We start from the raw sequence: 72,089 nt of genomic DNA on the forward strand, positions 1-72,089 counted from the left end.
TATAAGCAAGCAATGATCTTTGCACGGCTACCGGGCAAACACCAGTTCACATAGAAATTATGCGTCGCAAGTGGAAATGGATCGGACACACAATGCGCAAACCACGGGATAACATCGCAAGGACAGCGCTAGACTGGAGTTCCCAAGTAAGCCGTAGGTGCGGGAGGCCAACAAACACATGAAGGCGACAAGTAGAAGCAGAGGCGGACAGAGCAGGCCGTTTTTGGAGTCAAATAAAACATCTAGCACTAAACAAACGAAATTATACAATAACTTGTTTATTGAGGCCTTATGTTTCATCTAGATTTATGTGACCTACACAAATTTGAGAGTACCTCAAAAAATCTCGTTATTTTGATTGCATTGGTAAATTTTTTAAACTTTTTTTATGCGGAGCTTAAACTCTGCCATCATCTGAGGTGAGTTTTTGAAAAAAAAAATTTTAAAAACTAATTTTATTTTTAAAAATCTCCATTTTTCGAGGTATTTTCAAATCGGTCCAGCTCACGTAAATCTTAATATTCTTCCGAAATACCTTATTTTGGTGGAAGTTTTAAAATATAATACATTTTAAAAATTTAGGTGGAAAATGCAACTTTTTTTGTACACCCTAATATGCATACCTATACACATACTTAATCGCATGTAGTCTCACGCCCATTTTTCAACGCCAAATTTTTGAATAAACGTAGTTCCTTCTCAGATCTTGAAAATTTTAGCACTGAAATATCATGTTTTTCACATTTTATGAAATTGCCATTATATGGAAGATGGGATTAGTTAGCGCCCAATTTTGCATATTTTCAATGCCAACGTAGGCGTCTAATTATATTATATGTACGCTTTAGATAGCTAAATTTTCACACGAAATATCGTGTGAAATGAGGTGCAAGTTCAGTCGTGAGAGCATGGGTAAATCGATTCCACTCGTCATTCTGAAAATTCTACTATATTCTATATTTATCTCGAACCCTTCGGTATGCAAAATTAAAAATTAATTAGTAAGTATGTACTTACACCATCAATGATTTCATATCCAGCCTCTCGTAACATATCCTTTAAATGTTCGGTCGCAATAACATAAATAAGGCCGTTGAAATTTATATTTTTGAGATACTTAACAATACTTCTGGCTGGATGTACAAACGTGTCCTAAATTTTCAACAAAAAATTAATCGATATTATTATTATTATATATCTATATATTATTATTATCTACATACATGCATAGGTATCTATATATGTATATAAAAAATAGAATCTTTTAACATACCAAATCAACATCAATACCAATGGCCTTGAATTTCCGCTCATATTCACTAAGTGGCTGTACACTGTTGTTGCTTATAAAGTTTATTTTTTTACCAGCGCTTATAAGCATTCGATATCCTTGAGCGGCTCCCGGTATGTTGCCAACCAAGGTCCAAATCACGCCTTAAATGTTTCATAATAATATTAATAAATGCCGAATTTTGTATAATTCAAGTTTATGTCAAATGGCGTAGGCACTTACCATCAACATCGGAGAAAACTCGATCGAAAGAGTCCAAGAACTCGCGTTTTTCCTTTATGCTTAAATTCAGAATGTGTTTTGGTGAGTTTCGAGTAGGCACTGAGTTCTACAAATAAATATAGTTTTTTTGTGGTAAATATAATGATATAAATCTCAAATAATATATTAATAAACGACAAAATTATTAAATTTTATGCAACATTTTTTCAGTTTTCTGTTTAACTTCGCAAAATTATTAAATTTTATGAACATTTGTTCAATTTACTGCTTATTATACTCAAGCCTAAAAATAAACCAATTTTCGGAAAAATTTAACTTCGCAAAATTATTGTATTAAACATTATTCACATTTTTTTCAGTTTACTTCTTATTAAAATCAAGTTAGAAATAAACAAATTCTCAGAGAAAATTAGAGTCCTTATCCAAAATACTTGGATCATTTGACGTGGCATTGCTCCAGTACTAAAAACAAATTTTGGTCCAGATAATGCTCGAAATGCTTCTTGTATTACTTTCTATATGTTCATGTGAATTTGTGAAGAAAGTTTGAGAAACTGGCTTAATAATTAACAACTAAAGCTGTCCTCAAGCTCGTCACGTGTCTTCAACTGAGAATATTGATACTATTGTGGACAGGCCGCGCATAAGCTAAAGAACACCACCATTAGCCACACCAGCGTGAATGGCAGCTTTTTCATGACAGAAATACACTCGGAGGTTTGCCAATGTCTACCGAGGGGCGACCGCTATTAGAAAAAACTTTTTCTTAATTTTGGTGTTTCACCGAGATTCGAGCCAACGTTCTTTCTGTGAATTCTGAATGGCAGTCACACACCCACCCATTCGGCTACAGCGGCCGCTTACACTTTATGATGGTTGTCTTTAAATATCAATGAAATGTGAATAATGCAAAAAACATCCAGATCCTTAAGGTGAATATAGGTGGAGCATTCGAGAGAAAGAAAATTGAGTTAATAGGATAGATAACTGCAGAGCCAGCAGAGCCAGTTATTTTAATGAAGTTTTACTATCAACTGAAACGGGCTACAGTTTCTATTGCATTAAAATTCACTTGAATATATTAAACGGTGTTTTGAATGCATTTTTTAACCAAAACCAGTGGAACGGTTCGCATAATTTGCCACCGGATACTAAAAAAAATTTTTTTTTTGTTGAATATTCAAAATTCATTTACATTACTATTCTACCGATCAGTGCGAATTTTATGACTTAATGTTTTTTCATTAATTTTATTTGGAATAAGTCAGACGTCAAGAATGATAGAAACAAATTTGCGCCTATTAGAGAGATTTGAAAATGACAATAAAAGCGTAAGAAGAAGAAATTACTACACAAGCAACACACGTATAATTAGCACAAGTGCGGCGTCAACTCACAGTGGTAGTGGTACCACGATCGACTCTTATTAAATATTCGCTCCATCGTGGTCAGAGCTAACTATTATTGTTACTTTCCACCCAGAAAAATTATGAAAAAATGCTATAATTGTGCATTTATTGAGTCAAATATGATAATATAATATATTATCGATTTTTAGTGAAAGAAGTTAGAGAAATTAGTATTTGTGCCTCCTTGCAGAAATAAACAATTTTGTTTTTTCAGAATAATATACAGTATAAAATGGGTTTAATGTACGCCGCTTAAATGAACTTCTTGAACGAGTGAACACCAAATTTGTGGGCGAATAAACTACGAATTCTCTTGATTATATAGATTAGATTAGATTAAATTCGATTAGATTAGGTTAGATTAGATTAGATTAGGTTAGATTAGATTTGTGGGGGGTTGGACAAGTCCAAGTACTCAGTCAGGAGACCATTGTACTACACCCGGGTAGATTTCAGTAGAAATAATAGAGATAGGAAAGATAAAAAGAGGGTGGTAAGACGGATAAATTAGTTTGAGGTCAGGCACCCAAATAGGACTAACATTGTTGAGTTTAGCAGTACTGTTCAGTTTTGTCTTACATTCACCGACTAATTTCGAAGAGCAGCGTGGGTTAGCAAGGGTTTTCAGTGCAGTTTGACTGTCACTACAAACCCCAATACTGCTGCCCTGTCACTTTTTCTCAATTAGCCAGTACGCCACATTCAAGATGGTATAGACTTCCGTAAGGAATACCATCTGTCCTGTAGCATAGGAGTACTTGTTGTATTCGCCTAAGTACCATCCAGATCCGCTACCTTCCCTGGTTTTGGATCCGTCGGAGTAAAAAGAGTGCTGATATCCCGTTAATAGGTTCTCTAGACTTAACCATTGATCTCTATCTGGGATCAAAACATCATACTTCCTACCGAAGCTAACGACAGGCACCCGATTGTCCACTGGCATCGAGAACAGTGTGCACCGCTCCGACAACTGGTGGTATATCTGACAGTGGCCAGTGCTTTCTTCATTTCCCCAGACTCCCCTCCAAGATGAAATCCAAAATGAACAAGACTGAGCTAAAATAGGAACGACAGGAGCTTTGTTCTGATAACTTCAAGTTTATTTATTCAAAATAGCCCCCTCTGGCCTCGATACACTGTTTTGCGCGATCTGAAAGCTTTTCGAAAGATTTTTTCAGGTCATTGACCGGAATGTCCTTCAGGCTGTCGGTACAAGCCTTTTGGATGGTCTCTACGAACGCAAAACGTTTTTTCTTTTCGAGTAAATGTCACAGGGAGCCATATCAGGCGAATACGGTGAGTGATTGATGGTTAAAATGCGATTTCTAGTCAAAAAAATCAGTCACAAGAGGTGATCGATGAGATGGTGCATTATCATGCAAAAAGCGGCAGCTTCTGCCTTCGCGGTATTCAGTGCGAATTCGAAGAATGCAATGCAACAAACGCTTCAAAACGCCAAGATTGCATAGTCGGTTTGGCCCGTTGGCACGAACTCCTTGAGGACAATTCCCTTGAAATCGTAAAAACAAATGAACAACGACTTGATTTTTGACTTCTCCAAACGCGATTTTTTGCGTGGTGGCTTGTATGGGGCCTTCCATTCGGCACTTTGACGCTTAGTTTCAGGCTCATGTTGGAAACACCACGTTTAACCACCAGTTACAATGTTGTAAAGGAAGTTCCCGTATTTTCTCGCCTGTTTATTGATCTCTTTCGAATGTTGAATTCTGAGTAATTTTTGGTCCTCAGTTAACTTGTGCGGAATGAAACGTGCACAGACCTTTCGTAAGCCAACATTATCGGTTAAAATGCTATAAATCGATGTTTTGGAGATATTCCACTCCGATTCCATAAATGGCAACGATGATTTCGGTTCATTTTTGATAAATTTACGAACAATTTCGATGGAGTTTTCGGTGATAACTGATTTTGGGAGGCCTATTTGTTCATTGTCATTTATGTCCTCTCAACCATCTCTGAAACCTGTAAACCACTCATGAACTCTGGCACGAGATAGACAATCATCGCCATAAACTTTTTTCATCGACTCAAATGTTTCGGTAAACTTTTTACCGATTTTAAAACAAAATTTGATATTAGCTCTTTGTTCGAAACTAATTTTTGTATCCATGACACAAACATACTGACAAACATACTTAGACGCAATAACTTCGCTTCCATTGAACCGAATGTCTCCAAGCTTTCACTAGAATTCAGCTAGGGATGTAACTTGCAACGCACTAATTCATTAAAAAGATAGCGCCTTCGAAAAAATATTTAAGACACCAGTCTTGTTTATTTTGGACTTCTCCTTGTACATTGGCGTACTCGAACTTTATTTGTTTGCACCCATTTTAGGTTTATTTTTTCTACTCATTGTTTTTTATTTTTTTTTTTTTGTGAAATCTCGTTAAACAAAAACTGCATAAGTAACGTTTTCTACTCGCTTCTCTGCTCCCAATGTGGCAAGAACTTACACTTGTCATGTTGTGTTTTTAATAATCCGAACCCTGTGTGAATGCGTTAAGTATTTGTTTCTCTTTAGTTAATCGAATGAATCCTTCTTTATGTTTTAGTTTTGCCGTTCTTTTACTCCGATTATCGTTATTTTGTCAACTGAACTGAAGCCATCTAATTCGCAACTAACTGGTAAATATAAAAAAGGGTCGTCACTCTTGCAGGCCTGCCAATATAATTTACCTGTACACAAACACATATATACAAAACCGTCATAATCTAACGCTTCACTTATCGCGAAAATTAATTAATCTTACCGCATTTTACTATTTCGCAGCAAACACAAAGTACTCTTGCCGATACAATCTTAATGTACGAGTATAAAAATCAGTGGCGGATTATGAGTAAAATCTATTGTCACCTCACATTTCTTCGAATTTACCGCCCCTTAATGCTATCCGCCAGAAGCAGAGTAGAGTAGCCTATAATTATTATTCTTATTTGGCAACATAACCGTTTGTAGGCCTGTGTCGAGTGCTAAAAACTTCGCCAATTTACACTGATCTTTGCCAGATTCTACTACTTTCTAATTAAATAAAAAAAAATAAATAAAAATTTTAAAATTGAAAAAAACACAAAGATTTAGACTGATCTCTCCGCATCTGATCCTACCATTGGCTTTTTACGTGTTGTTGTTATTGCCAGTCACCGTAGCCGAATGGGTTGGTGCGTGACTACCATTCGGAGTACGTAGGTTCAAATTTCCGTGAAGCACCAAAATGAAGAAAAAAGTTTTTTCTAATAGCGGTCGTCCCCGGGCAGGCAATAGCAAGCCTACGAGTGTATTTCTGCCATGACTCCTCGTAAAAAATATCAATGTCAAGACGCACGCCAGAAATAGGAGAAGGAACTCGGCGAAACACCTAGAAACACCAGAATTTTGTTTTGCTTGTTATTGTTTTAGTAGTTCATCAAGCCCTCATCGTCAGTCTCATCCACGGTATGCCCGAGAAATATGCTGTTTGAGCCTTACCACACTGAAGACATCGGCCACCGATCACCGAAATTAAGCAGCGTCGTGTGCGGCTAGTACTTGGATGGGGGGCCGCTTGAAAACAACGCGTGTTGTTGACCACCAAGTGTTTCTTTCTTTAATTTTTCTCAAACCACTACCACACTATTGATGTGGTACGCATCAACTTTTATTAAAATATTTTGCGTTTAGAATTAATTAATAAAGTTAGTAGTTGTGATTGCAATTTTAACAGTTTTACACAGTACACCCAGTTTCAGAAGAAGTATTCGAGGAGCGAGGAAATCTGAAAGAAATGGCTGATATGGAGAACGAAAACTTGAAAACTCGTAAATTACAACGACGAGCCTATCAGTGAACCTGAACAATTACGAAAGCCTTTCATTGGTGGCACTACAGACGATGGCTTAAAAGCCCACTTTGAGAAATGGGTAAATATCGTGGCCGTGGTTGTAATGTAAAACAAAACGTTCGCGGGGTTTCGGCTCCATTACTTATTCTTAGTCTTAGATTATTGACAATACTCGAAGCGCTCGTCCTCATAAAATTGATGGACGTACAGTGGAACCTAAGCGTGCCGTTCAAATGCAGGCGAAACTGTTAAAGATTGTTTGTTGGTAGTCCCGCGATGATCATCATGAATGCTTCATATCATACGGTAACATTGTCAGAATAAATATTGTTGCAGACAAGGAAACTGGAAAGAAATGTGCATTCGCGTTTATCGAATTTGATAACTATGACCCCGTGGAAAGAAATATTCTGCAAACGAATCCTGCCATAAAAAACAAAGTCCCCGATGTGAAGAAACCTATCGCCAAACAGGATATGGAACGCCAAGGAGGTGGTGATGGAATCGGTGGTCTTGGCCAAGGCGCCCGAGGTGGCGATGATGGTGGAGAACATAATAATTAAGTATGGGGTGGAAATAACAGACAGTCCTGTAAAACTAGAGCGAAAATAGTTTGGCATTTGTTGGTTTAGTAGGGAAAGGGTTTGTATTTTATAATTTTATATATACATACTTTTTTTTTGAAAGGGACAAGAGTGTTAGGTGAGTGATCTTGTACGGAAACCATGCTGATGTTTAGCTAGGGTCAGATGTTTTGTAAAGAACGAAAGTAAGATGGCTTGAAGTTTCAAAGTCCACTATAGAGTCTTCAGGAATATTAAGAGGGCCATCGACATTTTGAATACCTTTGTGATATGGTCTACTCCCGCCGGATCTAAATCTTTCAGCATCAGCATTTTGATACCGTCCGGACCAGATGTCGAGAGTCCATTACAGTTAAATTGTAAGAGCTTACAATTCTTGGGGAGAAGGGTTGCGTATCGGGTGTACGGAACGCGAGAGGTTGGACCTGCTGTGCATGCCGTTGTTGATGCTGTTGTGCCCTGATAGTGAGAGAAAGATTGAGGGTGCAGAGCGCTACAGTAGAGGGACAGCGAAATTACATATCCAATCTTTAGCGGTGCGTAGGCCAGAGCATCTCCGAAGAGGGCACCAACCATTGAAAGAATTTGACTTGATTGATTTCAGGTTCCGTAGAGTTTCCAATTATAGTGCTTAACGGAAGCAGCGGGCCATTGTGTGAAGTAAAGACCATGGAGGCTTTGGGCACCCAATGAAAATAACAGCATCTGACCACAAATCGTGTGGTCCACACCTTGTTAGTCCTAACACCTCCTCGGGTTTTAAAATGGCACCACCCGTTGCAGTGATTACATCTAGTTTGAATTTCGGGTGAAGCCGTCTTTGGGAGGTGCGGCAGAAATAAACTTCGGTTGCAGGCCAGCCCTAAAAGGAGATGTTTGGGCCAGCCTTACTGCAGAGAGCTGCTCCAGTGACGATAGACGAGGGATGAGGTTTAGCGTACTATAGTCGTGCACTGGGGCCACAGCGCTTGAGTGAAAGAACTCCGAGTAATTTCGGTATGCAGAACTGACTGCCATACGAGCAGGTTCCTGTGTGTCCTTGGTTTCACTCTCTAACTATGCCCCGTCTTTTAAGCGGAGCATCATCATGTCCATACCTTCTGCATGTCCAAACCAGCGCAACTATTATAGCTTTATGTCCATAATTGTGGCCATCCCACTAAAAAGCACGTACAATTCATCTTACCATCTCCTTCGATAGCGGTCGGCCATAGCTCTTGCGGAAAATAGTTCTCTCGAATGCTCTCAAGTTATTTTCATCTTTGTTAAGCATCATCCACGCCTCTGTGTTATATACATAAATGGGCATGGTGAGAGATTTATAAGGCGTAATTTGTTTCCGTCGAGAGAGTGATTTGCTTTATAGCTGCCTATCGAGCCCGAAGTTGCACTTGTTGCCAAAGATTGTTTTTAGTTTGGTTTCCAGGCTGGAATTGTGTGGGGTTAATGGTGGATTCTAGCTAAGAAAATCTCGTCACTTTTGGATTTTCCAAGCCGAAGTTACTCTGATAAGCGCCAATCAATTTATTAAAGATGGGATACAATATTTCAGATAGTATCATCGGCAATTAGCTTAAACTGTAGGATCTGCTTTCTTATGGACTGGTCAGAGTATACTAAAGTTGTAGTTCTCAAACATGCATTCAGCGGACCAAATTGCATTTGTACATCTGCACCTACAGCTCTTCGTTGCCGGGTTTGAACAGCCCAGATGATCTACCGTCGATCAAGGGCTTTGTTGTTCCTAAGGCACCTTATTGCTATTCCTATCACGTTTTTGGGCCAGAGGATAGATATGAGCTTCACCCCTATACGACACTCTATTTTCTCTCTCATCAATTCAACAGCTTTGAGAAATGCTCTTTATAAATCAATTGTACATAGAAAGATCTTATAAGTGCTGTCACGGCTACCCTATTGCAAGCACGAAACATAAAAATACACTCAAAATTATTTAGTTGTTAGAAATCAGCTGCTACGAAAAATCATCTATCAGACGAACACAAATCAACTAATGAGAACGTTCAGATCACCATTCTCAATATTGCATTGCAACGATCAGTCGAAAGCTGCTCATGAAAACCATTTGATGCCCAGAAGCACAGTGAAACAATGGGGTCTTCTATTTCTGAGAAAACATCAAAATGCACACCACAAAATGGGGGAGAAACTCGGCCTAAACAACTGGCAAAAGTAACAAATAAAAGTCAAATGTAACAAATAATTGAAAAAGAGGCATTTTTCTGCTTGCATATAAAGGGTTTTCCAATAACAGGTGTTGTTGGTGAATGGATTGCGCTATCGAGAGATGATCATCGATTTTTTATGGCCGGAATTGGATAGTATTGATCTGGACAACGTTTATTTCCAACAAGACGGCGCTACGTGCCACACAAGAAACGAAACCATTGATCTTTTACGGGAAAAGTTTCCGGACCGTGTTATCTCTCGAAGAGGTGATCACAATTGGCCCCCGAGATGTTGTGATTTAACACCTTGTAGGTCTACGCCAACAGCCCAAGGTCGATTCAAAACCTCAAAGATAGAATTCGTGAGGCTATCGAGGACCTAGGACAGCCACTTTGCAATTCGGTTATGGAAAATTTCATGAAAAGGATATTGTCCTGTAAGGTAAGCGTGGTCGTGGTGGTCATTTGCCTGATGTTATTTTCCTTCCTCTTTATAATGAAATAAACATACGATCATTTATATTAAAAAATAGCATTTTTCTTTGAATATTAAAATAACACCTCTGTTTGGACAGCCCTATAGATTTAGTTCTCTGTTTCTGCAAATGCAATTCATTAAGTGAAAATGTTGGCGTTTGTGTGTATTCACGGAAATGGATATTGCTCACTCCAGTTATTCAAAGTATCAATTACACACATTTTGCGGTTGAGTGGAGCAGCAAAAGAATTATGTGTAATGAGTTCATACAAAACAAACGAACTTGCACTCATACATACAAGTATATTACTCTGCATTTCTTGTCTGAAGCTACATACAGATGTACATACGTATGGACATATGTTAATTTTTATTAATAAAACTTTATCTGTAAATGCGATATTGATAACAGGAATATTTACTTGACATGAATAATTTGGTATATTCATATGTACATACAGTACTTGCACTATTCAAGCCATTACCGCGCTGCAAATGATAAGAATTGAGATAAAATTGTTAACAATTCCATACCCTAATTTCAGTATATTTTTATTAATTACGAATAATACAAATTTATTCCTCTGTTTGGTGTCATTACTTCCCTTCCACGTCGCATGCTTGTTGTGCAGTTCTGGATCCTAGCCGGTGCAATATATCAAAGTTTCGAAATATACAGAGATAACCCAATGATTTTAGGTATTACCAGACACTCTCAATCGGATTGACATACGGCGAGTTGTTGGTTATGACAAAAGATGCTAAAAAATAGTTATTCGACCATATTACAGACTATATGAAAAATATATACATACATTCTGTCAAAAAAGTACCCGGAATCGTTCAATTAAAAAGCACGCGTTACACATATGCCTGAATTTTTTTTCTTCTGGAATGTTGGTACAACTGCCCTCTATAGTGTGGCAGAGTTTGAGGGTAATCTGTCCTTTAGCTTGTTTTTGGCATTTTATTATATCAGTCAACCGCAGGTGTTCTTTGGGATTTTCGCTATGGGTAAAAACATCGAAAAAAGAATTTGTCTTAAATTTTGTGTTTTGAACGGGGTTTCCTGTGCCGAATCGTTGAAAATGTTGCGAAGGCCTATGGTGAGTGTGCTTTATCAAAAACATGGATCTACGAGTAGTATAAAGCTTTTGCAGAGAGCCGAGAAATCGTGGAAGATTTGCCCCGATCTGGTCGCCCATCAACGTCTTCAACGGATGAAAACATCGACAAAGTCAAGGAAATGGTGCTGGAAAACCCTCATTTTGTTTGAGGGAGGTAGCTCGTGACCTTAGCGTGTCTCACGAATCAATTCGCAACATTTTACATCATCAATTGGGCTCGACTCGTTCCAAGATAGTTGAATTTCTTTAAAAAATTTCATCGGAAGAAGGTGGCTGAAGACATGCTTGAACAAGTGAATTCGGACCCATGAATTTATCCAGCTCATCATCGCATCATAACAGGTGATGAGACGTGGGCACATGTGTTTGACATGCAAACCAGTCAACAGGCGGCTGAATGGCGCTATCCACATGAGTCGAGACCTTTGAAAACCACTTCAAAACTTAAATTGCCACTCCGCGAACGCCGCTATGAGTCGATGGAGGCCATTAACGAGAATTCGCTGAAGGAGCTAAGCAAAAGGTGCTTTGACGACGGGACTAATCATTGGCATATGTGTATTGCTTCAAATTGAGCCTATTTTGAAGGCGGCCAAATAATCTTTGATGATTAAACAATTATTTTACGTTTTATTGAACGATTCCGGTACTTTTTATACTGAATGTACATAAAACAAAGTATAAAGGGAAACCGCATGACAAGTATTTTATGAGTAGATTGATTTATTAATTTATTTATTATTTTTGGGTAGAACCACTCATGACATTTATTTCTTAAAGATAATTCTTTTGAAATGTTGGCCGCAACTGCGCCGTTGAGGACTCGCTGGAGGACTTCGGTCGGTATCTCGTAAATGACTTTAGTAATGCTAACTTCCAATGCCTCAATCGAAACTGGTTTATCCACAAAGCACTTAGACACTACACACCCCCACAAATAAAAGTCCAAGGCTGTAATATCACACGGTCTCGGTGGTCCCAAACGAGAGATAAATTGCTCATTGAAACGACGACGCAGTAAATCCATTGTTTCACTGGATGTATGGCAAGTAGCGTCATCTTGTTGGAACTGAATGCTATGGAGATCACGGCCTGCAATTTTCGGCATCGAAAAGTCGTTTATCATGGTACGATAGCGTTTGCCATTCACTAACGCTAGCCTCGTCTTTGAAGAAATATGGGCCGATGATTCTTCCAGCCCATAGGCCGCACCAAACAGCCGTTTTCTGTGAATGTAATGCGTGTTCTTGAATGGCCTTGGGTTGCTCTTCAGCTCAAATGCGGTAATTTCGCTTAATTCAGAGAGAACTTAGGTTCGAATATCGGTGAAAGACCAAAATGAAGAAAAAGTTTTTCTAATAGCGGTCGCCCCTCGGCAAGCAACGTCCCACCTCCGAGTGTATTTCTGCCATGGAAAAGCTTCTCATAAAAAAACAACTGCCGTTCGGAATCGGCTTGAAACTGTAGGTCCCTCCATTTGTGGAACATCAAGACATACGCCAGAATTAGGAGGAGGATCTCGTCCAAACATCCAAAAAGGGTGTACGCACTAATTAAATATATATATTAAGCCAAAAATGAACCTCGTCGCTGAACAAAATGCGGGTCCCAAAATGCGGATCTTCGGCGAGTTTTTCAAGAGCCCAACGACTGAAATTATGACGCTTTGATGGATGAGCCGGCTTCAAATCTTGGATTAGCTGTATTTTGTACGCTTCTTTAATTCAGTCATCATTTCAAAAATTGTTTGAAAAAGCGTCTGACTGGGATTGTGACGATATCATTCCGCTTTCGAAGTAGAGTCATTGCAGCAACTCTCCCAATCTGAAATCGAGCAATGGATTGTAGAAGCTCATTCAGAACGCACAGTTTTAAGTGAAGAATAATGTAATGAAGACGACGAAACAGGACTAGCGACATGATGCTAAATACGAATAAGATTACATTGGCAGAGGCAATATCAGCTTTCAAAATATGTTTCGGAGCAAAGCAATGCTTGCTTAAACGATCGTATAACGCTGCAGAGGCTCAGAAAAAGTGTGGGACTGATGAAGCGAGTGTGCACAAAACAAACCAAAATCGAAAATTTATTTAATTTCGAATTGATCTTATCGCTTTAAAGTCTATTCAATGAATATAATAAAAACAGTACAAAAACTATTTCCATTTGTATGAAAAAAACTTCACCACTTGCGACAACCTCGAAACTCGCACCGAGCCCGGTTTTCATTACGTGCAAGAATCGAGTTTCTACTGTACATTCCTTTATCTCTATACTATTAAACTTCAGATATTGGACTGATTGAAGGAGGGCAGAGCAATTATAGTCAAAAGTTTATTTTCTCACAAAAAATACATATAGTGTGTATGTGTACATGCATATTTTGTATATATATGTATATGGACATATGGACGACGTAGATGTAGCTAAAATATTTTTGCATATTTTTTTGTTTATTGCTTTATTATGAGTGTGGCTGTGTAGATTTGGTAATCTAGCTTTGCATATGCATTTAAGTAAATACACATACATATAAAGGTCATCATCCTTATACATACGAGTTGAGCGAATTAAATTTACAATATGTGCATTAGCATATTGAAGGAAGCGATAATTTACAATCATTTTGAAATATTTGTATGCACATACATACACATGTGCTAGTAATCAAATAATAAATTATAATCATTATATTTTTGAAGATTGCCCAGCTTAGTTCAATTAGGTCGGTTGTGTACTGTTCTTTGTAATTGCACTGCATACATAACCCATGGGCTGAAAAGTCCCGGGCATAACACATAGACGACACTGGTTTTATTATTTATTTCACCTCATTTTCAGTTCATACTAACGTTAAAAAGACAGCTGCTGAAATTTCATGATATTCTATTCATTAGTTCGTGAGTTATTGTGCTAAGAGTGACGATACTTTTGTTATTTTCAAAATAATGAACCAAACAGAATTTCTTGTTTTAGTTTTACACTTTTTTCCCCATCAAAAGAAAAAATACCGTTCAAGCGATACAATGACGTGGAAAGTATTATGGAAGCAATAATAAAACGATGGTTTGCTGACCTCAAACGTGGTCGTAGCGACACCGTAGAGAGATGATGCACAACGTAGTGGACATCCAAATGAGGCGGTAGCACCAAAAAATATAAAAAAAAACCACAAAATCATTTTGTATGATCAAGAAGTGAAGTTGGTGGAGTTAGCTGACATCGTTATTATATCAAAGGAATGAGTTGGCTTTATATTGCGTGAGAATTTGAATATGGGAAAGCTCTGTTCAAAGTGGGTGCCGCGTTTGCTCACAATTTTGGTTCATCAAGACAACGCACCGCACAAGTCAATCAAAACAATGGCAAAACTTCGAATTGCTCCCATAACCACCGTGTTCGACTTCTGGCTGTTCGCAGACCTAAAAAAATGCTCGCTCGACTGAAGAGATTATCGCTGAAACTGATGCATATTCTGAGGCAAAAGATAAATTGTTCCACAAAGTGTTATTGAAATGTTAAAGCAGCGCTGGAATGATTGCGTTGTTCTTGATGGAAATTACGTTGATGAATAAAGCTAATTTTGAACAAAAAAAAAAACGTGTTTTCTTTGTTAGGCCCGGGACTTTTCAACCCATGTGTTACCTATGTTCATAATGGATGTTTTGATATCGACCGCCAAGATGTTGAGCTTACATTCCGCGCATCTATCTAATATAACGCAAAATAAATTTAAAACGTGGGATCCAATTCCAAAATCTTGGAACTGGAAATCATTTTTACTTAACTTTCTAATATAAAAGTATTATATCTATGTTATGTAGAAATCATATATTTTTATTTACTTGTGTTTATGGATTCATTTGAGTCAGAAAATTATCTGTATCTATTAAAAAAATTTTGTAATATAGTTTATCAATCAAACGTTAAAAAAAAAACCAGCAACACTAAAAAAATAAACGAAATTGTAAAGTTTATGTTGTTTTAGCTAAAACTTTCGTTGTCATACATCCATACGTCTAAGTTAAGTTAAGTTAAGTTATTTGTTTTTTCATCTAAAATCTCCAGTAACATTTTTTTCATTATTGTCTTAAGTTCGGCCGTTGCATTCGATGCGCGTTACGAGCATGAAATTGCTAATTATAGAAAAAGCCTTCTCTAATAGTGGTCGCTACTCGGCAGAAATGAAATTGTAGGTTCCCCCAATTGTATGACAGGGTAAATATCTATCAAGGAATGCGTCAGATAAATACTTCCACCTCGCTCTTGATCATTTCAATAAGAAATTAAATTCTTAACAATAGAGTTCAAATCCAAACAATGTTTAAGAACTGGAAATAAAAAATTTGAACCTAACGCACTTGTTAAGCTATGGACTATTCACCATAGATAATCTATTCACAAGTCACTGGACAAATCAAAATAAAGAAGCAACAAGGCGTATTCATTAAAGGTGGTGGCACTAGGACAACAACAAATACAATCGTATGAAAGTGGAAATCGCTTCTCGTACAAGTGGTTGTATGCTCTTGGCCCCATTGCGTTCAGACATATGGCATTAGAAATGTCCGTATATGACCATTTCACGTTTTGATCTATAATAAGTTTATAGTTATGACACTACCCCTCGTTCATTAAAAAGAAAAAATGAATTTGTCCTTCGGAGAATATTTCTTTTATATTGGTCATTACCGCTTTCGTTTCATTCAACATGTAGGTTAACTTTCGATATTCCGCCTTCAATTTCTTGAGCTCTTTTTCTAGCTTAAATATTTTCTCCTCACTCAAAGATTCCAAAACTTGAAAGCTTCAAATTTATGGAAAATTAAAATATCAATAGCCCACGATTTGCGTGTGTACACTTACTCTGTTTGCGTTTCGCAGTCTTTAACCTGCGTTATAATTGTTTCTGTCAAAGAAGGTAACGAACCACGTTCAACGGCCGGCATACAGTTTGAAATGGAGTCATGCGAAAACGGTGCGAATAGAATGATTTTTGCCAGTAATCTGCCTTTTTACCTGGGAACACTACATCTTCACGGGAAAAGTGGTCACAACAAATAAAATCATTGCCCCTAAGCTGTATTCGGCATGATCTGGACCACATCAATCGTTCTGATTCCTCCATTGGAACCTTGAAAAATGGTACTATTTAACCCCGGTATTTTTTAAAACAAACTTTGTCATTTTATCATTTATTTTTGAAAAATCTTTTGAATTGAAATAAATTTCAAAATTAAAAAAATTCAATTTTTGAATTACAAATTTGAATGTTAAAAATACGTTCTGTCATTTCATTCTGTGCTGACAGCTACATAGACACGGCGATAGAAAAAATACATCGGATTTATTGATATCATCTTTAACAAATTCGCCTTAAGAATGTGAATCGTGAAATATCTTAAACGCTTGTAGTTTGTTTTTGATTTCAGTGTAAGTATTTTGATTTTGAATAGTCGGCTTCGCTCGACATATTGACAACTCGTACTTGCACTATAGCTAGTTGCATAGTGTGCGGACAAGCAGCGTATCGTCATCGTTGCTACATTAAAAAATAATGTAGTATCGCTGACGATACGACCCGTGTGCGAAGGCCCTAATGCAAGCAAAAATATATAGTAAAAGCTGATTTTTTTCATTGCAGTTGAAAAATTTCATATGAATTTTTTATTGTGAATGCTAATGCCTAAAACTCATTGTGAACTTACAAATAGTAAACAGCTGACGCACGAAAACAACAAATACTCCAAGGTTTTAGTTGTTTTCCTGATATATTTTGTTTCCAATCATATTTCTTCAATATAATATAGCATAATAAATTAATGCAATTATTAAACATTTTTAAAGCTTATAGCGATGATCAAAATTTGTGTATCTTGTGATGAAATATCAACACTTGAAAACTAAGTTAAAATATCATATTCGTGTCGCACACAAACAGAAAAATCGATAGAACAAAATCCTTTAGGCGCCGAGGAATACATAACGCAACCAATTTTGTGTCATGGGTGCCGAGCATTCTCAACAGCGCGCCGAGGCAGATGGACGCGAAATTTTTGAAGGCGATTTGAAAATTACGCTTGGCAACAATCGCCAATCACATAGTGCCACACCCACTGGCAGCGCAAAACGGCGTCCTGGTCGACAAAGTACCAGTAGCGGCAGTTTAAGCCGCGGCAGCAAACATATCGTTGAAACAGTAGCAGCAACTGCTTCGCCAACTAACTCGGCAGAGCTTAGTCGCCCACCCTCGCCACCACTGAGTGTATGCTCCGACTTACCTTACGTCTCGTATACGGATCGCCCGATTGGTGACTCACCGAAAATACGCAGCAAGCCACATAGCCGTCATCAACAACAGAATAGCATAATGCGCAACACAGGGATACGTAAATCTTTTGGTGCTACCCCAAAGCGTCCGCAATCTACTTCAGGCACAATAGTTATTGTTAAACCAGGTGCGCGTGACGCAGACTATGATGCTGATGCCGATTTGACACGTTTGCGTAACATTCCACAATTCCTGCCAGTATTACGTGATTCTATTGCAACGGCTGCATTTACACGCGATCAAGAAGTGCTGGAGCGTTTAAATTCACAGCATTTAGTGAGCATTTCCAGCCGTATGCAGACACATTTGAACCTATGCGCTTCACAGGTGGCGCAGGAGCAAAACCATCTTGTCGAGCGCACAAAGGTGGTAAGCAATTCTATAACGACACTGTTCGCGTCTTTCGTTGACATGCAAAAGACTTATGCCGCATATGCGGAGCAGTTTGCCAAGGTGCGAACTATTTCACAGCAGCTAAGTCGCTGCAACTCTTTACTACATGACAATATCGCCAATCTGGAGGCTATAAATAATTTCCTTGACGTAGAAGATCGCTTAGAGCCCTTCATTTGGCGCACTGATGATAATAAACTGCGCGGCGAAGCCGAGGGCGCACCCGGTGGAGGTAGTGGACGTTTAACGCGCATGTAGTTTGGCAGAGCAGCAATATTGTGCTAAAAATTGTTGCTCAAAATGAGCGTTAATAAAATCACGGCGAGGCGTTTCCGCTGGATAAGCAATATTTACCTCCATTAGATGTGAGGAGCCACTCTTCTAGGTTTGATTGCCGTCAAAAGTGTGATTTGAAAGTCTGTGTTTCCGTTTGTTTTGAAAATGTAAATACGAAGTAACATTGGTCTCTGTTTTAATAAGTTCGGTTTGTCGTTGTTGTAAATTATATATCCTTAAGGTTTAATGTTAAATATAAATAAATGTAGAACCATGAAAGTAAGGGGGCGTCCATAAATTACGTGAGGTGTTTTTTTCAATTTTCTGACCCTCCCTCCCCCCCTGGTGAGATGTCGTGAGATTTTATTCAACCCCCTCCCCCATCCCCCAATCTCACGTGAGATTTTTCAAAATGTGGGATTCTTATGTAAACGTGTTGGATTGTTATTGTAAAAAGAAAAAAAATTTGCTTCGTGCTTTTATTTACGACTAGTTAAGACTAGTAATCAATATTGCTGAGAGTTATAAGTGTAATAAAAATGTAACAATAGAAGACTTAAATCGTAACTACTGCGATTAAAAAAAGAATATCTACTCTAATTCAGTCCATGGAGAATCATGCGCGGTTTCAAGAGAGAGTATTGGGACCAACATGTCCATATGATTTTCAGTAAAATCATGTGCTCCTTCAACTTCGTTCTAATCTAGCCACTCTAAGCCGTTGACGCTTGCGCACAGTAACTCATTAGCTCGTCTTGTGACAATCCGTGAGGGTCGCACTTTGCGGAACATACGCGCTTGCTTAGCTGGTGCAATGTGAGCTGCTCTCCTGTGCTCTGCAGCTCTTGTGATAGATGCGAAGTAAATACCGCATGTACTGCAGCATATTTTCTCTAAATCATCACGTATACTTGGGCAATAGAGATCAATAGGCGTGCTGATGAAGGCATTCAGCGGTTGAATCGGTACGCGTATTAGAAATGGAACAAATGATTTTCCGTCATGTTCTTTAAAGTCCGGAATTGTCAAACGTCAACCTGAGTGATAGGGCGTTCGGCTCATAGTGGAGCGAAAACAACCGACGGGCTACACTTTACCGCAAATTCAGATTAAATTGAGCTATTTGGTATAAAACAAATATGGTGGTTTGACAGTAGTAATGTATAACGTCGAAGTATGAATGAAATTATTTTCTTTCGAACGAATTAGTAAATGATCTTAATCATACTACGATTACGCTTGAGATTAAATCTTAAGCATGTACAATTTTTTTGTTTCAATCAGAAAAAAAATTGCGTGATATTTGCCGAGACCCCCCCTCTCTCCAACGTAAGATTAGATGAGATTTGACTCGACCCCCTCCCCCCCTTAAACATCTCACGTAATTTATGGATGCCCCCTAATTGCTTGATTAATTTTAATTTATTTATAGTTCCTCGTATTAGTTACATAGACTAAGGTAAAATAAACATTGTTAAAACAAATTCATACACATACATACACGTATATACATATTTATAAATATATATTTCTTCTTGGGCGTCAACTCATATGTTACTAAATTTACTATTCGTCTTAATTATTCTATACAATCAACAGTAGTTGTTATTGCGCTAAGCTCGAAATCTTGAAATAGGTGATATTTCGAGTTGTTCTACTTGAGAAATGTAATTAACTTCCTCGATGTTCTATTTCGGCTCAACACATGTCAATGCAAGAGCTAAGGAACAACTTACACCAATATGCAACAAGTATTATAACCATATCTAGGTATGTATAGTTCATATGCTTAATTTCTAGAAAAGTTTTTGCAGTCGTTTTTTGTCCTCTGCATCACGTGCACGTTGCTCCGCGTCAATGGCTTGTAACTCTTTATTTACTAAGGCTTTTAGTCCTGGATCTAACTCTGCGGCTTTGAGAAAATCATTTCGCGCTTCTACAGGCTTCCACGCACCAGCATGTGCCTTGGCACGTCGAAACAACGCCTTAACGTTGTTCTTATCTAACTCAAGCACTTCAGTGCAATGTTCTATGACCGCATAATAATCAAGATCTAAAAGACGGCACTGTGCATAATTTAATAATAAAGGTACTTTTAACGCAGCTAAAGCCAACCATTCTTCGTCGTGCGGTTTTTCTCTGAAATATACATAATTACATATGAATAATATCAAGCAATAGAATTTTTCATTTACACACTTTGTCATAAGCTGTTCAATCATGCCTACAGCCTTGCGGTAGCACTCTTCAGCTTCTTTGTACTCCTTCTCTTTGTATAATTGATTGCCCTTTTCACGTAGTATCGCTTGGGCGTTCATCTTTTCTTCGTCGTCCATTTGCCAACGTTCTTTTTCGTACTCCTCTGGCAGCTCAATTGAGAATAGTTCGATGATGAATTCCAAATCACTTGGTTTAGCAAGCAGTTCATCCAGGTCTTTATAACCAATACCTTCGTTCTGAAGTGTCATTCCACAGCAATGGCGTCTTTCCTGTGTGTTCTTGGCGACATCACGCAATGTTTTGGATATGAAGGGGTATTGGGTAACCAGCTGAACAATCACTTCTTATTAGAAAGTTGCAATGCAGAATTTCATACACAGGCTACTCACCGATTTGTGTACGGTGAATTTGGCAACTTCATTAAGTGCCATTTTTTGTACAATAACTTCCCAGACCTCCAATTTGAACTTTTTACCAAGCACCAACTCCATTGGTTGACCCATTTCACGGCTGTCGTCCAGCAACAAACCATCGTCGACCTTACGCGTCTGGAAATGGAATTTTACACGGGTGCCTGCCTTCAACGGAATGAATTTTTTGCCGGAATGCAGCATTTGCTTTGTTATTAAAGCATTGTCGATTGAAGGAGTCATGTCTCCGCTTCAAAGTGTTCAAATAGTTATTCTGGCTTAAATAGGATATCCAATGAGAGTTTATAAAGTTGTACTGTTATTTTATTACTAAAATAAAGCTGCTTCTACTCTACGTATCAATTCACAATGGAATATATAAGAAGAAAGTTTGCGTACATTAATTGATTGCTTTTTACTCTTCGTGCCTCCAAAATTATATTGTATTTAATGGGCAAAAAAACAATAGTAACATTTTAAATAATGTTTACCAGTTTTTTGGTATTGCTGATGAGAGTTTCGCATAATTAGAATAGCATCGACAAAGCATTCCGAACGTTTCCAATTCTTCCGATACAACTCTGATAATGTGTATGTGAAGTGCGTAAAATTTTCTGCACCGTAGTGCAATAAGTTTCATAAAAGCAAATGCATTTAAAGGATATAAAGAAGCATTTCAAATAATTTAATTTAGTTATTAATTAAGTACGAGCGTAATTTATTCTATTTTAACTTAAAATGGCGGTAAGTGAATGAGAGGGATGTGTGCACGTATTTGTCATACGGAACTAACTCGGTGTAACTCAAGAGTGCTGAAGTTCCCATTTTCCTTAATGTCGCACGAAAAGCAGACCATGCTTTTTAAATTTGACTAATTTTTAGACGTTAAAATGGATTAGATTTTAATATTGAGTTTGTTGACATATTTTATGTGATTGTATTCTTTGTTGGACGCTTCTTAGCGTTAATGGTGATTAAAGTGAATATGCGGAAATAAGGGAGTTAGCCGGCAATTATAGGTTGTTCACAAGATAGTCGAGCTTACATTACTGGAATGGCCTGGATATAGTATATTCGATTAAGGAGTAGTAACCATCAACGTTTCCAAAAAATTATGAGAGGCTTTATAAACAACACAAATTTATGTGTATTTTTCCCATTTTAGACCTGCTCAATACGCACCAAAGACCAACTGGCCGTACTGCTGAAGCTCATTGATGTCAACAAAGTCGGTTTAACGCGCAAAAACTTCAGCATCCGGCAGCGCATATGGCAAGTTATAACGCAGAAACTGAACGAAATGCAAGGTGCCGAGAAAGACGTGGAGGGTTGGAAGCGGGTAAATACGCACACTAAATCTATTTCTTGAAGGTTTTTTTTTACAAAGCCTTCCAATTTCAGAGTTACAATGCTTGGCGTTTGAATGCCGGCAAATATTTGGAGGAAGAAAAGCAACGCATTATCAAAGATGGTACAATTCTATAACAAATATTTACAGATGTATAGAAAAAATTGTATCATTCAATTTCTTGCAGTGGCAGACGATGACTATTTTGTTATAAATGTAACAGAGGAAGAATTTGCTAGTGAGCCTGATTATGATGATGGCGCTACTGTATGTTACGGTTGATCGTGAACTATGATTTGTGAATTATAATTTTTTTCGTCCAGTATTTAGATCCGAAAGATCGGCAATTAACACGTTTGCATGAACTCGTAAGTAAACAAAGGCTATTATTTATCAACTCATCTGAGGATGACGAACCGCTAAGACAGCGTCTATGGCAAAATATAGCAGATGAGTTAAATAATATACCAGATGGTGTTAAGCTACCGAAAGAGGAGTGGCGAAAGGTATTTTATGGCCATTGTTGTTTTTTATTGCAATTTATTAATGCAACTTTCATTGGAACCACAACAGCACGTCGATTTGAACCTGTATACCGTACAACGTGGAAGAAAACGGAAGAATACACGGAAATCAAGGAAACCATTAGCACTTTCTAAAGAGAAAAATGACGAGGTAGGGGCTGTGAAAAAATTTGTACGTGTATATAAAAATATATACGTGTTCGTATGTTTCTAAATTCTTCGTAGCTTAACAGCGAATGCAAGGTTAAGGTCTCCGGATCATATGAGAGTACATACGAGGAGTATATAGTAGAAGATTTTCCAGCAACAGAACAAGCGCATCAAAAGGATAACACGTCCAACAGCGATATGCAAAATGATGTTTTTGCTGAAATTGAAGATATCGACGATAACACTGATGATATAATTAAATTACTCAATGAATCGCATACGAATAGTGCTACTGAAAATTTTCCCTTCGATATCGACGTCGTCGATGAAGATGGTGATTATGACAATTTCGAAAGTATTAATGAAACTTCGGAAACTTCTGATAAATACAGAAAGAAACGTTTAAAGCAAACACCAATAGTTAAATCCTTCAAATTCTCGAATCGCATAACTAATGCCGTTGAACAAATACAAAATGATGTGAGAGAAACGAAGGATATGCTTAAACAAACAACAAACTTATTGAACCGAGTGTGTAACATTATGGAAGAGCGCAATAAGAAACAAGATGAGACGAATGCGCTACTAAAACGTAATGGACAATTGTTAAAAATTTTAGTCGAATATAAATGTGGCGTGCGGGGTAAGGCGAAAAAGTGACACTGAAATAATATGAGATGCTGAAAAATTGCATTAAGTAATTATTAAATTCATTATAAAACCGTACTGTTAGGATAATTTACTGAAATTAAGGTTAAAAAAACGTATTTGCACAAATAACACGCATTTTTATTTTTTAATGTAAGTATGTATATATTTTTTGTATACTTCATTTTTTCTTTATTTAGATTCACGAATTTAACTCTGACTTCGCTAACAAACTCCTACATAATTTATGTATGTGTACACACTTTGGTACTTTGGGATGTGCTTATCCTTTTTTTTTTTGATGTATGTATTATATGTTATTTAATATTATTTGTTATAAAGTCACAATTTGATGTAATATTACTTTAAACATTACACTACATACATAGTTTTAACAGTTGTTTCATCAATAGGACATACATATACGCAATTATCAATGTATTGTATAAACTATTTTTACTTTTAAGATTTAAAAAGTGTATACATATGTATGTATGTATGTATTTATGTATATTTCATTTAAATATCCAATTTAAGGTTAGTTTGGTATTCCCCATTAATGCATGCCCACAAAGTTGATCCCCTTCAAATGTATACTATTTTATAAATGACTAGTTTAACAACCACTTCGCTCAACATCTATGTAACTATTACATTTAAAAAAGAAACGTACTAATAATTTATGGTAAATTATATTGCTTAAGTTGCATTATTGAATCCTTTTGTTTGGGCTATAAGCATAAAAATAGTCTTAGTATTGCGCGCCTAGTTTGCAAAGCATTTCGCATCTTACGCGGCTTGGCGCTAAGCCCGGTGTTTGGTATAAGATTAAGTAAAGCTACATACAGTGCCGGATAAAACATTTGCAAACTTTGACAATTCAGTTATAAAGGCAAGAAATATTGAAATATTAGATCTGCTTATGGATCAATTGTTACAAATTATCACGTTTTGGTGTTCATGCAACCAAAAAACTTGCAAAGTAGGGAAAAATGAGAGCGCCAAATGACATTTCATTTTGAGGGGAAGTTGCCAGTTTTTACTGATACAACAACAACAACAACTGCATAAATTTCTACTTGTAGAGATTTTCGAGTGAGAAAAACAGAAAAACGAATTCTAATTTGCCAATTGAGTCAAAGTTCTAAATTAAAATAAAATTGAATTAAATAAAAATAGAGATTAAAATGGAAAATGTAAGTAAATATAAAGTAGATAAAATGTTTAATAAAAAGTTTATTTGAAGTCATATGTATAATAAGGCCGCCGTAGCCGAATGGGTTGGTGCGTGATTACCATTCGGAATTCACAGAGAGAACGTTGGTTCGAATATCGGTCGCCCCTCGGCAGGCAATGGCAAACCTCCGAGAGTATTTCTGCCATGAAAAAGCTACTCATAAAAATATCTGTCGTTCGAAGTCGGCTTGAAACTGTAGGTCCCTCCATTAGTGGGACAACATCAAGACGCACACCACAAATAGGAGGAGGAGCTCGGCCAAACACCCAAAAATGGTGTAGGAATCAAGCAATAATATAGAAGTATGTATGCACTTCTGCCTCCAGGCGCCAGTCACCAGCCACCGTTGCTGCAGTTCCGCAATACAAATCGAAAGCATTGAAGGTATCTTTTGTGTTTTATGTTTGTACTGCTTGGTTATTAACATGCATGGACAGAAGCAAGTAAAATATGAAGAAAGCTGTTATTGCCAGAAAAATACAATTGCTAATGGAAATTTGACAGCGATGCTGAAATGAAACAAATTATTGTGGACAAAATAAAATTAAGTGATTGCGAAGCTCGTTGTTTTCCATTTTATTTGCTTCATTTTTTTTTGAAGTGAAACTTCTTAGGCGTCGATGGACGAGCGAGAATGGAGAGTACAATTTTAAGGCCATGCAACGTTTTGAGAGAAAAAAGATATAAGGTAGAGGAAAAGGAGAGAGAGAGCTATACCTTATATATAGGGGTTTGTAATAGGTACGCTTCAACTTTTTTCCGATAGGGAGGGCGAACGACGCAATATTTTTTATTTTTCGCTTGTCATTTGTAAACTTCATTAGTATACATTTCATCATGGAACGCTACACACTTGAGCAACGATTGCAAATCATGCAATTTTTTTATGAAAATAATCGTTCTGTTGCTGCTACTTTAAGAGCATTACGACCATTTTACGGTCCATTTAACAAGCCGTCCCGTTTTGGGGTTATGTGAAGTCATTGGTCTACAGTAACAAGCCGGCGACGATTTGTGAGCTCAGAGCCAATATTGAACGCGAAATTGCTGGAATTTCGGCCAATTTATGCAAAAGAGTGGTCGAAAATTGGATTCAACGATTGGACTTCGTAAAACGTGCACGCGGTGGTCATGCAAAAGAAATCGAATTTCATACTTAAATGTATATGTTCAAACTCGATAATAAAAAAAGAAATTAGTTAAAAAAGTCAAACCGTTTGTGTTTTATTCAAAAAAGTTCTCTTACTGAAAAACCCTATACATATTAGATACACTTTAGGCTATTTTTCCCGAGTTTTTCCTTGTGGTTGCTAATTTCTACTGAGAATTAACACTGCCCACTTTTTGGCGCTGGTTTGTTGGTGCAGACTTGTAGGAAATATATTTTTGGTGCCTACTTTTTGGCGTTATGTTTCCTTGGTGCCTACTGTTTGGTCCGTTTTTTGGTCCCAATTTTTTTGGTATTTTCTGGGTGACTACTTTTTGGCGCGTATTTCCGTTTCCTGGCAAGTGCTTGTGCGTACTATAAAGTGTTATCCATTCCGGCGTCGGTTTATTGGTATTGCCTTGCGGAAATTTATGCCGTTGCCGAGGTCCTGGAATCGCTGCGTTTGTGCGGGTGATAAACGCTCGGAGTAGTGCGCGTTGTTGCCACGGTTTGTGTCCGGCGTTTACCTACACCGGTCGACCCTTCTCCGTTTTTTGTAAATTTTGTCTATTTGTATTCTCTGCAAATGTTGTGAATTAATTTAGATATACAGTCGAACTTCTCTACAGTGAACTTCCATATAATGAAGCTCTCCTTATAATGAACTGGTTTCGAAGACACTGCTTTTTCGTTCTACTTTCGGTGTATTTTTGTCTCCTTATAATGAATTTCTATATAGTGAAGTTTTCTATATAATGAACAAATTTTACAGCTGGAAATTCAAGCGTCCTAAGTTTTTGTCTCCATATAGTGAATTTTTTCAAAAGTTTTCTGTTGCAAAAAATTACAGTTAGATGTGGACAAACTGTAATGAGGGGAATCCCAAAATTAAAACAGAAAAAGCTGAGCTATTACAGTTTTATTCAGTGATTGAAGTTAAAATGACGCATCGAAGCAGCATTTCGCTTGAAAAAAAGTTATTAATGATTAACAAAGTTAATGAAGGAAAGAAAAAAAAAAAAAGATATTGCCAATGAATTCGGAGTTCTTCCCAGCACTTTATCAAATATTTTAAAAAATAAGGAAGTGATTTTAAAAAATGCGGCGGATTTGACAGTAAATACCAAACGCAAAAGACTTCGACCTTGTCATTTTGAGGACATTGACGAAGCAATGCTGAAATGGTTACTCGTTGCACGTGGTAAGAATCTCCCTTTATGTGGACCATTATTGAAGCAAAAGGCCAAAGATTTTGCGGAAGCACTAGGACACCACGAATTTGAGGCAAGTACAGGTTGGTTAGACAAGTTCAAAAGTCGGCATGGCGTTATTCAAAAGACATTATGTGGGGAAAGTGCTGACGCCAACATAGAAAACCGTGATGAATGGGTAACGAACGTCTTACCGAAATTAATTGAAAATTACAACATTAACGACATTTTTAATGCCGACGAGACTGCTTTGTTTTTCAAATGCTTGCCAACTAAAACACTGGCATTCAAAAATGAAAAATGTTTTGGTGGGAAGCAAAGCAAGGAGAGAATAACTGTCCTGGTGGGAAGCAATATGACTGGATCAGAAAAGCTAAAATTGCTGGTAATCGGAAAGGCCAAAAATCTGAGGAGCTTCAAGGGAATAAAATCTTTAGGTGTCGATTATGAGTTTAACAAAAAAGCATGGATGACCAGTGAGATTTTTACGAAATGGATTGTAAAACTCGACAAAAAATTTTGTGATCAAAACAGAAAGGTGTTGTTTTTTGTTGATAACTGCACTGCCCACCCTAAAGATGTAAGAGACAAGTTGAGAAACATTCATCTCGCTTATTTTCCTCCCAACATGACTTCGTTACTGCAACCAATGGATCAAGGCATTCTCTCCAATATGAAACAACATTACAGAAAACGAATTTTAACGAATATATTGACTCAAGTGGATGAGGGAAATTCTGTTATGGCCATAGACTTGCTGCAAGCAGTTCGAAATCTTAGCAATGTATGGAATGTCTATGTTAAACCAGAAACAATTGCCAACTGTTTTAAAAAGGCTGGATTTTCAAAAGATGCTATTCAGATTCCATTTGAGCATTGGGCTGAAGAGGACCTTCTTTCAATATCAGATTTGGCTGCTTTACAGTCTTCATTTAAAAAAGTAGCAAATATCGAAGCATCGTTTGATGACTACGTAAATGTTGATAATGGTGTGCAGACTTCGGACAACCCATCCGAAGAAGATATTCTCAACAGCATTTTTGAAAGTTGCGGAGTTCCAGCTGAACCTGGTAAGCATTTATCTTTTTATAGTCAAACAAAAATTTAATATGTAAATATTATTTCAGATAACGATGAACACGATTTGACCGTTGAAAAATTGGCAGAAACGGAGGAGGCATTACCTACGTTGATACAAGCTGCTTCATCCATTAGCGTAATTAGAACCTTTGTGGAAATGAGGAGTGACGTGTCGATTAATGTTTTCAACTCTCTACATGATTTGGAAGCTTTTATTGAAAATGAAAAATGGAAGGCTGTAATTCAAACCAAACTCACTGATTATTTTAAATAAAATTACATAAAAAATCAATGTTTCTTTATAATGAAGTTTCTATATAGTGAAGTGATTTTCAGGTCCCGTGCGAATTCACTATATGGAAGTTCGACTGTATATTCTTTCTCTCTCTCTCATTCTCTCTCGGGTCTCTACCTCTTTCTTTGTCTGCCTTGAAAGTTTCACTTCTGTTATGTGTACTACGCTGCACGCGTCTATGTCGATTTTTTAATGGTCATGATCTATCATCCTTGACTTTTTTTGATATCTTTTTCTTTGAGAGGGAATTCTCGGAAATTAAGTCACTGGAAAATTTTTACATGAAGAGACCTAATATTAGCAAATTTGTTGTCTTATTAAAGGATTTTGTAGCACCTACATAACGAAAACGTAAGTCGTTTACTGAAAGGATTGCAGGCGTAAGACTTGTTAGCGCTTTCTATTAAATTTAATTTATAGTAGACTTGGCGCTGAAGAGGGCAGTTTTCTTGACTTCTATGACTTGGCCAAACCAGGCCAACATTGGAAGTTATTGTTGTTGTAGCAGCATTTCTGAAGTGAGAGATCTTGACTGGATAGAAGTCGGGTCGTTCCGGTTATGTAGAACCGACGGTCGTGACAACGGTGGAAGCCCTCGGGCCCGGTTCGTTAAGAAATTTGTTGATTTTAAAAACGATTTTTGATGGCGGCTGTCCTCCACGTGCTCTGTGTGTCCAAACTATCGAATCCTTTGGGATTTTATGCGTTTAACGACGTCTTCTAACTGGCGCAAGTTTAGCAATTCGTTCATTTTTGCGTATTCGGTACGTTCCGTCGTTGCAACGTGGGGGGCTAAACAAGCTTCGGAGTAATTTTCTTTCGAAATCTCTTAAGCTCACTTCATCTTTGCTTGTCATCGTCCAGCTCTCGCGTCCACAGCACCGGCAGTATTATTGACGGGTAGAGGCGGCGTATGCTTTCACATATAGATCTCAGCAATTTACTGTGAGCGTTGTTATTGTTGTTTTAGCAGCAAAAACGGGCTGAAGTGATAATCCTTAACCGGATATAAGTCCGGTCGTTCCGGTTAAGTAGAACCGACTGTCGCGGGAACGTAATACATTTGTTTGCTGCCATTATTCTGTTTTGTATTACATTTTGACTGTTGTTTTTTATTAGAACTTCTAGATATTTAAAGTACTGAACATCGTCAAAGGTGAATGTCCCGATTGCGATGCCTTCGGGATTTCGTCTCTTTAATCTTTTTTGATTTGCCTCCATTTATTCTAAGGCCTACTGTGTTTGCGCGACGGAAGGTTTTAAATAGATACCTTTTGTTCCTTGCCATTATTGCGATATTTGACTTCATTTATTATCGCTAAATTGTCGACTTGTAAATCTTCTGTTTTTTAGAAATATCTCTGAGAAATTCTCTTCTATAATCATGAATATATCTCGTAAAACTTTAAGAAATGTTTTTAAAATCTGTTGCTGAAATCCTTTATTAATAGCAATCATGGTGAAAAGAATTGAGAAGGTGAAGCCAATAATAGACCGTCATGCGGTTCTCAGCGAATTCGACAGAATGCAGTCGGGGTTATGTATCGGGTTGTTTACGTAAAAACTAAGAATGTGTTAGTGATATACGAATAAATCACCACAGTGCCATTGCTTTGCTATCTGAACAACGTACGATTGGACGAGTGTGTGAATACATGTGAAATGATCGTGCAGAATTCGGCCATTGTACAAAAATACAAATAAAAACACTCTTCTTCGTATTTTTTGACAGACACCCTTTTTGTGTGAGTATGTTAGGCAGTCAAGTGGGTGATGGTGCGAGTGCTTGGTATTTTTGCTTGATAGTATTGGCGGGGTTGCTATGCCAAATTCGAATTTTTGTGGTAACATTAAAAACAATAGAATATCGAAAAAAAAAAATATTTTTGACTTCGAAAATTTAGAATGACAAATAATTTTAATATATTTCGTAGCTGTAATAATTTATTGAGAAATATCTAAACTTTTACGTACTTTTACTTTTTGATACGATTTTTTATGAAATTTAATAATTTTTTATGTAACCATGTTGCGGAAAAGAGCGTTTTGAAGTCAGGGCATCTCAGATGTGGGCATTTTTTGACAACCAGCTGAGAGTGTTTTTCCTTACGGATCTGTACAATGAATTCGGCTGGCGAATGCCGTGTGACGTCACAAAAATGTTTTTTTTTTTCAATATAGTAATTGGCCAAACCTTCTCCATCTACCATCCGTGAAGAGCAATAGCAAGGCATACTATTTTAAGGGGACAGATACCTGTAAAATTTCCGAAAAAAAAGTTTTTTTTACAAAAATGTTAATATAATCCTTTAAGAATATGTGAAAAAAATTTTTAACACGTAAATTGAAGTATTTCTTATATTATAGATCGTCAACCGTGACGACTCTATTCTTTGCGTTCGAGCGCTGGGAGAGGTATAGTTACGTTGCCGACTTTAGACGCGTTTTTCTCAAAACTATATTTTTCGAATTGACGTACACAATAACTCGAAAAGTTATTAACCGATCTTCTTAAAATTTTCCACACATCTTTTTCATGATATTACTTTCTATGTAAATTTGCAATTTGAAAATTTTACGAAAAAATAATTTTTTCGAAACAAAAATAGTAGGAAAATTCGCTCCAAAATTCATTTTTTTTAAGCATTTTTTTTTCATTTTTGTTTAATTCATATAGAAATGATGACATTAATAAACAAAAAAATGTTTGGGTTTTTGTATTCAGGTCACTGACGCCGATGCTACCCCCCCGCTGCCGCCAGAATTGAGTATACATCCACCATTTTAAATGATTAAAATAAAAAAAAAATTTTTTTATTATTTTAATGTATAAATAAACTGTATGCCAACTTTGAAAAAAATATATTGACTTCCTCATTTTAAATAATTTTAATGAAAATCAGGGAAAATATGGCCGTTTACAGGTATCTGTCCGCTTAATGAAATAGTTCGTGAGCATTTATTAATTATTTTTAAAAAGTAAACCATTTTTATCATATTTTTCTAGGTTCTACGAATGTTCATGACAAACTTATCTTTTTTTCTTCCGTTACTGGTCTAGAGGTGGTGTGTAATGGAAATAATTTAATATTTTCATATATTTTTGGTCTTCTATTCGTTGAAAGATTCAAATCTAGAATTTAGAATCATCTAAAGAAGTTTTGCAGAACATTTTATAAGGTTAGTTTTTCAAGAAACGCATCCATTCAATTTTCAGCCAAGAGACAGATTCGCCCACATTATTTTTTACTCTTTTTGTTATTGATTCTTCTAGTGACTGCGTCGAAATAAAATCCGGCTGCGATATTCGTTTTACCGAAAATGGGGTTTTCCTTCTACGCTTTTCTATCAATTTACAATAATGCTCAGGGTTATATACATAAGTAAATTGATTTTTTCTTATTTTCATTTCTATCTAACCGAAATCACGGTCATTCGATATGTATTTGATGCCTTTCGAAAAATGATCGATAGAAAGTCCTTCAAAATACGCATCTGTTTCCCATTCAACTTCTTCATTTGATCGAAATCTTTTTCCCTGAAGCCATCTCTTCAAGTTTGGAAACAGTCAATAGTCGCTGGGGGCCAAATCTGGAGAATACGGTGGATGGCGAAGCAATTCATGCAATTTTGCCATGATAGTCGTAGATTTGTGAGCCGGTGCATTATCTTGGTGGAACACCACTTTTTTCTTTGCTAAAGGAGGCCGCTTTTTCTTGGTTTCGTCGTTCAAACGGTCCAAAAAGCTGGCATAATACTCGCCGGTGACCGTTTTACCCTTTTCAAGATAGTCGATGAAGATTACACCGCAAGCATCCCAAAAAATGCTGGCCAAAGCCTTTCCAGCCGATTGTTGCGTCTTTGGATGTTTTTGTCGGCTTTGGCCGGCTTCAATCACTCTGCCGACTGTTTATTCGACTGCGGCGTGTAGTGGTGGATCCATGTTTCGTCCATTGTTATGAATCGACGCAAAAACTTGCTTGGATTGCGGCGAAACAGCTCCAAACAATGCTCAGAATCCATTATTCGTTGTTGTTTTTGGTGGATTGTGAGAAAACGCGGCACCCATCTTCCGACTAGCTTTTTCACACCCAAATGTTCATGCAAAATCGTTCCTACTGACCCTTTCGATATGCTTACGGCCTCTGCTAACTCGCGCATTTTCACTTTACGATCATTCAGAATGATACGATGGATTTTTTTGATGTTTTCTGGAACAACTGCTTCATTTGGAGGTCCTGAACGCGCTGCGTCCTCAGTGCCCGTACGACCGCATCTAAATTCACGAAACCATCGTTCAACGGTTCCGATCGACGAAGCGGAGTCCGAATAATACTTCCGTAGCCATTGGTGTGTTTCCACAGTGTTTTTTTTTTTTATTAAAAAACAGCGTTTTATCAATACCATATTCTTTTGAATCCATTTTTTTCACAAAACCAAAAGTAGCTTCACTTAAACGACTGTAACTCACAAACTAATCGGCAAGATGTCATGAAAATTTGACAAGTAGCTCCTAAAGGGCGATTCTCACTAAATACCATATGCTTTTGATATTGACGCCGCCATCTATGCCTCACCTTGTGAACTTATTGGACTATGTAGTATATTAATTTCAAATGTTTTGTTCGGCACTGTATATTGTTATTTCTTAGCTTACAATTGTGTAAATAATTCTTAAAGACATTTTTGTCAAACTTTGTTTTTTTTTTTATAGAATACACTAGCGTAAGGCCAGCAAACACAGTTTTTAGTGCTGACGAAGAGGAAGCAATCGATTCACAATTTATTAGCTGACCAATATTTATCATATTTGAAATAAACCTTTGTAAAATATTTACCATAAAATAAAATATTATTGCTTGGACCTTTTTTTACTGCTTGCTGAGTATCGAAAGCATGAATAGCTATGTGGGGTGTATGGTTTTAGCATTCCAAAGCTGCCATACATAAAATGTAAAATGCAATTTTCAATTCGCCTACTATTGCCAAGTGCTGTATCATACAAAAAAATTTACTTAATACTAAAAAGTAAGCCATTTTGTAATTATTTAATTATCTTGTACTATAAATGCACCCATGAATTATCAAAAAAAAAAAAAACGTATTCCACTTCAAAGCTTTAACGTTAAAAATTCTTCTCTTACGAGTATGTACAAATTTTCGCCTAAATTTTGTTGTAGCAAAGCGCCGTATTAAATAAATAATTATAGCTGCATATTTGCAGCTCTCCTTCAAGTATCTATGTAAGTTGTATGTTATCCCCCATAAATGTGATATGTTTTCTCATTTTTTTTTCATACCTATTGAAATGTTTATGCTACGAGTATTTGTGTGAACTTTAAGACAACAAACTTTCTTCACTCCTAACGCCATTTAGAAGAGTAAGGTGGTGGTGGTTGTTGTAGTGGTCGGTGTGGCAGCTATGCCAAATTGATTTGGCTGCTGTAACGGCGATTTAAGTTGCTCAACAATTATCGCACCGTTCTCATCCAGGCTGGGATTCAATAATAAATTCTCGACCTGCTCATCGGAGAGCAGCTCTTTGGGCTCTGATGACCTGAAATGTAATTTTCAGTTGTGGTTTACAGTTACAATACATATAAAAGAGTACATAAAAAATTTGTACTGCGAGAGAATTGCATTTCAGTTAGTCGAATATATGTATGTTGGTATGTATGTATATAAATTCCATTTAATAAATTTCTTATACTGGTGCATTTTAACTATTATGTAAAAATATGTAATGCAATATGTAATTCTACACATACGTACGTATGTAGATGTGTGTATATGATAACATTGTGCGGTTAATTTATTTGGCTGACCAATATTTTGTTTTTTGTTGCCTACAAATTTGAATAGCAAACAGCTGGAACAAGTAACAACTTCTTTCAATTAAACATTCAACAATTTACGCTATACGCCATGGCTTTGTTCGTACATATACATGCATGGATACATTTATATTTTCACCGTTATTGATTTTTTTTGTTTAGTTTTTTCTTTTTTTTGCAATTCAATATTGTCAGACATTGCTTTCAAATTTGCTAACAACTTTTTAGGTTGCAAAAATTTGCTAGTTTGCTTAAAAATACAAGCAGTTTTTCAAATTGCACTAAATGCTTTAAATAATTCACTACAATACATATGCAGGTATGTACGTATGTACTATATATGTATGTATGTTTGTAAATATGTAAACAAATGCCGTCATGCATGCACAAATTCGTTTAGTAAATGCCTGTTTTAAATATTACGGTATTTCGAAAACAAATTTTGTTCGCAATAATTTTCCAAATCTATTTTGCATTCTTTTTGTTTCTGAATTTTTTTTTGCTTTTTGTTTTGGATTCAATCAAAAATTCTTTTGGCAATTAAATCAATTTGGTGAAGCGATTTTGCAGAGTGCTCAGCAGTCCAATCTTTTTTTGCAAAGCTCTACTAGTAGTGCTGTTACTGGCAGCGCCACTGGCTACTGACCTGGAGAAGAGGAAAAAGTCACCAGCGGATGTTGTTTTACCACCACCGCTCGTTGTGCTCGCATTATTCGCACCGCTTGCATTGTCCGCATTCTCGGCATTCATCTCCGACTCGCTATTGCGTCGCTCAAGCGTCTTCCCCACCTTCTGAAAACCGAAGCTAAACACATCTTTCACTTTATCACCCGCATCGATGAGTAGATCGAGACTTTGTCGACGTCCAGACATTTTCAAGCTATTCGAACGCGACAACCACTGACTCAAACTCTGCTTCTTGTTGAGCTGATCGTCATGGAAGATGGTCGTGCAGGTTACCTTACGTTTTGGCTCATCCGATGAGGATGACGAGGAATGATGCGATTGCGCATCTTCAGCCGCGCCTGGCTGATCGTGTAGCAGTGATTGATTCGAGTAACTAGAACTTGTGCTCTCCGAGTGCGATAGACGTATCTCTGTCCACTGCTCGATGTCGTCATTGTCGTCTGCATCGGCATTCGTGCTCGAGCTGGCATCGTGCGCACTACCGCTGCCACCACCGCCACTACTACCACCACTCGATTTCACCTCGTACGGTCCATGCAATGGCGTGTGCCCAAAAAAGCTGTCACCGGTGGCGCTTGTGCTGGCGGACTTGTGCATGCCGCCACCGCTTCCAAGTTTCTTCGTAGCAAATAAAAAAAAAATGAATACAAATTTTAAAATTCACAAATATGATTCATGAGAAGAAGATGAATTAATTTAGAATATGCGCTTACCTCCCTAAGATTCAGCGTTGGAAAGTTCTGCAGCAAGTGTGGACACTCGTGCTCGTCGAAACGGCGCTGACGCACTGGGCTGGACTGTGCGCTAAGTTTGGCGGGCAATTGCAGATACTCGTCCGTGGTGTCAATATCGCACGGAAAGTGTTGATAGTTTTCTACTGTTGCTGTGGCATTGGTGGCAGCGCACAGCTCTGGCAAGAGGGTGTCATTGAGCAGGTCGCGCTGTACCTGCCGTTGACGATGTATGTCTTCCGAGATCTGTTCGAGGTTTTTCAACGCCTCATTATAAGTCATTTTCGCTGTGGTCACTCTACCTTCCAATTCATTAATTTTCTGCTTTTGTGCTTTTAGCAGGCCATTGTAGTTGGCGCGCGCCTCATAAAAGGGTCTGCAAGGTGTAAGGTATAAGCAAGTTAGAAAAGCTAAAAAGTTATGAAATTAGAAGCAAACAACGAAAAGAGAGAACTTCCAAAAGGGTGACCAATTTAGCGTCCGAAAAACCAAAGATGCGATAAGTGTTAAATTTGGAAGAAATCAAGAAGTTAGACTTGATCGTGCCAGCGTAGTGAAAATACTTACAGAGTATTGCAACGGTGCTGATAAACCAAAGAATTCATTTCAAGTAAGTCTCGTCTAATGCTTAAACTAAAAGTTAAAAATTAAAATACTGAAAAATAAATTATACATAAAAATTAAGAAATGTGCCAAGCGTGAGGGGGACAGCGACAAGTGAAATGTTAAGGTAAGAAAGTAAAAGTACAAAAAAAATTAATTATAAACTTATACATAATAGAAATTACAATAAAAGTGTCAGTGAGTGACAATTCAATGCGAAAACCTTTCGACAAAAAAACCATCTGCTAATTGGATTGGCATAGACCTGTGACTTGAGAAAACCACACAAGAAAGAGCCTAGCAAGCTGAGATGTCATGATTTTTACTTGTTGGTTGATGCCTGACTACCATTCGGGAGTGCGTCCATGAAACAGCAAAATGATAGAAAAAGTTTTCTTCTAAATGCAGTCGCCTCTCGGCAGGCATTGGCGAACCTCCGAAAGTATTCTTCCATGAAACCTCTCCTCATACAAAGCCATTTGCCGTTCCGAGTCGACTCAAAACAACATCAAGACGCACGCCGCAAATAGGAGGAGGAGCGGGGCCAAACCTTTAGGCGAAGCATACGCGCCAATTACTTATTTTCTACGTTATGGGACAAGTCAGACGCCTTTCAAAAGTATTTTGACACCAGCGTCACCTGTCGGGCCCATCATTGCCTAAAAACCTTCAAGATGATTTTTATATATGATACTATTCTCGTAACGAGTGCTTGACATTTTTTTAAATGGATGGGCACACCCAGGACGATCAGCCATAAAGAAAAAATTGTCAAAATTCAATGTGATTTTTCAAACACTTCAAATTGCCCTTTATTGCGCCAAAATTCGGTGGGCCATAAAACTGCATATTCGAGGTTTTTCTAACAATTCTAATTAAAATGTTTGAAATTGAAATGAAAATTTGTTGAATTTAAATTAGTACAAAGTTTGAATTTTTTAAATTTGTACAAAGTTTGAAAAGTTTGTCAAAATTTATTAATAAGTCTAGGGCTATAGTTATGAAACGCATAAGGCGAGAAGTGTGGTGTTTTGAGTATTTCGATGTGCCCAAAAATAAAATATAAAAATTATTTTCCATTTCCGAGAGAAAAAGTTACGCCCAAGAAATAAGTTTTCTTTTCGATCGAAAAACTAAAATTAAAAAAAGAATCAACATTTTTGATGAAAATATTAAACCTCAATGAATAGTGATTACTTCTGACCAAAAAAATAACGACTCCCAAGAAAATCATTACCCCAGAGGGAAAAAATAATATTCAAAAATTAGTTTTATTTTCGATCAAAGGAGTAAAAGTTTGATAAAAAATTGAAAACTTAAAAAATTAAAAATATTTCTAATCAAAAAATTAACAACTCACAAAAAAATCATTACCCCAGAGGGGAAAATAACATTAAAAAAATTTGTTTTTTTTTCGATCGAAGGAGTTAAACTTTGATAAAAAATTCAAAACTTAAAAAATTTAAAATATTTCTTATCAAAAAATTAACAACATTAAACAAATTAGTTTTATTTTCGATGAAAAGAGTTAAACTTTGATAAAAAATTCAAAACTTAAAAAATTAAAAATATTTCTAATCAAAAAATTAACAACTCACAAAAAAATCATTACCCCAGAGGGGAAAAATAACATTGAAAAAATTAGTTTTATTTTCGATCAAAGGAGTTAAACTTTGATAAAAAAATTCAAAACTTAAAAAATTAAAAATATTTCTAATCAAAAAATGAACAACTCACAAGAAAATCATTACCCCAGAGGGGAAAAATAACATTCAAAAATGAGTTTTATTTTTGATCAAAGAACTAAAACTCAAAAAATTATCTTTAGTTTTGTATGAAAAATTTATTATTATTTAGGAAATGTTATTTGGACGCGAGCCCTTCCTCACCAGGGGACAACACACCATCAAGGAGAAGCTTAAAAGTGGAGATCTAGGGCTAAAGAAGGTTTGCTGGCCCCAAACTATGGAGATAAGCCACGCAAAGTCCTTACTGGAGGTATAATCAAAGGAGGTTCAGGAAACTCATAACCCACCCTAAAGATAAACTGAGAATGCTCGCGTGCATTCTCACAGTGTAACCATCTGCACTGAATTGGAATTTAGTCCACTGACTGCCGTCGTTTCTGCGACCAGTCCCCAGAGACTCTGGCACATCTCCTTCTCGAATGCGACGCTATAACCGGTTGCGGTCGTAAGAAAGGCACATACGCTCAGTCCAATCCAGCTCTATCGTAGGCTTATTAAGGGAATCTTGGTCAGGATGAGGTACTGTGCTGCGTAGTGGACACAAAAACCATGAATTAAAAGTGCAAACTTCATTTTCATTCAACAAAACTTGATTGATCCAATCCAGGCTTACTCTAAAAAGATTGTGGTATTGGATACAACACCTATGTATGGCTCGTAGATATATCGCAGATTTGCATTCCATCTCTGATTTGCTTTCCCGACGCAAACCAGTTTAGGTGTGAGATGATTGCCCTTTGTGTATTGTAGTTTCCCCTTAATGTTCCCCATGTATTCAGCCAATCAAATTAAAAACAAATTCTAAAAGCCATTATTAAAAACTGAGTATCGTCAACCAACCCAAGTGCAGTAAAATGTTATGCGTGTACTACTACATATGCGAGTATGTGCATGTGTGCGTCAGTTTTAACGTGCGCAATGAGTATTTTGCAGTGCGATTAAGTAAATATAACGGAAGATAAACTCACCTCGACGCACGTATAGCCTGCTTGAGTTGTCCCTGCAATTTGCCCACACGATTATTGGCCACTTCCAATTTCAGTTGACACATTTTCAAAGCATTTCGTGCGTCCGTCACCTCCACCTGTGACTGATTCACTTTGGCTGTGGCAAAAAACAAAAAACAAAAAAAAAGACAGGGAAGAAAATAATAATACCTGCTCCATACAATTTGCAATATGCGTGAGTGTTGTTGTTGGTCTTACTGGTAGCATGACTGAGCATTTCTTGGCAAGCAGTATCCAACGTCGCTTTCTCACCCAGTCCCTGTTCGGCCAAATAGACCATTTCCTTGGCAGCGCTGTGTATCGATTTGGCCTTCTCATAATTGACAGCCGCCTGTTGTGTTTCCTTCGCCAACTACACAATGCGTAAATTTGTATGTATCGTCCATGCAATTTAGAGTTGTTTTGCAACAACAAAGCAATTACAAAAAAAAAAATTATTGATTGCAAGGTATTGATTAAAGGTGGTGTTTTAACTGTACTTACTTGCGCTGCATAGATGCGAGACTCATAGTAGGGTTTTGCCGCCTCAATTGAGTTGCCCAATTTGTGTGCGGCCTGCTTGATGCGCACATCGCTCTCGGCCAAGATACGCTTGAAATCACATTTTGCCTCCTAGTGGAGAAACAACGTGCAATAATAATTGATGTAAATGCTTTTGATTGTACATATACTATATGTGGGTATTTTTTATTACAAAATGCTTTTATTACTTAATTAAATTAAATCAATTAAGACGTAAGTAACCTGTGCGCCTGGGTTGGAGCAGGCATCTGGCGGGTTTTGCGTGAGTTCTAAATTGCAGAATGATTTTTGTTGAAAAAGTATTTTTCTTCAAAGATACTACCTATGATACCAATGAAATGAGACTTTTTTTCAACTTTAAACGTTTATTAACCAAAAATGATTACAAATTTAATCTTCAAAATAATAGCCATCGCTAGCCACACGTTTTTCCCATCTCTCAGGCAATTTGTCGATGTCGCGCCAAAAAAATTGGCCGTCTTTGGCCGCAAGCCAATCATCGAGCCATTTTTTGGCTTCTTCGTGAGAATTGAAGCGCTGCTCGGAAAGTGCGTGGCCCATCGATGCAAACAAATGATAATCGGAAAGCGCCGAGTCTGGTGATTAAGCCGCATACACCAGCGGTTCCCAACCGTACGTCTCCACCAATTCCCGGGTCGCTCTTGTTCGATGTGGCGGTGCATTGTCATCAAGAAAATTAACTTTGTGACGCCGATCGGCATATTCTGGGCGTTTTCGGTGTATAGCGCTGTTCAAATCGGCCAAATGCCGCTGGTAGCGTGCACCGTCACCTGTTTGATCTGGTTTTAATAGCTCATACCAAATCATATCACGCTGATCCCAGAAGCGATTTGGTTTGGCCGTTGTTTTTGGATTGTGACCGGGCGAACCATACGATCGTTTACGCTTGGGATTGGAGAAAGACACTAATTTTTCATCACCTGTAACGATTCGATGCAAAAAAGACTTCCTTTTGAACCGGGAGAGCAGCATTTCACAATTGGTTTTTCGGTTCTCTTGCTGCCTTTCAGCCAGTGCATGCGGCATCCATCTTCCGACCTTTAAAACCATGCCCATGACTTTCAAGCGTTTGGAAATGGTTTTTTGGGTCACTCCCAACTGCTCTGCCATCATTTCTTGCGTTTGATCATCATCTTCATCCAACAATGCTTGCAATTCGGCGTTCTCAAACTTTTTCGGTGGCCAGCCACGGTCCTCGTTCTCCACGCTAAAATCACCACTTCGGAATTTTCCAAACCACCTGAAGCCTTGTGCTCTACTTAGAGCATGTCCACCATAAACTTCTATAAGCATTTGATGAGCTTGAGAAGCGTTTTTCTTCAATTGATAACAAAAAATCAACGATGTCCGCAAATCATAGTTTGAAGGCGCGAAATTCGACATTTTTAAGAGCGACAAAAATGCATTGTTGTATGAAACGTAACAAACAATGAACTGAATATTGTTGACAGATGACAGATGAAAAAAACAAGACATTTGGGAAGGTTTAAAAATACTCCTAGCGTCATCTGTGGACTAATAGCTGAAAGTCTCATTTCATAGGTATCTACCTATACTTCTGGCATACAACCACCTGAGCGCAAAAAAATAGGAATGCAAAGAATTTCTAGAACTTTAACTACACCACACAAAAAAATATAAGACCAACTGAATTTCTTGTATTTTTATTGTCAGTTTAGGCCTAACAATTTATGTTTTTACAATTTAAATTTTTAATAAAAAAACATTAGGTTTTCAAAATATTCAGAAATACGCACAAATTTCACGAAACTTTAATTAATTATTAAATTAAGTAAAATCTATAGAACGAAAGACGTTGCTTGCAGGAAATGTAATGAGACGGGTACAAGAGAAACCCTGGAGCATCTCCTATGCTACTGCCCGGCTATCTCGAAAACTAGATTATGCTACCTGGATGCTCTCTATTTTAGAAGACTAGAATTTATCTCTGAAGTGGAACTTCCTTCCGACTCCTAAAATTCGCGAACAGTACGCACATCTTGACTGATACATATTTTCGCTAAAATATGACTCTAATCGGGTCGCTTCGTGGCATCGGTCAGCCAATATAACCTAACCTAACCTACGGAACCAAAAAAGTATAAGACTAATGTTAATATATTTAAAATAAGCAAATATAATTCTTGGGATTAGTTTATAATTTGGAGCTTAGTAATTTGTGTTGCATCTTCCTTTGATTATAAGCAGTTGAAATATTCGACTCATCGATTTGATTAAGTTTTTTATTATATTTTGATACATTTTTGATCATCCGAGAATAATCGCACTTCTAAGGGTGTTAGCGCTACCAAACTGTCTGCCCATACACGTATTGTCAATACATTTTCGATTGGGTTAAGGTCAGGGCTGCAGGCAGGCCATTCTAAAGCTGGCATTTTTGTTCTACCAAAAACTCTTTTGCTGCTTTGGAAATATGAACGGTTGCATTTTAATCCACTCTTAATCGAAATTATTATCAAAAAAAGCAATAAGTATATACTTCGCCTATATATTTGACACTATTCATTTTTGTGGATATGAAACATATAGGCGGTTTGCCTTTGACAGCTATAACACTATGAATGGCTGCCCAAACCAGAACAGAACCCCCTGCGAAATTGCGAGCCATTCTGTGCTCCTTTTTTCTTCCGCCAACACATTTGGGAAGCATCTGATCCGTGCAGATTGAATTTCTTTCCAGTGGATAAAATTACTCTTTTCCATTCATTTTCTCCTAAATTGGTGCTTTTCTGCAAATGTTAATCTGGCCTGTTTGGGTCATGTGGGTAACTTAGATTTAGGCCCTCGTTTTACATATTCTAGACTAGAAACTGCTTGCAATATTCGTTGCACAAGACGGGTAGTAACTTTCAAATTAAGAGTGTGCTTAATTTTAACAGGGCTGTTTGATTTATTTATAGTTAAAGCCTATACCCTGGTAGCTAGAGCTTTTATATTAGATTAAGCTATAATTTTAATTCTATTTTAATAAATAATAATAACAATTATTATAGCTATTCGTTAGGTTTTCCGAACATCTCTAGCGCTAAGCTTTAGTATTCTACCATTTCTCGTAGTACATCAGTAGTTTTCTTTCATATGGAAGTTATGCAAAACCACAGCTTTGCTTTTTTTAATTTTGAAGCAAAGATCTGTTCACGTAAAAATTATCCAGTAACTTGCCAGTAACGTAGTTTCTGGCAATCCGTTCTCAAAGCAAAAGATATCAAAAAAAGTACCTGAACACAAGACCAGCAACAGTTCGCAAGTTTTACGAACAGCTGACTAAATTATTGGCAGGAAATATTATAGAATTTAAAATGTTTTCACTTGAGCTACCTGGTATTAAATTAAAAACAAAAATACAAATAAAATTCAAAATAACGAGCTTCGGAACTTTTGTCCAAAATAATTTGTTCCATATAATCATCGCTGTCAGGTGAAGAACATTCCATTAGCAATTGTATTTTTGTGGCAATAACAGCTTTCTTCATATTTTACTTGCTTCCGTCTATGAGACCTTCAATGCTTTCGATTTGTATGGAGACTGGTGACTGGCGCCTGGAGGCAGAGGTGCATACACACATACCTCTATATCATTGCCTGATTCCTTTCAAGAAATAACTTCAAATAAAATCTATAAATTTTATCTGGTTTATATTTACTTCCATTCTCCATTTTAATTACCATTTTTATTTTATTTAATTTATTTCCATTTTATTTTAATTTAGAACTTTGACTCAGATGACAAATTCGAATTCGTGTTTTTTTTTTTTACTTTGCGCTCAGGTGTTTTTCTCACTTCGAAATCCTTACAAGTAGAAATTTATCCAGTAAAAACTTGCAACTTCCCCTCAAAATGAAATGTTATTTTGCTCCCTCACTTTCCCCTACTTTGCAAGTTTTTTGGGTACATTTGGTGTTCGTGATAATTTGTAACAATTGTTGCAAGGTATTTGCTTCATGAACAAACCTAATGTCTCGCATTGGAAGGCCTCTCTCTCATTGATCATTCCAAATAAAATACGCTTAGTAGTTTATTAAATCAGTCGCATTAAATTCAAATTTCCTTTTATCAGTGCTTTGGTTTTACAGTTGTCGCAGTTGGATGGCATCTTTTTTGACACTTGACAAGTGGAAAATCTAAAATCTTCTACAATAAAACTCAACTCGCTCGAAACCCGCACACAAATTACTAAAATCCATTAAGAAAATGGAGGTCTGTGAAAGTTCGCAATTTTGTTACATTGTGTGGCATAGCCAAGTGAAACATCAATTTATTGCAAACGAAGTTCCCAGGAAGAATAATTTCCTTATGGTAATGGTAATGGTTATACGGGTTAGGCAAAGGCCTTTATGCACTCCTATAATGTTAAAGTGTTTTTTACAAGCAAATTGACCTGCAAGTGCTCCACAGAGTAATATGAGGCTATTTTTATCTAGGGTTAGAGCAGATTTTGCTCTATTGGCATTGAAGTTCAAAAACTCGTTGGAGTTATTAAAACCGCTTGTGCGTTCCAGTGTTCCTTGATTTTAGTTTGGATCCATTTTTTGGTTTCCTGTTTTATATTATTTTTGCTAAAGCCGAAAAATGGGGTTGGTCCAATAAATACCCCTTCTGCTCCTTTTTTTGGCATAAAAGTCTACCTTCTCGTTTTCTTCGTGTCCCTCATGTCCTGGTACCCAAGGCTGTATCGCCGTCTGAGAAGATAGGAATTTCACTAACGACCTTAAAAGTGATGGCTATTGTTTTTTCATGGTATTCAGAAGGCACCTTATAGCTCAACTATAAAGGAAACTGTGGAGATATTACACTACTTTTTATAAAAAAGAAAAAAAAAAAACGAAGGGGAAATTGTGCTTGAAGTATACTTTTTAAAAAATTCTTTGATGTTAATGTTCTGAAAGTCTAGTTCATACTTTTAGTAGGTAAGTTATGAAGGTAAGTATATTAAGTAAAGTTTGGCCCTACGCTCCAGCTTCCGTAATGGTTTGGTGGGGAGTGTCTAGTAGAGGCGTTACATCTCTTCATTTCTGCCAAAAAAATAGGTTAAGTCCGGGACAAGAGTGTACCAGGAGTATGTCTTCGAATCCGTGGTAAAGTAGTTGAGCAGTACTCTCTTCAATGGAGGGCGTTAAATCTTCCAGCAAAAGACTCCGCTCCGGCCCTTAAGGTAAAAATCAACCAGCAGTGGCTGAAAAACAATATTCCTGGATTCATAGCCGTAAAAGATTGCCAATCTGGGAGTTCAGATCTGAATCCGTTGGACTGCAGTTTGTGGTCAGAATAAGGGAACATAACCTGTTAAAGATCTCACAGAAATCTGGCGAGTCTCAAGCAATCTTTGGTTCGAGCAGCGACGTCAATATCCATAGAAGCCGCAAATGGTGACGATTTCGAATGAAAATTAAATTTTTTTTTAAATATTTGCATTTTTAAAGAAAACTAACTTCACTCCAAAAAGTATTATAATTTCATATCTAACTATAACGAACTTAACTTGTAACAGCACTTATGGCAGGACTGAGTGTCATATATACAGTCGAGTACCGTTAATTCGAAATTCGGGGGTCTCTTAAAATCTTATGAATTATCGAGTGTTTGAAATATTAAATGGTTCGAAATTTTTGAGAGAAAATAAATAAAACTTCGAGTTATCAAGTGTATTTATTTAACTGGTAATGTTTTACATTTTCATAATGTGAATTAATTAATCTTCGAAATGAACTCATTCAAACGGGTTTGCTTCGAAGCACATTGTTGCTGCTCAGACTTTTCAATAATTTTTTTAAGGAGAAAAAGTGCCTGTTTCATCAGTTTCGTTTTGTAGACAAAAGCTTTGTAAGTTATCGAATGAGGCTCTAGCTACCTTAACTGACACCTCTGCCAAAGATTCTGATATATCGTCTTCATCTTCATCGTTGCTTTTTTCATTCGTATCTGTCGCAAATAAGATTTCGCCATCGGTTAGTGATCCTGAGACAGCAACATCTTGATTCACTTGAACATCGGCAGAAAAACTCACACCGCTGATGTCAACTACTGCTACCATTGATGGTTCTTCATCATCCATAATTATTTGCGAATTGTCCTGACTCATATTTAATATAAATTGTTAATCTGTATACCAACGAAGCGATTCGTGCGGAGGCGTGCGTCAAAATGTGCATATGTTTTATGCGTAACACGCAACCACGCACAGTAAAGGTATTTTCAGGGGAGTCCCAAAATACAAAGTTCTTATAAACACACCAAGAAACTTTGCAAATTTGAATTGTCGAGTGTTTGACCATATGAGTTCGAGTTACCGCGTCGTAGCAATGATTTTTTCGTTCGAATTACCGAATGCATAAAAATGTATGAACACAATTCGAAATATGAAGAGAGTTTGTAACTCGTGATAACTTTGAATTAATGAGAGGTTCGAAATATAGCAGAGGCGACAGTATGTTTATAAACGTATGTAAAGTTTATGAAATATCTCAGAAGTATATTCGACTTACATGGGAATATATCGAGAAAGAAAAATAATTTCATAATTCTCGAAATTACACTTAGACTACAGTTGACCAAACTCTAGATATTCGAACAATATTCCTAAAATAAATTAATTACCTACCTAACTTATCTTCCAAGACACGCATTTATTTTCTTAATTATGTAATATTAATTACCGGTGGTGTTGTTGCTCTGGTTGTTTATGTTACGGTTAAAGCGAATGTAATTACTTTTCAAGGGTCAACTACTTGAATTGGCATAAAGTGGCAATAAACCAAAGAGCGCAACAACACTTGAACCGTGCCGTTTATGTATGCGTGCATGTTTGTCCATACCTGTGTTCATAGGTGTGTAGGTTAGGTTAGGTTTGGCAGCCGCATCGCACATAGAGACAACGATGCCACTTAGACCACGAAATGGGTCCGTGGTGAACCGCGGGGGCTGAGCTACATTTCCCTGTTACTTTCAGTAACGCCATAAAATACTACCACGCTGAATATAGAAAAATATTTGAAAATATGTTTCGGCTCAAAATAATCTCCACTTAAAGATAACTCAACTTTTGCACGATATTTTACGCTTCAGCGTAATTTCCTTTAAACACAAAGAACTCGCGCATTAAACCTAAAATTGCGTTAGATGAATTTTGATACTCCCTTTAAGGTATTAGGTCAACTTTAAGCTGCAATTAGTGGTGTCGTAGCCATAACGTCATAGCCGCAACCATAACCATAGCCGCAATATTACAGTATTTGTCGATTAGTCATGCCGTAATCTTAAACAGCTTATATTGAAGTTGAATTAATGACAACAGTTACATTTTGTCTTAAAAACATGGATAATTTTCCACTTAGTCAATTATATTATTTTCGTCGTTCATTTCTAATAACTAAATTTTTATCGCAAATATAAAAACAAATGTAAAGTATTTCACAGCGGCTTACGGTTATGGGAAAAAACAAAATTCAATAGGTACATACGGCTACGGATATGGTTTTGGCTACGGTACGGCACCAGCATAAGGCATTACAGATAAACATACAGGGTCTGGCACTCGAATTGTAACCAACTTCAAACCGCTCGCGCAGCTAGTGCATTATATTTGGCTACAAAATCACAACCAGCGGTTGTTCGTGAGCTCGAGCACCTTGAAGTAAATAAAGTTTTTGTTTACCGCTCCATTACTCATTACAATCGCGAAACGTCATGCAGGTGGTCATCGAAAGACTGCAACGTCACGTGAAATGGTTCAAAAGTGAAGAAGCGACTTGAGTGAACCCCCCGTCGAAGTGCCAATCAAATGGCGAAAGAACTGAAAATATCTGGACGTAGCATCCGCCCCATACTGAAAAATGATCTCAAAGTCAGGCCTTACAAGATCCAAAGGCGCATGATCTCACACGAAAGCAACAACAAGTCAGACTTGAGAGAGCAAAGGAAAGCAAGCTTGGCCGAAAGCGGTCAATTTCCGAACATTGTGTTTTCTGACTAGAAACTTTTTAAAATCGAGCCATTCCTAAACTCCCACAACGATCAGGTTTATTTGACCCAACATTCATACGAGAATTTGAGTCATCGATTGGCCACCAGGAGGCAGCGCTCGCCACAGGTAATCGTTTTCATCGAGCCTGGCGTCAAGGTAAATGTGAAATATTATTGAGAAAGTGTTCTGGAGGTTGCTTTGAAGCCGTGGGCAGGCAAACATTTCGGTGGCAGACCATGGACGTTTCAACAGGACTCGGCACCGTCTCACAAAGTTCGAGTGAAACAAGAATGGCTCTAAAAGAACGTTCCGAGCTTGGGTATCAAATTCACCAGAGGCGAATCCGATGTATTATTCTCTTTGGGCCATTTGTGGGGTTATTAGTTCCTGATATATCAATAATCAAAGATAAAATGGTCTTTTTTCGTAAAATGCGGATATCTCAGAGAGAAGTGATCGTAGCGGGAATTCAAAAAAGCAAATTGAAGCTAATTAATCAAGCTAGTTGACTGTATGGCTAGTTTTAGTCGGAAAAATTTTGCCAAGCCCGAGCAATCAAAAAAACCAAGGAAAAAATTTCGAAAATTTTTGTGTCGCCCTTTACCTGACGATTACAAAATAACCGTTAAATAAAGTTTTTTGTTTTTTTTTGCTCAAAGATCTTGAGACTAGAAGTTTAAAGCTTCAAATTGCGTTTTGTCCGTGCGCCCATTTTCCACCGAGATACAGCTTTTCAAAAATCACTAAGAAATTTAGGAAATTATACTGTTCCCTTAATTTTTGTGAGAAGTGTATATCCGCAACTATATATTTCTGTGGACTTTTAATCAAAAAACTTAAGTCGGCTTAGCATCTTTTTTCTTTTAGGAATTCAATTGATTCCTATTCTCGAAATATTTAATCAATAAATCATTTATAGCCGTAACCATCTTAATCAGAGTTCAACAAAATACTAATTTTCTCTATGATAAATCAAAATTTTTTTACCACACAGCAACAATTCTTAAAGTCACATAAATTGTTTTGTACATATACATATATATAAATATAATACATATAAATATGCTTGTATGCGTGTTTGAGCAATTGTGTGATATAGCGAAGGTATGGTTTGCCATCTACTTTTATAATTTTCCGGTTTATTGGGAGCATTTTTAGTGTTGAAGTAAACCGTTTCACGTTGCCAAGTGAATTTCTAACCAATCATTTCCTCTACTAACTTGCAATTTCTTGCTTTCGTAAATTTTGCGACAATTATGTAAGGCTCACGGCTCACAAAATCGATACTCACATCGAGTTCCACTTCATATTTGTTGATATTGTCTGTTGCTGTGTTCAGTTTCTCCAGTTCAACCTGAAAAATATGCAAAAGAAACATTTATGCATCGGAGTTTCCGTTTCCTTATACAGTAGGCAGGTTTGTATGTATGCAAATTTATAGTATAAGAATTGTGTTTATATGTATGTGTGTGCAAGTAACAGAGCAGAGCAACTAACCTCTGAAGGTGTGGTGGAAGAGTTAAAGAATTGGTTAGTGGGAAATGTATGGGTGTTGGCTGGCACTGAATCCTTCCATTGTGCAATCATGCAATAGTTCAAACGTTTATTCATTGAGAAATTTTGGGTTAATACACATATAAATATATATATACATGTATGTATATACATACGAACATATATAGGCACACAAGCGAGTACTAAATGCTTTGCTCGGAGTTGTCTTTTAATATTTAGGCAAATGACATCATAAACGGTGCGCAAGCGACGAAGTCGACGTTAAAAGACGTATTTTTATTAAAGAGCCAAATGTTTTTGGAACAAAATAAATACGCAGCCAAGCATAAGTATGTATGTATGTATGTAGTGCGGCGTTAATGCCCGGTTAAATAGCGGCATTCCGCTAAAGGCTTCGCATGAGATATTTTTACTTAAAATTTGAAATATAGAATAATGTACCGGCCTCATCTGCACTAACAAGTAAATTAAAATTGAAGGCCCAATATTTATTTTGGCATTTCAGCAAAGTAAACGTACATATGTATGTATGTATGTATGTATGCAAAGTTAGAATGCCCATTCATGCTCATTCCTCTACACGCTCACTCGTCTCTGCTTGTAAAGCACTTATCATTTATTTTCCTTCTCGTGGGTCATTGTCAGATAAGATAAATTCCGTTTATGGCCCTCAAATACCGTACAAATGCATTTCAAGAGAATTAGGCAAATTATAATGCCTCGTAATTAATTTTTATGTGCATTTAATTTTTTTTGGTGTTTTTTTTCAATTTACATACATACATATATGCACAGGTATGCATATACATATGTGCATGTAGATATTAGTTTTTGGTTTTGCTTAAGACTTGCCTGCACTCTGGGATCCACTGGGGTATTGCTTTCCGTTGACATAGCGTTATTGATTTATTTAGTTGACTGCTTTTCAGCTATTGCTTATTCTTTTTACAACAACAACGCACAACACACTTAACGCTTTTCACGTTTTTTGGGGAAAAAATTTTCTATATTAATACTTTATAAATACTAAATAATTTTGCAAATCCTATGTATGTATGTGCGCTTGTACGTCGTGTGGCGTTAAGCAAGTGCGCTATAATATAACTTTGGTAGTAGTAGGCGAAAAATAGGTAAGAAAAATATATTCTTTTGTGTATTTATTTTCTTGCGTTTTAAGCAATTTTTTTTCATTTTTGTTTTTTGGTTTCATTAAATTATCCAACACATTTTCTTTTTTCTCCGTCTTTCACGCGCTTGCTCTATTTTATTTTTGCCTCACTTTGATTTTTTACCGAATTTTGCATTTTGCATTTTCATTTTCACTACTACTCTAGCTGGCTGCCTGATTGACTGACTGACTGGTCTTGTCACGACATTGTCTGCCGCTCGCGTCGGATTTTCACCACACACTACCAGCGTTGAGTGTTACCTCAAAGTTGTTGGCCGTTTTCAAAGTACTCATCGTTGTCTGCGCTGCGTATGCGGCCTTTGCTTGCTCGCTTGCTACCTGGCTACTTTGCTTAGTATTACCAGTTCAAAAGCTTCAACCACCAATTTACTGTTATTTAACCCGCTGCAAAGTTGACTTGACTCAAAGCCATGAGTAAAAAATGAATGCAAACGCTCGACGTTCTCTCAAAAATACGCTCTTTGCAACTTTGTTGTTGGGCTGTGTTGTTAACATATGTATATTTTTGCTCTCTGGAAAATTGTATTGTAAGTTTGTTTGTATGCACAAATTTTGCCGCAATCTCACGAGTACTTTTAACAGTTGGCGTTGAGCGCCGCGCTCTCTGTTGTTCACTTGTCTTGTTATGTCATAGTGACAGGTGGTGTTGTTATTGTTTACGTTTGGTTTGTTTGTTAATAAATGGTGGAACATTTGTCACCACATGGGAATTTATTTCTATGTGTTTTTTTACGGCCATAGTTTAGAACAGCTATTGTAAATGGTACAGTACGAGTGAAAAGGTTGAAAGGTACTAAAAATTCATTTTCAGTGAGTTAAAAAATCGTATAAATTAAAATTGTAATTGCATAAAATATTTAACTGTACTCATTCACACACACGCATACATAAAACATTGGCATGCAGCGTAAAAGTAGAGGAATAGTACAATAACTAGCGGAATATTTTTAAAATCCGCTGTACTAAACATTTTATACTTTGTGAATTTATGTGACTTAAAGAAATATTCCCACTTAATTTTAAGTATGAAAAAAATATAACATTTTGTATAGATTTCTGCTAAAGATTGACTTGTTTTAAAATTATATCGTTCTACTGAAAAAGCGAGAACGCCAAAAATGTTTTTCATCTTTGAAAAAAAAAAAAACGAATGTAATACAATTGTGTGGCCTACTTTTAGGCTATATTTCCCGTTTTTATAATATATTACTAAAATATAATAATAAAGTGACATTCGGGAGATAATATCACTTTCATCTGAAATGAGAAAGACCTCTCCGAGCCGTTTAATACCAAATGTGGGGTAAACCAGTTTGACCCACTATCGTGTGACTTATTTAAGGCTAAAAAAATTGCTTGAGCTATATATATTAACTATGTAAATCTTGGAGGCAGACACCTCTTCTAAACTGAATAAATAATTGAAGTGAATAATTGAACAACTTATCTCATATATTCAAGCAAACACCGCAGTCGCTTTACTATTCGTAGTTAAAACTTTGAAGTAGGAACCGCCTTCGCTTACGTGAGAGCCTTTATCACAATTGGGAAAGTCTGCTCCAAGACGTTTAATACCAAATCAGATTTGAGACCATCTAAAAGTGACCAGATATTTATTTTGATGCAAGAAAGTATTATTTGCGCTGTAGGACAGATTAGGTAAGACAGATGCCTTACCTAAAATGGATGAATAATCGAACCGAATGGGTTTGTAGGACAAAAGGAAATATGTATTTCCTCGCTTCACTATTAACAGTTATAACTTTGCAGTTGGAGACGCCTTTGTTTGCATGAGAGCTGACAATAATAACGTTAGTAGTATCAGCATGAAAATCCAACGGAGAGTATCTCTTGAAAACAAGTACTACTTCGAATGGGACCTATTCATTTTGCTGGGACCAAAATCACTTAGACTACTAATGACTGGAAACTAACTTTCATGACTGGAAACTAACAAGTATATGCTCAATTTTTAAAAGCCGCAATAAAAATGAAATAAGCAACAATCAAGCTATTTCCAAGCTTTCGACAATTTCTAAACTTTGTGAAACCAGAAAAGATGTGCTTTGCCACTAAAAGCCTAATTTCGTGTAATCAACATGGATTCGTCACTGGACGGTTCACCGTGTCTAATCTCGAAGTTTTTAGTGAATATTGCATTAAAGCCTTCTTAGTAGGGCAGCAAGTCGACTGGATTTACACGGATTTTTCAAAAGCTTTCGACAGAGTCTCTCACAATATTTTATTATATAAATTATCTTCACTTGTATTTCACTCTGTTTTCCTACAATGGGTGGAAACCTATTTATACGGAACGCGTTGTGTGGTAAATTGATGGTAAACAGTCATAACCTGTTCTGTAGTGTCTCAGGGAAGTGTTTTAGGTCCGCTACTATTTGTGTTATTCATCAACGAAATTAGCAATTGCTTATACATTGTGTAAAATAAGTACCCGGAATTTATAATTTAAACTCTCCCGGGAATACCTGACACTTCAAATTTGGTTTTTTCATGTTGGTACACATGTCCTTGAATGCACAAGCCTTATTAGAACGGGATCTATTACTTAGTGTGTTTTATTCTGCAGTCAAAGTGAGTTGATCTTTTGTTTACTTGGCGAATTTTACTATGGATTTTTGCAAAAAGAGCATCGGAAGGAGGTCTCTGAAGACATGGTTTCCCGAGCTAATACGGACCCTACGTTCATGAAACGCATAATAACTGGTGATGAGACATGGGTCTACGAGTACGATATGCAAACCAGTCAGCAATCGTCTGAATGGCGCTTCGAGAACGAGCCGTATCCAAAAAAACCACGCCAAAGCCGGTCAAAAGTGAAGGTTATGCTCACGGTTTTCTTTGATTACCAAGGCGTGGTGCACTCTGAGTTCCTTCCAGAGGGCCAAACGGTTAATAAGGAATATTATTTATCCGTTTTAAGGCGTTTACGTGAAGCCATTCGCCGTAAACGGCCCGAATTATGGAAGGACAATTCGTGGATTCTGCACGACGACAACGCGCCATCGCACCGAGCCTTGATTGTCCGCGAATGCAAGACCAAAAACTTAATAAATACTATCGAACAGCCACCGTATTCGCCAGATCTCGCACTCTGTGACTTTTTTCTCTTCCCAAAACTAAAATTGCCACTTGGGGGAAGGCGTTTTGAGTCGATTGAAGACATTAAAAAAAATTCGCTAAAGGAGCTGAAGGCCATCCCGGCGCCGGCCTACCAGCGGGCCATGGATGACTGGGTTGTTCGTTGGAATATTTGTATCGGCTCAAAAGGAGCCTATTTTGAAGGCGATCCAACAAATAATGATGAATAATATGAAAAAATGTGTTTTTTTTTTAAATTCCGGGTACTTATTTTACACAATGTAATTCGTTAATTTTCTGTTATATGCTGACGATGTACTGATATTTTCAGTCATAAATAATACAACTGACGTATGCAGGCTTCAAGCAGATATAGACAAATTATTTATGTGGTGTCAAAAATCTAAACTTTCTTTAAGTATCGAAAAATGCTATCATGTCACTTTTTCTAAAATTCCTATTGCCTTTCATACTTCCTGTAGCATATCTAATAATTGTCCTTCAATCTGTTAAAAAATCTTACGATTTAAGTGTAATTTTTGACAGTCGTTTTTCATTTAATAGTCATATTAATTTTATCTTGTAAAGTAAAAAAAAATCACGGTTTGTTCAAAAACCTCTAAATTAATAATGATAATAATGGAAAAGTACTTCGAAATGTGTATACGGCGCATCGTTTTGAAAGCCATCTATAAAAAAAGTGGTATTTTGGTGTTATTGAATTTTAGAATTTTATCATTGCGTTTTAAAATTAGACGATTAGAGTAACTTATCCTACGCTTTCGAATAACTAACTGCCGAGATGCATATGTACGGAGAGAGCTCTGCTTTTTCGTATATTTTTACATATCTTCCCCATTTTGTCAGAAATATTAATCTATAATAAGGAAAATGTTGGGCAATAAAGCTTGAAAGTTTATTGCTCTCGTGAAATTCGAAGATTTGATTTCTGATTGGCCGATATGCTCTTATTTAATTTTTATTTTGCTATATATGCTAGATATTAATTTAAAGCAGTTTATAAAACTTTATTGTAGAATATTCACTTCTAAAATTTTCACTAAATCTAAACTTAGTCTAAACAAATTTCCCACTTCAAGTAGTATTCACCTTGACTGTACAAATGTACTAACAGTCATGCGCACACCGATACACACCCACATGTCAAATGAAGCACACATTCATACGTGCGTGTGTAAATATGCACATTGGTGTTACAAATGACAACGAACAACGTACACAAGAAATGTCAAAAGCCCCAACAACAGACACTCACACACACACACACGTACGAGAAAAACTCACCAACGCAATGGGGAAGAGCGCGAGAGTGTACGTTGTGCGGGCATCCAACTTACACACACAATGTTGCTGAAGATAGCGGAGCCTGGAGCACACTAGCCAGCCCACGGCCTCAAAACAATAACGCAACTCGCCGCATAAGGCAAGTCAAAGCTGTACACAACACACACATGCATATAAACTTTTCCGTCAGCACTCTGGCTGGTATCTGTTGTTGGAGCATGTACTCGTATATGTTGTTAGAAAAGCGTCGCCCGTCGCTGAATTTCATTCATGAGTTGATGGGCTATGGGTGAGCGAGCAAGGCAAGGCAATACAGTGAGTACTAAAAAACTGAAACTGAGCAGTGAGCAGTGTGCAATGAGTAGTGAGCAGTGAGCAACCAATGGTGGCAGCAGCAGACAACACACTTTTTAGGGTAGAATGAAGAGTTCGAACAGTCTTCATTTTGAACTCGTCATTAACGGATGTAAGCACGGGAAAAAGGCGCGATTGGAATGCAACGGAAAAGCGTAAAGCATTCTTTTTTGTTCCAAATGTACTGTGCATTATGCTGTGAGGTGTGTGTATGTGCGTGTTGAATGCTTATTGGAGGACTACATAAATATGTGTAGTAGTTGTTTGGTGGAGTTGTTATTCTTTACAGAGTGGGACTAAGAAAAACCATTTTTTTTTCTATTTTGCTTATGTATTCCATGAAGTTTTCTACTACATTGTTTCTAGCTGCTTATTCGTTTGTGATATCTTGCTGTGGTTTTTGGGTACACTTTTTGGTGCTTCATTTTGGGTGTTCAACTCAACAGCGAGTGACGTCTATATGAATGTATGAGTGTGCCTGCATTGATGTTTATAAATGTGTATATGTAATTCGGTGCTGTGTTTCGAATGCATTTGAGACGCGCAACTTGTAAAAAAAAGTTCAAACTTAATGATAACAGAAAATATAACAAATATGCAAGCCAAGCAAAAAATCGAAAAAAGTAAAACAAAAATAAAGCTTGTGTTAGTGAGAAGTGAAGAAAAGTTCGATTGACAATGCGAGGTGCAAAACGGCTGAAAATTGTGTGTTACGCTGCAAAAACCGCGCACGAGAAACGAAGAAATACAGATAATCTTAAGGTAAAACTAAGAAACACGAAAAATCAATAGAAAAAAATTAACTAGACGAAATAGAAAATAGTTTTGGCTGTATGTGGAGGATAGGAACGAATTTAGGTGGACGCTTTGTCCAGCGCAGCAGCGTGGAAAGTGTTAGATAATCGCAAATTTTGCGGGTGCAGCACAACATGGACGCTAAATAAGATACAAAACCTTATGCACATATATATGTATATATGTATATGTACATATGTATTTGTCCATGTATATAAACGCAAATATACGCACGCAAATGCAAGGAAAACGTAAAAATAAAAATAATCATTAAATAAGCCGCTGGAGTTGTGTGTAAAAAGTGCATGAGCTAATCGTGAAAAACGTAAATATGTATGTAAGTAGATGTGCATACACAATTACAAATGTACATACACATATAGCACATAAATTAAATCAAGCCAGTGTAAAACAACATAAAAATTGTAAATAATAAAAAATACAAAAACAAGCAGTATAGGCATAGTTGGAACGCGCGACGCCAACAAAGCCACACTACAATAAAAACGTAATAAACATAAAAAAGCATTAAGCATTAAAATACATTGACTCTAATTAAGCTGCATGTGCTGTGCAGCTAAAGAACAACCAGAAAAATACAAAAAAAAATACATGCAACTTTTATTTTATTTGCTTTAACGCATTTTTCTTAGAACCGCAATACGAACGTTGTTAACAAAAAGACTCGTACAGAAATACATACATACATATGTATCTAAAACTTGGCGCTTACAAAGGCGTACTCAGCATACGTCTATTATAAGTATTTGTGCCTCCAAAGACGTAGCCATCGCATTCTAAAACATTTCTGCTAGCTTCTTCCTTAAGGTGCGGTCACATGAGAGAATTTTTGTTTTTCGGCAACTGAAATATTTAATGTGAGAAAGTTTTTTTTCTATTGTTCGGCAATTAATTTTGAGAAGAAAATTTGCTAAATCGGCTCGCAATTATGAAAGCGTAAATCAGTTAAGAAGACCACTTTCAACTTGTCAGTGTCACCAGCAAGTTTCCTCTTTTTGGAAAGCGCTATCAGACTACCGTTTGGCATTGTTGGCGAAATATTGTGGAGTATGGCGGCCGCCGTAGCCGAATGGGTTGGTGCGTGATTACAATTCGGAATTCACAGAGAGAACGTTGGTTCGAATCTCGGTGAAACACCAAAATTAAGAAAAACTTTTTTCTAATAGCGGTCGCCCCTCGGCAGGCAATGGCAAACCTCCGAGTGTATTTCTGCCATGAAAAAGCTCTTCATTAAAATATCTGCCGTTCGGAGTCGGCTTGAAACTGTAGGTCCCTCCATTTGTAGAACAACATCAACACGCACACCGCAAATAGGAGGAAGAGCTCGGCCAAGCACCTAACAGAAGTGTACGCGCCAATTATTTATATATTTTTTTTAAATCAGTTAAGAAGGCCACTTTCAACTTATTAGTGTCACCAGCAAGTTTCCTCTTTTTGGAAAGCGCTATCAGACTACCGTTTGGCATTGTTGGCGAAATATTGTGGAGTATGGCGGCCGCCGTAGCCGAATGGGTTACAACCCAAATTGGGGGACATCAGAACTCGTTTTAGAGTTATGGCTCCTTCGGCAAAGTTTCTTATTTTGATCCCTAGAATATGATTTTCACAGAGCAATGGGCGATTTTTTTGCCTCCCCACAAATCGACCCGGCCTAATATATACATATGGCAAGCAATAAAATGTTGAGAAAAATATAAAAAAGCGACTAAAAAAATATTTTTTTCGAAACCAATTATTTAGTGGATGTCATCGTTATCTGTAATGATTCGCCCACATTTTTTAGCAATGACGAGCTTGTCTTTTTATAAGTCTTCTCAGCTGATAGATTTGTTTTGCGTCTGAAAAATCAACAGCACTCTCTAATATAAAATGGCACACGGCTGCAAGAAAATATATGCAAAATTTCGACAAAATCGCAAATCGCTTACGGTTCACAAATCTTTCATCAAATATCTCGTAATATGCATTGGTTGCAAATTTTTTCATTTATGTGCAGTTATATGATTTTCTTTTATTTTTTATATTCAACCACAAATCACAATCATTTGCATCACAAGTCATTTTATCTTTAATAGAAAATTATGTGTATCAATTTTCTTATCCTTCACAACGATTCGGCAAATGAGTGGTTACAAATATCTGACCAAACGTCGAAATTTGGATTCAGTCTTTTGAAAAAAAAAAAAAAATCAAACATCGAAATTTGGAGTCAGTCTTTTAGAAAAAAAAATTGAATTCAGAAACGTACCTAACTTAGTATTACTGCACTTGCAGTTATTTTAGGAACTCCATCAATTTGACAGACTTGTTGCAAGCTCTTTCTGTGCCATGTCTGATGACACCTTTACCACGCTTATGCTTCGCTTTGCTCAAGAGTAATTGCGGACAAACAGATAAACGATCAAACAAACAGATAGACTTTTTCTTGAGAGGTTTGTAAGCTTTGTGCTATATTTACTGCATACCCACAGTGGGACGAAGAGTTAAAAATTATAAGACGACAAGTTTTGACTATTTATTAATATTAAAATTTTTAAATTCTACTTATATAGTTTTTAAGTGCAATTATTATTATTTTTTATAATAGTTCAGTCTATAATAAAGACAATATTAATCCAAGTTTGAAAGTTTGTGCATATAAAGGGTTTTCCAATAACAGGTGTTATTGGTGAATGGATTGTGCTATCTAGAGATGATTAACGTTTTTTTATGGCCGGAATTGGATGGCATTGATCTGGACAACGTTTATTTTCAACAAAACGGCACTACGTGCCACACAAGCAACGAAACCATTGATCTTTCACGGGAATAACACCTCTTATTGGAAAACCCTTTAGAATTCTAATTAAAAAAGTAACAAAAAATATTAAAAATCTTTTATAGCATGTACACATTTCTTTTCTAAAAACAGATTTTCTTTATTCAAACCTTCAATTACTTCCTCTTTATAATGAAATAAACATCCGATCATTTATATTAAAAAATAGCATTATTTTTAAATATAAAAATAGCACCTATACACAAAAATTCGAAAATTTTCCATAAAATGTCAAACTTTTTAATCAGAATTGAAAACAAAAATTTGGGTCTCAGTCAATTCGATTTTGTTATAACTTCATGCAAATTTTTAAACATTCATCCAATTTCCATAAAAATTTCACACTTTTTATTCAGAATTTTTAGGCGATATTTGGGTCTGTCGTTTTATGTACATTTCTAGCACAGGTTAGGTTAGGTTAAAAGGCTGCCCTAGCTAAAGGGCTCACTTGGACAAATGTTAAGAAATTCGTCCGCTGTGGTGCCATACATGGGAGAGGAGAAAGGAGATGGGAAAGAAGAAGGACAATAAAGAGCTAATTTAAAATGGCTCAAAAATTGCGTTGATTTTCATTCATTTTTTTCTGGTGAAGTTGTGTATTTTCTACATAGGTATAAAAGAAAACGGTCGTACATTCGTTATATGGAGAAATTGCGCAATATCTTCAAGGAAAGAAATTATCAAAAATCAATGAAAATGTTGAGCCGCTTCAAACTTGCATTTTATTACACTAAAACTTTTTTCTTTGTTTTTTTTCCTTGCTCACTCCACTCGGGAGCATAGGGCCTCAACAAGAGGCAGTATTGCGTTGGTTTCGTTAATATTATTTATTTATTTATTATTTAAATTAATTACAATTAAAATTATAACTAATTAAGCACTAGCTGCCAGGGCTATCGGCTTATTCGTTAATATATTTTGCTCTCTGGCAGGGTAGGTGATTGGCCTGCCGCTACCACATTGAAACTTAATAAGCTGTAAAACTGCATACTCAAAAATGTTCTAAAAGCTCTGAAAAAGTTCACAAAGTTGGAGACTTGAATACCAAAAAATAAAAAAAATTTATTTGTGGCCCCTCGGTGGGCATTGGCAAATCTCCCAGTTCGTTTCTGCCATGGAAAAACTCCTCATAAAAACTGTTTGCCGTTCGGAGTCGGCTTAAAACTGTAGGTCCCTCCATTTTTGGAGCAACATCAAGGCGCACGCCACAAATAGAAGGAGGAGCTTGACCAAACACCTAACAGAAGCGTACTCACCAATTATTTATATTATAGAATAAATAATATTTATTTTTTATAATATATTATAGAATAAAATATATTTTTATTAAAAAAAAGTAATTTAAATTAATTAGAAAAAAAATATAGTTAAAACTTATTATTTTAACCAGTATCTTGTTGGCTGGCGTACTAAGGACTGTGTGGTATATCAAATAATTAATTTCGAGTCTTTCGAATGGCGTTGATTTCCGGTCGATTCTACTTCGCAGCTCTGATAAGCGCCTACCGCCGGCTAATGTGTTTCATTTTATTACCACCATTAACAGAGGCCACTAATAATAGGTTCACAGATAAATAGATTATCTACTTTTTCGAGGTTAACTCGCAATGAGTAATTAAAAAGCGAGATTAACCGCAAAAAATGTATCTCTATAAAATAATCTTAGATTATAACCACACTTTCTCGAATACAACCTTTTGTTTTCACTGTTATCCATAATTATTATAACGAATGTAAGGAGAAATGTCAATGTAAAAACTAAATAAAATGGACGCAGGAAAAGAAAACAGGTTTGTAGACATAATTTGCCAAAATTTGTGTCAGATATTATTAATTTTGCATTCAAATTACAGAAAAAAGCGTGTGTCCATAAACGCTTTGACCTGCTATTGCTTATTATGAAATGTAATATCGAACTCGCTTGTCGTTTACGGATTTCCTCCAACTGTCTATTCCTTGCAGCAAATCGCAAAATAACTATTGCTTCTCTTTGCTTTTTCTTCATATCGTTAACAATAATTAAACGAACCATAAACAATAAAATATTCCTCCAAACGAATTTCTCTGAAGAAAAACCTTTCAAAACAGTCTTGACAGCTGATTGCCAATATTGCATCTGCCATATGTGAACGGGTTGTTTAATTTTTGTATATTAGATTTATTGCTAATCACTGCGTATGTGCACGTACTTCAAGTGCGCGCCCTTGAGCGATACCAATGAAAGTCAAACAATTTTGCCCCACTGTGCGCACGCTAAACATCACAGCCAAACATTACTCATCAAGCGAACATTTTCAACGGATTGTCGTGCTATATTTTCCATTTACTTCCTTTTGCTACGTCTGCTCTTCTTTCGCCTCTTCTGTTTTGTTATCATCCTCCGTTCGATGCTTTTCAGTTGGCTTCTACAAGTTTTATTACGATGGTACAAGCAACTTCCACGTAAGTGCACAGCAGTACAAACCTTGCACATACAAACTTTTCTACATACGTATGCTGCTTATGTAGGTATGTATTTGTATACGAATGTGTACAAAGATATTTATTTATACTCGCATTTGTACAAATGCTGGTACCTTCGAGTTCTTTTTTTAATTTTTTTTTTTTGATTGTTTTTTGCTTATTGTGTCTTTGCGGCTTTCTGCCGTTGCGCATTTCACGTTTTCTGCACTTGTGTGTATTTTAGCTCGCCCGTCCTGCTTTTCATAGCCATTCCTGTTCGCACAAGTTTTTGGCCATTAGCGCAGAAGTCCATTAGTTGTTGCGGACGCCGCCGCCGCTGCCGCCACTAAGCGATTCTCTGTCTTGTTGACTGGCTATTTATGGATGGTTGTAGACTTGTTGGACTTTATGCCTATCTACCTTTGCATCGGAACCGTGTATCTGTTAGCCAGCCTACCGACAATGTACCCATTTATTTGCTTAAGTATTCTTTCCGTTTAACGTCATTTCCGACCTTTTCGGTATTTCGTAGCAAATTTGATGCATTCTCACGGTTCTACCCATCGTCCGAAGTTCACGTTTCACATTCGCGTGTCTGCTCATCGAAAATCCACACTTTTGCAAATCGTATTTGTTGTTTAGCGGTGTTGTAAGGCAAAACGACTAAAGGTGGAGAAGGAAAATATCGACTTATAGACGTTTACTAGTATTGAAAGAGAATTTGTTTTTGCAAAAATGTGTATCTGCATATGGGTTGGTGTTTGGTGCTCAAATCAGTTCCCACGAGCGTAACTGGGTAGAATCTGTCAGGAATTCATATCTCATGATAGATATATGTGAATATAAAAATTGAAATTGTAGGATAAAGAGCAATCTTCAATAGGTATGGGACTTTGAAATAGAGTAAAATAAAAAAAAATCTGCTGTCAAGCTTAAGGGGTTACATGGGTTTCGTGGGTTCAAAAAATCGATTATTTTTTTTGCTTATTAATTTCTACAACATCTCAAGAATATTATCCTAAATTTTCAAGTCGATATCCTTCGGAAGCTGTGCGCTCCAAGCCACGCGTTTTTCTAGGAACCGTGTGACAACCGACTTTTGTCAAATGTTCTCGAAAACTACTCAACCGATCTTGATGAAATTTTACCCAGGTGTTCGAGATACAATTTACTCGTGCTTGAACGAAGGATTTTTTTTTTCAATTACAACTATTGAAAAAAAAACAAAATGTCAAGCAAATTTGACCGAAATTTTAATTTTTTTGGAAAAATTTCTGCCTAAATTCCAATTTTTACTTTTTTTTCTTTCCTTCGTTCAAGCACGAGTTTATGGTCTTAACTAAAACACTTAATTTTTTTTTTTCATTTTTCATGATCCTGCCAGGAGTTATGCTGACAAAGCGGATGCACCTTTTTTTCGAGGGGTCACCGGAAATGACGTCACAATGGAGGAGTTTTTTTTTTTTTTTTTTGAAAATTTCAGAAATTATTCTTTAAATATGTATCTATAAGACAGAAAAAAGTTTGAATCAAATAAATAATTTTTTACATAGAAAAAATATTGAAAATAGGCCCTTTTTAACCGACGAAACCCATGTAACTTCTTAAGGCTATTCGTGCAAATGGCTACTTGCTATAGCGTGCCTAACGGAATTCTACTCTTGCCTTGATGAGATTACTCTCAGACTGATAACCTATGCTACTCGGAAGAGAGCTCAATGTTTTTAGGGTCGTTTGTCAACTGGCTGTTAATGTGACGAATGTGGAACAGGCAGTTAAGTTTGTCAAGGTGATAAATTCGATTTGATTTCCAGAACAACAGGTTAAATTGTATTAAAGCCTTCTGTGTACTCTTCCAAAGATCATCAACGAAAATATTTTCACCCTGTCTATCAGTTGTTTTATGTACCCAAAAAAACAAAAACAGATGCTACAGGCGATGCGACAAATTTTAACCAATGGGTTGACTGCCTGTTAAATTTGTCAATCTCATAACCGGTAGTTCAGAGACAGAAATGTGGTTAAAGAGAAGATACATTTGAACGCGAAGCCATGAAAATGACTCTTGACTCATGGGCTGAAAAGTCCAGGGCCTAACAGAGAAAACACGCTTTTTGTGTTGAAAATTAGCTTTACGTTCAATAACAACGTAATAAATCCAGCGCCACTCTAACATTTCAATTTCATTTTTGTAGAGCGATTTATCTTTTGCCTCAAAATAGGTCTCAATTTCAGCGATAATCTCTTCATTCCAGCGAATTTTCTTACCGGTTTTTTTAGATCTGCGAGCAGCCAGTGGTTACTGGGAGCCAACTCTCCAACTGTCCAAAATGGTGGGTATGGGAGCAATTCGAGGTTCAATACATGTAGTTTTACCACTGACTTGCCTTGGTGAAATAAAATGTTGAGCAAACGCTGTACCCACTTTGAACAGAGCTTTCTCATAGCCATAGTCAAATCCTCACGCAATATAAAGCCAACTCATTATTTTGATATCTTTACGATGCCAGCTAACTCACGCAACTTCACTTCTCGATCATTCAAAATGATTTTGTTTTTTTTTATATTATCTGGTTTTGCCGTACCATTGGGACGTCCACTGCTTTGTGCATCATCTCTCTACGGTGTCTCTACCACCACGTTTGAAATCAGCAACCCATCGTTTTATTGTTGTTTCTGATGGAGCGGAGTCCCCATAACACTTTTCAAGCCATTGTTTCGCTTGAACGGTGTTTTGGTATTTTTTCCATCAAGAAGCAGTGTAAAACTTAAACACGACATTCTTTTTGGTCCATTGTTTTAAAAATAACAAAAGTAGCGTCACTCTTGCATAATAACTCACGAAGTAATGAATAGAATATCATGAAATTTGAGCAGCTGTCTTTTTAAGTTTGGTACTTACAGAAAAAGAGGTGAATGGAATAACACTATTGCCTAGGTGGTAGGCCCGGAACTCTTCAGCCCATGGGTTATGTGATAGCATTCGCGATGTTGTAAGAAATTGCTGAAAGCTAATCGGGTGATAGTTTGATGGCGTTAAAAATTAAAAGTAATTTAAAATATGGGGTACATAATCATATGGCATCAGTTTGACACAACTTTTTCGACCATTTACAGATGTAATATATCTCTCAAATAGAGTGCATAGTGATATGCTGAAATATCCATTCGCGGCAATATTGTGTTCAAAAAGAGCCACAAAAAATAGTTCAGGGGTGTCAAATCACATAATCTTGGTAGGTAGTATACAGACCCACTTCTTGAGATAATCTTATTAGATTTACTTCGATGAAGCGATGCTTTCTCACTTATTACGGCGATTATGGTGGGATACACAGCATTGCTGAAAGGAGAGGTCTTCCAGATGTTGTTCTCATAAATTCGGGAAGAAAAATGTTGCAATTTTTATTTTTTGTTTTTTGAAGAATTACTGCTTAATTAAGTCTTCTGCCTAATTCATACTATTATACAAATGAAGAGATTCGTTTTATTGTATTTGTAAGCAGTAATCTCTGAAAGCACTCAATCGATTCCATCCATTTTTTTATGTGGAGAAAACTACAATATTTCTGCGTGTCATAGGCTGCACTACTGGTTAAATATGTTCTCATTTTTTATATTGTAGATATTTTTTAGAAAAATTTTTTTTTTCAAGAAAATAAAATGTGATCGTTTTTGAACATTTTTTTGCAAAATATGTCAAAAAAATTGTTTTTGCATACTATTTGATGTTAATAACATACTATAAAAACAAAACGATCGCATTTTATTTTCTTAAAAAAAAAAGTCCTAAAAAAATATAAAAACGTTGCAGGACCTTGAAATTTTACCCTCCATTCTCGCTCGTCCATCGACGCCTAAGAAATTTCACTTCAAAAGCATTAATTTTAAACATAAAATTAAATAAAAAGATTTTTTTATATATATAAATAGTCAAAACTTTGTAATTCGTCATGCTGCTGCTATTCTGAACACTCGTGTACATACGTGCAATATTTGGCGGATTATTACTGTATCTTTGAGATACATCGCTGATGACATTTCAACAATTTACTTGCATCATGTATGTATGTATTTGATTACTTTTCCTTCTTAATTTAAAATCTCCTGTTTGCTGATGTTGCCGCTTCTCATATCCACTTACATACACACCTGTATATACATACAAATGTATATGTTCGCCCAAATCCAATCCGTCTTTTGCAAGCTCGACATTTCGTGCACAGAAAATGTCTGTCAGGCGTCTACCGTCTGTCATGTCTGCGCCGTGTTTGATACTCATATATGTGTATGTATGTATTCATGTCTGCCATCTTTGCAGCTTCGTGTCTTGTTTCCGTACATCAAGTTTCCGTATTTTTCATACCGTATTTTTCTCCATTTCTCATTCACTCTACAGCTCCACAATCGACACTGTTCAACGTGCATAGGAAGAGAGTTTTTTTTTTGGATCTGATAAATCATAAAAAATAACGAAATTCGTCGAATATTCGTAGGTGATATTAAGTGCAAAAAGAAAAGAAAGAAGCGAAAACAAAATATATTGTGAATAAAATTAAGACAAATAAACGGGTAATGTGAAGTAAAGCAAAAAAATAAAATTGAAGAAAAACTCAAAATCTGCACCAAAACGAAAACGTAAACAACTAAAAAAGTGTAAGAAAATTGATATACAATTGGTGTCTGATTGAGTCAGTATGCAACATCGCCGCCAACTGGAATGGATATGAATTTACTTAGCTGCTTCGTCTGCTTCAAATTGGATTTTCTCAGCGCCGTTGCTAGTGCATAAATTTGCTGCAAAATTTCAAAAGGTAAGTGAGAAAATAAAAGTTTAGTTATGGCAGTTTTTACACTGCTAAGCATAACAACAAGGAAGACGCTCGTGAAGGGGAAACTCTCATGAGTACTGCTATAGCGGTTACAGTTACACGTACCAAGCAACTCTCCACTCAAGGTATTACCTCACGGGGCTGATTAGCAGAAAGGTTCCAAGTTGTTGTTGACGGCCAGAACCTCCGTGTTATGAATATTTTTTTAAAATTTATTTCAAGAAGTCAAGAAAACATGATTGCAGACAGATAATGATGAAAATAAATGCACAAAATTTACGTCTAAGTAACTAAAGGGTAGAGTTCAATAGTACAGAAACTTCTTTCTTGGAAACTGAGAAACTTAGCAAGTTAGTTCTCATTAAAATCACGAAGAGCAAGCTCAGTAGGAGCATTGCGAGCATAGTTTGTATTGAACTTATTTAAATAGAAATATAGAGCATTAAGAAATATTCTGAGAGGTGTAAGAAAATGAATACTTTTAAGCAAAAATGGGCAATCAATACCCTTAATAATAAGCCTTTAATAGGTTAGGTTTTGGCAGCCGCACATAGAGACAGCGATGCCACTTAGACCACGAAATGGATCCGTTGTGAGCCGCATTGGCAGGGCTTCCCTTTCCATATTGAACCATCAAAGCGTAAAATGTTGTTGATACCTATAAAGTGTATAGATCATCTATATTCATTAAGAAGTAGGATCTTAAATATCGGTTCCTGCTTCTGGCTAGAGCCGGCCATGTGTAAAAAATATGTTGAATTGTTTCCAACTCCTCCTCATTTCTGCAGCTACGACAGAATTCATGTATGTAAACGCCTAATCTCCCTGCATGATTTCCTATGAGACAATGTCCTGTGAGCGCCCCTACTAAGGTCCTAATTTGAAGTCTTCTCAATTTTATAACATTCTTGCACAGACGTAGATTTAGCTTTGGCCATGTTTGCCTAGCAATTTTACAGGTATTGACACTAATCCATCTTTGATTTACAGAATCGATCTGCTGCTTTCTAAGGGCTTCAAGTTGATCTATAGCATCTTACACATGGGATGCGTTCAGAAAATTTTACTGATCCTCGCATATACTTCAGATACACTTTTTGTTTTGTGTTACATGCGCGCAGATGTTCTTCCCGTGCTTCCCCGTTATTAGTTGATTTCAGCATAAAATCCACAATATTTTCCCCGATTTAAAATTTTAAGAGATTCGGGAGCATGACTTGGGCATTGGAACAAGACGTGATCTACTTCTTATTCCCTTTCCATGCAGATTGGGCAGTTTGGTGAACTGTCATGGTCAAATCTATGGAAGTATTTTCTAAATATCCCTGAAATAAATTGAATTAAGTGGTAGTTTCTCGCCACATGATCCCTTTCTAGCAACGTCGTAAGGATAGGTATTAGCTTATCCGTTCATCTGTCCTTAGGCGACCAGTTCTACCGGTCCTGCCTCCTAAGGACAGGAACCGAAACAGGGGCCATTGAACGACGCCTTTCTTCTACTGCAATTTCTTTACGCCTTGTTCTACCGTCTTGTTTGGATAGCCGTATATACCTATATTGACTTCATTTCTTTTCCCAGAATGTCTACCGCGATTAGTCTCGCAATGACGCAGGATCCGTTATCGGAAATTGTACCGATGATAGTTCGGAAAGCGTTTAGCTAATAGACGGTTATTTTTTTTTTCCATAACTATTTATATTAAATGCATCAGCCTAGATCTGGGTCGCGTAGAAAAAAACAGAGACGGCAACCCTACTATACGAGTACAATATTATTTTGTTAGGGCCACTGTGGTTTGACATTATTCGTGCCAGACAAGACTGTACACTTCTTCTGTGTCTTCTTCACAGCGCATTCTAGGTGCGTTTTTTAGTTTAAACGACTATCAATCATAACCCCTAAGTATTTCATAGTTTATGTTCTAACATTTACCTTCAAAAATTCGACTACCTTCTTGCTACATATTAGAACCACATCAGTTTTATGCTCAGCTAATTCCTGGTTCATGGACGTCAACCAAGCCTTGATTCTACCTATTGACTCGCTGGCGATCCTCTCAATATCTTGGATGTATTTCGCCACTATTACCACCGCGATATCATCCGCGAACCAAATGACTTTGGTTCTAGGGAGCATGCCCAGTCTTAGAACACCGTCATACGTAGTGTCCATAAAACTGGCCTTGGGGACCCCGGCTGTTACATTATACTCTTCAACACTTTTATCAGTTCTAAGCCGCAGTATACGGCCCGAAAAATAGCTTCCAATTATTCTCACAATATAACTCTGGAGCCCCTACTTTTATGAGGGCTTTTAGTATACGCTGCCAGCTAGCAATATTTCTATACCTGTGTATACTCGTATCTATCCACTTGTATACCTAATTAACAGTGTTAGTGGCGTCGAGTTGTTATCAAAAAAACACTTAATAAACGGAATGAGATTTATTTATGAAACATAAGTACATACTTTTATTAAAGTATGTCATGAAGTAACAAGTTATTAATCATGTGACTTAATTTCTCAGATCCAACTACTTCAGTTTGACTAAAAATACTGCTGTAATCAAATTGCAATTGATGTTTAAATTTTTTTATTTTTGTATTCTTCGGGTAGGCTCCACACAAATCAAGCATATGGTCTTTCAAAATTATTCGAATTTATCTAATCTGCAATGGTCAGCCAACAATTTTTGCGCACCCTATTTTTGATTGCGTAATGCGCGACCGTTAAGAGCAGTTAATCAATAGGACGGCTCACAGTGGTAAAAGCGGACACTTTAACTGGGCGTGCAAATAATTTGTAAAAACCGCTTGACTTTTTATGAGAATGTGATTCAGATTCTTAACAGTAATGCGCTGATGCGACGCAGGTGGTGTTGCGACGGCATCGCGTACTCACCGAAAAAAAATGTGCTTACTAGGTTTTGACATAGTTGGACGATTATGGACGATGTTTAAAATGTGTGTAAGTGACACTCCCATCATTTGTATCATTCAGGTATTATAGATAGGTAGGTTAGATAGCAAGACTACCACGGATACACTACAAGTATCACTAGAGTGCCATTTTAATACCATAGAACACTTCCTGCGATTTAGTTCACAGGTTAAAGGAAGAAATACCATCTACAGCCATCCAATGTTGTTGATATAGTGGAGGAGAGAAACGGGATCTAGGCTGCAGCACTGCCTCAGGCTATCCCCGAAAGGCACACTTAGCAACCTCAAGCGCCTAGCCACCAGACCCGGATATTTGCAAAGAGAAGTGTCTGGTTGCTTGCCTTCTGCTTTTCCCCTCCCCTCCCCTGTAGGGTATCACAACGGACAACTTTTAATTTTTTGTCCAAGTGAGTCCCTAGCAAGGGCAGCCATTTATCCTAACTAATTGATTTAATCTGCGTATAAGAATTTTTACCGGAGGTTTTATTTGAACAAACAAAGAAACGAATTTTACAGGGTCCGGCACACGCAGTGTAACCAATTAAAAAGGCCATACATTTAGTTTGGAAAACTACTTTTATTCAATTCAAAATAAAAAATGTGTGAAAATAATACAAAATTGAGAATCAATTTACGTTTGCTCGATATGACCACCTATTGCCTTGACTATGGCCTTGAGACGGTCCAGAAACGAATCGCAAGATGTCCGAATGTGACTTGCAGGTATTTTGGCCCACTCGTGGACAATGGCTTTTTTCAGCGCCTCGAGACTGTTGAATCTTTTAATTCGGACTCTGCTCTCCAAATTGGCTAAAAGAGAATAATCCACCGGATTCGCATTTGGTGAATTTGAGAGCCATTGTCTGGACGTTATGAAGTTCGGAACGCTGTGTTTTAGCCATTCTTGGTTCACTCGAGCTTTGCGAGACGGAGTTGAATCCATGTTCTGCCACCGAAATGTTTGTCTGCCCACGACTTCAAAGCAAGCTCCAGAATACTTTCCCGATAATATTTCGCATTTACCTTGACACCAAGCTCAATGAAAACGATTGGAGAGCGCCCATCTGCGGTTACAGCAGCCCAAACTATTACCTGTGACGGGTGCTGCCTCCTGGTGGTCAATCGATGAATCAAATTCTCGTATGAACGGTCAAGAATGCAATTTCCCTAAAATACCTTCGAATTGCAGATTGTAGATGGAGAGACCAGACGAAATGCAAAATCAGCAGAACGTTATGGCCCACCTACAACCTCAAGCAATCGTTGACATTAATAAACATGAAACCACGGGACACCTGCAGACTTACGGCAGTCATAACTGGCTTCTGGTCTATCGGAGAACAAGCCGCCAAATTGGGCATCCCTCACAACACATACTGTCATAGTTGTAAACAACCGGAGGAAAAAGAAACAATCTTCCATTTCCTCTGTGAATGCCCTGCCCTATGGAAGGGCAGAATGTTAACCCTGGGCAAACCGCTGTTCGAGAATCTCGAGCAACTGTCTGGCGTAGACGTCAAAAACCTAATAAGGTTCCTAAACCGCACAGACTGGATATAGTCCTGCTGCAAATAACTGTTAAACAATTTGGTAACGAGGATGTGGCAACAAAATGGTGCGGAAGCGCTAGTTGGATTTTGGATGAATCACCACTCTAACCAACCAACCAATGAACGGTCGATCAAATAAACCCTATGATTTTGGGAGTTAACGAATTGCTTAATTTGAAAAATTTTCTCGTCTGAAAACACAATGTTCGGAAATTGATCACTTTCGGCTAAGCGAAGCAACTCCTTTGCTCTCTCAAGTCTGACTTGTTGTTGCTATGGTGTGAGATCATGCTCCTTTTGGATCTTGTAAGGCTTGACCTTGAGATCATTTGTCAGTATGCGGGGGATGCTACGTTCAGATATTTTCAGTTCTTACGCCATTTGATTGGCACTTCGTCGGCGATTTCACTCAAGTCGCTTCATCACTTTTTGAACCATTTCACGTGACGTTGCAGTCTTTTGATGACCACCTCCATGACGTTTCGCGATGCTACCAGTATCATTGTAATGAGTAATGGTGCGATAAACAAAAACTTTGTTTACCTTGAGGTGCTCGAGCTCTCGAACAATCGCTGGTTGCGATTTTCCAGCCTAATACTATATAATGCAATCACATTTTTACGTTTGAAATCCATTACTGATTTTCTTTTTTCGCGCTTACATAAATATTTTTACATTTTTTGTAATAATCACAACTGACCAGGCGCGGCTAATGTAAACAAGCGAGATGGTAGAAAAGCGAATAGGAAAAATAGTAGTTTGCAAGTAAAAGTATGTGAACAAAGCTATATGATGACGTCAGCTGAACATCTGATTCTGACAAATTCACAGTGAGCCGAGTAGCGGTACCGCATTATACGCAAACTTCTTCAGTATTCTCTCAACCCTGATTGAATTCTAAATGTCTAACAAATCGCACTTTCTGTACTGTAAAGAAAGTATAAAATATGAGATGAGACTGCGAGACTTTGAGGCTCTCACACGTTTCTTGCTCGAATTATTATCCGCAAGAACTCTTTCTTCTACAATATCTCATTTCATTCCACCAAATGCGCCCACAAAAAAGCTTAACGATGCCAATGTTTAGCGCCTAATTGTTTTTAACTGCATTTTAACATGACGCACCCCACAGCAAAGCGCAGCGACCCAAAAGAAGCTCGAAGTGGAACCGCAGCTGTGTCGACGCAACTGGGGAAAAGTTACCCTAAAGTGACGACAAGTCAGCTGCTGGTGCCAGTAAGTTGTGCATAGTAAAACGTAGTAAACCGAGTAAAGTGGATAAAACACAAATTGAATTTGGTTTGTAGTTCACGGAATTGCATGAATTTATTGAAGGGTAACCAAAAACGTGTTGCTGCATTTGCCAGCCACGTGAGGTATGTACATACATATGTAGGAAGTTATACGCGTATAAGTTTAAAAGCAACAGGGTAATTTGCTTATTAAGGGTGCACAAGCGTTTACCCTTATTTTCGCGTAAATGCGCATTGTACGATTATTAAGAGGCCTTGCTAGTATTTAAAACTACCCTATGAGGAAGACAACGAGCTTGAAGCTATAAGAAAGTGTTGTGGCAAGTTAAAAAAAGGTCAAAACGTACTAATTTCATTGGGGGCTAAAATTTGTGTTTGAAACTTTCTGGCCTTTTCGACGAAACCAAAAAAATATGTTCGCTTTT

General features: G+C 36.9%; 5 protein-coding genes and 1 pseudogene across 6 annotated transcripts in view; 3 read left to right on the forward strand and 3 right to left on the reverse strand.

Moving 5' to 3' along the window:
* Positions 1-5,589, reverse strand: part of LOC128857861 (uncharacterized) — an 8,445-nt gene extending 2,856 nt beyond the window's left edge. The window contains exons 1-4 of the mRNA XM_054093659.1: positions 5,400-5,589; positions 1,514-1,619; positions 1,274-1,434; positions 1,018-1,152 (exon numbers count right to left, since the gene is read on the reverse strand). Of these exons, the coding sequence (XP_053949634.1) occupies positions 1,018-1,152; positions 1,274-1,434; positions 1,514-1,619; positions 5,400-5,408 (411 nt within the window). The 5' untranslated portion in view covers positions 5,409-5,589. The remainder of the gene's footprint in view (positions 1-1,017; positions 1,153-1,273; positions 1,435-1,513; positions 1,620-5,399) is intronic.
* Positions 5,590-6,707: 1,118 nt separating this feature from the next.
* On the forward strand, positions 6,708-7,396 carry LOC128857478 (heterogeneous nuclear ribonucleoprotein 87F-like; annotated as a pseudogene).
* Positions 7,397-16,873: 9,477 nt separating this feature from the next.
* On the forward strand, positions 16,874-18,590 carry LOC128857864 (BLOC-1-related complex subunit 5). Its single transcript, XM_054093664.1, has one exon. The coding sequence runs from the start codon at positions 17,148-17,150 to the stop codon at positions 18,123-18,125; it is 978 nt and encodes a 325-aa protein (XP_053949639.1). The 5' UTR covers positions 16,874-17,147; the 3' UTR covers positions 18,126-18,590.
* A 953-nt stretch (positions 18,591-19,543) lies between these two features.
* Positions 19,544-21,112, reverse strand: LOC128857865 (AH receptor-interacting protein). The gene is made up of 3 exons (XM_054093665.1): positions 20,753-21,112; positions 20,343-20,692; positions 19,544-20,282 (listed from the first exon to the last, which is right to left on the reverse strand). The coding sequence occupies exons 1-3, from the start codon at positions 21,014-21,016 to the stop codon at positions 19,940-19,942; spliced, it is 957 nt and encodes a 318-aa protein (XP_053949640.1). The 5' UTR covers positions 21,017-21,112; the 3' UTR covers positions 19,544-19,939.
* A 241-nt stretch (positions 21,113-21,353) lies between these two features.
* On the forward strand, positions 21,354-23,722 carry LOC128857863 (uncharacterized). Its single transcript, XM_054093663.1, has 8 exons — positions 21,354-21,517; positions 21,939-22,112; positions 22,175-22,244; positions 22,309-22,388; positions 22,445-22,627; positions 22,695-22,796; positions 22,871-23,596; positions 23,644-23,722. The coding sequence occupies exons 1-7, from the start codon at positions 21,512-21,514 to the stop codon at positions 23,453-23,455; spliced, it is 1,200 nt and encodes a 399-aa protein (XP_053949638.1). The 5' UTR covers positions 21,354-21,511; the 3' UTR covers positions 23,456-23,596; positions 23,644-23,722.
* Positions 23,723-27,462: 3,740 nt separating this feature from the next.
* Positions 27,463-50,564, reverse strand: LOC128857862 (SH3 domain-binding protein 5-like). Of its 2 annotated transcripts, XM_054093660.1 has the most exons (9): positions 49,916-50,564; positions 48,840-48,902; positions 39,507-39,635; positions 39,222-39,375; positions 38,985-39,120; positions 36,233-36,298; positions 35,648-36,041; positions 34,894-35,552; positions 27,463-33,970 (listed from the first exon to the last, which is right to left on the reverse strand). In XM_054093660.1, exons 1-9 carry the CDS (start codon positions 49,955-49,957, stop codon positions 33,787-33,789), a joined length of 1,827 nt encoding a protein of 608 aa, XP_053949635.1. In that variant the 5' UTR covers positions 49,958-50,564; the 3' UTR covers positions 27,463-33,786. The 2 variants fall into 2 exon arrangements, with proteins under 2 accessions (XP_053949635.1, XP_053949637.1); XM_054093662.1 differs by lacking the exon at positions 36,233-36,298.
* Positions 50,565-72,089: the final 21,525 nt, after the last annotated feature.

The sequence above is a fragment of the Anastrepha ludens genome, chromosome 3, assembly GCF_028408465.1.
Source record: "Anastrepha ludens isolate Willacy chromosome 3, idAnaLude1.1, whole genome shotgun sequence".
In the NCBI taxonomy this organism is placed as follows: Eukaryota; Metazoa; Arthropoda; class Insecta; order Diptera; family Tephritidae; genus Anastrepha; species Anastrepha ludens.

Bases quoted from the DNA above. Each gene is read 5' to 3' on its own strand.
- LOC128857863 (XM_054093663.1), top strand. The intron at 22,245-22,308 runs GTACAATTCTAT...AATTTCTTGCAG, and splicing joins GCAACGCATTATCAAAGATG to TGGCAGACGATGACTATTTT. The intron at 22,628-22,694 runs GTATTTTATGGC...GAACCACAACAG, and splicing joins CGAAAGAGGAGTGGCGAAAG to CACGTCGATTTGAACCTGTA.
- LOC128857865 (XM_054093665.1), bottom strand. From the start codon at position 21,016: ATGACTCCTTCAATCGACAATGCTTTAATAACAAAGCAAATGCTGCAT. The intron at 20,693-20,752 runs GTGAGTAGCCTG...GTGATTGTTCAG, and splicing joins AATTCACCGTACACAAATCG to CTGGTTACCCAATACCCCTT. The intron at 20,283-20,342 runs GTGTGTAAATGA...TGTATATTTCAG, and splicing joins ATTGAACAGCTTATGACAAA to AGAAAAACCGCACGACGAAG.
- LOC128857864 (XM_054093664.1), top strand. From the start codon at position 17,148: ATGGGTGCCGAGCATTCTCAACAGCGCGCCGAGGCAGATGGACGCGAA.
- LOC128857862 (XM_054093660.1), bottom strand. From the start codon at position 49,957: ATGTCAACGGAAAGCAATACCCCAGTGGATCCCAGAGTGCAG. The intron at 39,376-39,506 runs GTAAGTACAGTT...CGCATTGTGTAG, and splicing joins CTCGCATCTATGCAGCGCAA to TTGGCGAAGGAAACACAACA. The intron at 35,553-35,647 runs GTAAGCGCATAT...TTTGCTACGAAG, and splicing joins CAACGCTGAATCTTAGGGAG to AAACTTGGAAGCGGTGGCGG.